Source organism: Lissotriton helveticus, chromosome 4_1 (genome assembly GCF_964261635.1).
Source record: "Lissotriton helveticus chromosome 4_1, aLisHel1.1, whole genome shotgun sequence".
Lineage (NCBI taxonomy): Eukaryota > Metazoa > Chordata > Amphibia > Caudata > Salamandridae > Lissotriton > Lissotriton helveticus.
In genome coordinates, this window is record NC_136063.1 from 173,467,388 (window position 1) to 173,539,476 (window position 72,089).

The 72,089-nt window shown below is 46.3% G+C and overlaps 1 protein-coding gene across 2 annotated transcripts; it reads right to left on the reverse strand.

Moving 5' to 3' along the window:
• Nucleotides 1-10,097: 10,097 nt before the first annotated feature.
• On the reverse strand, nucleotides 10,098-59,130 carry THEM6 (thioesterase superfamily member 6). Of its 2 annotated transcripts, none has more exons than XM_078686660.1 (2): nucleotides 58,543-59,130; nucleotides 10,098-15,750 (listed from the first exon to the last, which is right to left on the reverse strand). In XM_078686660.1, the coding sequence occupies exons 1-2, from the start codon at nucleotides 59,041-59,043 to the stop codon at nucleotides 15,637-15,639; spliced, it is 615 nt and encodes a 204-aa protein (XP_078542786.1). In that variant the 5' UTR covers nucleotides 59,044-59,130; the 3' UTR covers nucleotides 10,098-15,636. The 2 variants fall into 2 exon arrangements, with proteins under 2 accessions (XP_078542786.1, XP_078542785.1); XM_078686659.1 differs by lacking the exon at nucleotides 58,543-59,130 and adding an exon at nucleotides 18,095-18,688.
• Between the last annotated feature and the right edge of the window lie 12,959 nt (nucleotides 59,131-72,089).

The following is a 72,089-nucleotide window of genomic DNA, read 5'->3' on the forward strand; positions in this document are numbered from 1 at the left end:
GTTTGTAAATAGAGAATGAACCAAAGAGAACTAATTCTAAAACAGTAAATACTTGGATAACAATCAATCAAATGGAGAGAGAAGCAGGCACGACGGATTACAACGGGGGCAAAGGCCTGCGTTAACTACCTTTCACTATCTGCAAAGAGAGAGTACTCCTAATAGAAATGAGGGGGGGGGGCACCATTCAAAGCAGATCAGTGTGCATAAACACGAAAATGTTTTCACTTACCACGTACTTGACATTCGACAGCTTATGATATTTGCTATTAAAAAACCATTGAAATTCACTGAAAAAACCATAGGTTATAGACCATATATAGTTAGGAATTAGCATTTACAAAACCTTGAAAATTCACTGAAAAAACCATAGGTTATAGACCATATATAGTTAGGAATTAGCATTTAAAAAACCTTATTTTACTCACACAAAACCATTGAAATTCCATATATAGTTAGTTGCACTAACTATATATTGCGCACCCGCAATCCACTGCTGATCATGTCACATATTACATCATTCATGACATGGTCAGTGACATCACTGATGACATCACTGATGACATCTCATTTGACATCATTCTTGTGCTAATACGATAAACCTCTTCAGACTCTAATATAACCTTAGATACACTCAGTGTATACAGACACTCACACACTGCCACTCATCCATGGAGTTACTCACACACCCAGTCAGTCATGCAAAGAAACAATCTCACCTCCATTTCTTCAACTATACAGTTAAACACACCTTACTTATTGAAACATATACTAACACATATTTACTCTCTTATACAATCCCTGATACAAGTTCACAATGATCGATACAACCACTCACTCATTCAGTGGCTCTCATGCACAGTTATTTATATATGCCAACTCTCACATGTACTGTGTTTTACATATGTACTTACTATGACATGTAGCATTGAGATATCCATTCACTCATCAATACACTCATGCACACAGTCAACTGCCCATGTAGCTGTTTCCACATGCACTCTTGAACTCATACACCTAGTGAATAAACTGCTCACACATCTATGCATAGAGTCACACACCTTCCAGCCACCCCCACACAAACTCAATCTCCCATAGAAATACTTGGGCAACCAATTAATAACACATATAGCCTCTCGTATAGCTAATGATCAACACATGCAGCAGTTTACAGAACAACAGACATAATGATGCACAAATTAAGACAGTTTAGTTACTAACCCATGCATTCAGTGAGACACATTTAATCACTCACTCATACAGTCAGTCACGCACCTACTAAATCCTTCATCCAGACACTTATACATCCACTCATTCTTCAATATGTAAGACATATTTTAACTTTACAGAAACATACAGTCACTGGATGTTGTCATCAGTGATGTCATCAGTGATGTCATTTGAGATGTCATCAGTGATGTCATCAGTGATGTCACTGACCATGTCATGAATGATGTAATATGTGACATGATCAGCAGTGGATTGCGGGTGCGCAATATATAGTTAGTGCAACTAACTATATATGGAATTTCAATGGTTTTGTGTGAGTAAAATAAGGTTTTTTAAATGCTAATTCCTAACTATATATGGTCTATAACCTATGGTTTTTTCAGTGAATTTTCAAGGTTTTGTAAATGCTAATTCCTAACTATATATGGTCTATAACCTATGGTTTTTTCAGTGAATATATATATATATATATATATAAAATACATGCTATTCTTTTTTTTTCCAAATCGGTCTCAACTTCATTCTTGATTGTGAGTTTCATTTATTGCCTCAGTGAGTACAACAAATGCTTGGCACTACCTTTTGAGAAGCCTAAATGCTTGCACACACTACCACAAAATAGAGCGTTCGTATTATCTATTTTTCCCTCTGCAAACAAGTATGGGTCTCTCTGACCTCTCTGCAGTGTACCCCATTGTGGTACACTATATTAAGAGGAGGGGGGGGGGTTCCTACACTGAACATCCTGGACTGGCCTCCCAGGAGGATAGGTCCGAAACTGCAGTGTCCAAAACAGTTCCCATTAAGGGGAGCATCTGAGAGGGAGACAGGTGTGACTTCAGGAGGTTGAATCTGAACCCCAACAAGTCAGCAGGTTTGCCATAGTCTGGAGGTGGAAGACAACAGACTGTAGTGAAGCTACCTACAACAGCCAATTATCTAGGTAGGGAAGGACTGAAACCCCTGACCTGCACAGATGAGCTACTGCCACGGCCATAACCTTTGTGAACACCCGAGGGGCGCTAGTAAGATCCAAGTGGGGCACAGCAAACTGAAATTGCTCTTGGCCCACCGTGAATTTCAGGCCTGTAGGCAGACAGGATGGGAATGTAGAAATATGCGTCCTGCAAGTCAAATGTCACCCTCTAGTCTCCCAGGTCCACAGCAGACAAAACTTGCAGAGAGCGTCTTGAATTTCTCTATTTTCAAGAAGAGGTTGCGGAAGTGCAAGTCTAGAATAGGACAACGACCTCCATCCTTCTTGGGCATCAGAAAGTAGCAGCAATAGCAACCACAACCTACTTCTGATGATGGCACCCGCTATATACCTTAGCCAAAAGAGCTAACACTTCCTGATGGAGCATGTAGAAATGGTCCTTCGTCACCTTGTCGTAAATGGGTGCCATGGGTGGAGGGTGGCCACAAAAGGGAGAGTGGCCTCTTTGGACGAGCTGCAAAACCCAATGGTCAGTTGTTATTGATCTTCAGTGATGGGCATATCCTGCCACCCACTGGATGCCCATAATGGTTGGAGGGTGTCTAAGGGCCACAGTGCAGTTGTAGCATTAGGTACGAGAGCCGGGAAGGCACAGTGATTTACAGGTAACCTAAGCAGAAGCTTACCCATAGTTTAGCCATTGTAGTAACTAATACTTTAAAAGATGCCCAGGGCCTCTCTTGGCCTAAATCTGAACGAGGCCCAAGGTTTTCTGGAACACCAAGCTGGTTTCAGATGAATAAAATGTTCTTCATTAACAAAGAGCTACTGAAGATAGGAAGCCCCCAAAGAACAAGTTACTTCAATTCAGTAACGCTCTTTCTGGAAGAGACTATCTAGCTGCAGGTTTCTCACCTTCTGAATATTCCCTAGGCGTCAGACTGGATCTGGAAACCTTTAAGCAATGATTCCGCATGCCGGAAGGTGGCAGCTTGCGGCTCCGCCCCGATGCCAATCCACTCCAGAATTTCAATCCACTCCAGAATTTACATGGGGCCTATATACATGCCACTCCAGTGCTCTGACATCAGTTGCTTTTGAGACTGTCTGCGCCCCCAGACACAGAGTCCCAAAACGAAAGCGGTAGACAGTATGCTCATTCTTGGATTAAGGATCTTATTAAGAGTAGAGTCCAACCACAGAAAGAAGAACATTGGTGAGAAATATGCAGCTAGTTAGAGTCACTAACAGAAAGAGCATTAATGAAAATAAGTAACTTGTTCTTTGGAAAGAAACTTCTAGCCGCCGATTCCTCGCCTTCTGAATAGATACCAGAGCACAAACCGAAGTAGGAGAGCTGTGGATGGACTGAGCCCAGGAACTCCTGCAGAACCAAGTTGGCAAAGTGCCCTTGCTGGCAGACTTGGCTATTCAGACAATAGTGTTCGTGAACATACGGAGAGATGCTCATGAAACAGCCAGGCAGGTGTCTAGGACTAGGACAGGGATTCTGCAAGCCAATGAAGTGGTAGCAGCTTTGGCCCTAGTGGAACAGACACCCAGTCCATCCAGAGGCTGCTTCTTGGCCAGTGTGTATCAGATCTTTATGCAGAGCCCAATCCAGAGTGAGATAGGTCACTTCAACACAGCCTTGCCTTTTGTTCGCTACAGTGAACACCACAGAGGGCTTATTGTCCACTAAGTGATCTTTGGTGTAATCGATGTAGAATCTGAGCGCTCTCTTAGGGTCCATGTAATGTAATCTCTTCTCCTCCTTAGAGGGTAGAGGTGAAGCATAGAACACAAGCAGAGTGATGGTTTGGCTGCCATTACATGGTGTCACATTTTTCAGGAGCAAGGATGCCCTAGTACGCAGAACCAGCAGTTGAAGAAGGTGGTGTATAAACACAGAAAGCTTGACGCTCACTCACAAGCCATACTGAAGTGATGACATCAACAGTTTTGTTGGTCAAAAGCAGTAAATCACAACTGTGTAGAGGCACGAATAGAGTACACATCAGATAAGGAAGGTCATTAAAGTCCCTTTGGGCAACACAAATAGAGAGAGGGGTAACAAATGCTGCAGTCCTTTCAAAAACTGCATCTCAACAGGTGATTTAAATAAAGAGGGCAGATCAGGAAACCGAAAGAAGGCTGAGAAGGACAAAAAATAACCTTTAACTGTACATAGAGCAAGGCCATGCTGGGCAAGAGACTGAATAAGTGAACATCAGACAGTCTGGCCCGGAGGGATTCAATTTGGTGAGTGCGGAACCAAACCATACATTTGCCTCAACGACAGGCATATACAGGTTGATGCCTGCCTGCTAAGATGATATTAATCAACTCTGGAAGAAAGTCGAAGGTGTCAGCTGTCATTGCTCAATCTCCATGTTTGAAGGTGGAGGCTGCAAAGGCCAGGGTGAAGAACTCTACTACTGTGCTGTGACAGCAGATCCCACGCAGGAGAGGCAGCCTGGCAGGGAAGATGATCAAGCCCAGAGTTCTGGATACCATAATCTCTGTACCCAGTCCGGGGCCATTAGAATGACTTGGGCGTGGTCTGACCTGATCTTCTTGAGATCTCTAGGCAGGAGTGGCATCGGCGAAAAGGCACAAAGGAATTCCAAGGTCCACCCAAGGTGAAACGCAACTCTGAGTGAGAGATGCCTTGGAAACTCCAATGTGCAGAAGTGATGACAATGGGCATTCTCAGCAGTGGGGAACACACTGAGCCAAAGTTCTCCCTATTGGTGGAAGAGACCTTGCACCACCTCCAGGAGTAGCTGCCACTCGTGATTCACTAGGTGCCAACAGCTGAGCTTGACCTGAAATCCAACGATCCTGCCGTGTGGTACACCACCAGAAAAATTCTGTGGTGGTCTAGCCATTTTCAGAGGCGCAAGGCCTCCTGGCACATGGTCTGTGACCCCACCCAGCCCTATTTGTTGGAGTACCACATGGCGATGGTGTTATCTATGGGTACCTTTACCAACCTTCCCTGATGGATGTCAGGAAGGTCTACAGTGCCAGGCTGATGGCCCACAGATTCAGGTTGATACAGAGCTGGGACTGCTGGAGGCTAGAGGCTTCTGATCTCCACCTCTCCCATATGGCTGCCCCAACCCAGAAGAAAAGCACCGGTCCCCACTGTCAGCTCTGGGTGGGGACAGTTGCTGACACCATTGCGGTCCAGTAGCCACAACTGCAGATCTTTCACAGACTCCTTCAATATCTGGTTGTGGTTGGAAGGTCACCTTAATGTTGGGCCCACTGATACTTAAGATCCAACTGCAGAGCTTGTATAAGCCACCCGGCGTGCTTGAATAGAAGGATGCAGGAGGCGTTCAGTCCCAGAAGCCTCATATTTGCCCTCACTGAAATCCAGGACCAAAGCGGAAAGATCAGATTCATAGCCTTAAGTCCTGGAGGCATGGAACCAAACTCTGTCCAGATAGCTCTGATGAAAGAGATCACCTGGGAAGGAGTCAGGTGTGACTTTGAGACATTGATGATGAACCACAAGATGACAGGGGGATTGCCGTAGTCTGGAGGTGGTTGAAGACTGGCAACCCTGATCTCCAAAGGTGAGCTGCTACCTCCGCCATCACGTTTGTGAACACCCGAGGGTCACTGGGGAGACCATAGGGAAGCACAGTGAAAATGCTCCTTTCCCACCATGAACTTCAGGTAGTGCCAATTGGCCGGCAGGGCGGGAATATGGAAATAGGTTTCCTACATGTCCAGTATCGAGGGACGATGCCAGACAAGACCTGGACCAGGGTGCATTCTGAATTCCTCCTTTGGGAGGAAGATATTGAGAAGGTACAATTCGAGAATTGGCCAAAAGCCACCATCCTTCTTGGGCACCCGAAAGCAGCAGGAATAACAATCACGACCTACTTCTGGCACATCCCCGTTCTAGATATCCCCTTTGGACAAAATGGCTTTGACTACTCGCTACAAAATGGTGAGATTACCCTTCATTAGTCGTTGGGTGAACGGCGGAAGGAGTGGCGGGGGTGAAAGGAAAGGTAAGGTGTAGCCTTTGCAGACAATCTGGAAGACCCACCTGCATGAGATCATCACTTGACAACCCTTGCAGAATCGGTTGATCCTGCCTCTCACTGACTGGCTGTGATCCTGGGAGGGCACATTAAAGGAGCTAGGTCTCTACAGGTGCGGAAGGGGTGATGGACTGAAAGGCACGCTGACCTTGGCTGCGGGGGTGGTGAGCGCCAAATCTCTTTCGTGAAACTGCTGGTGTGGGATAGGCAGGCAGTAGCGAATGTCTCTGCCGAAGCCTCAAAAGGAAATTTGGAAGCATTGCTGGCGAGGCTGGGTGGAAAGGCCCAGAGAGCAAGCTGAATTTCTACTGTCTTTTAATTTTTCAAGGGCTGTTAGTTTTGTTCCCGAACAAGCGAGTACCATCAAACAACCTGTCCTATTAGGGAGGACTGGACATCGCCCTTAAACCCAGTGAACCAGAGCCACGCATGTCGGCAAATTGTTACACCAGTGCCTACAGCATGGCCAACTGAGTCAGTGGTGGCCAAGCCACAACTTCTGAACTGGGCCGTATAACAGCTTATGTGAGAACAGGGCAAAGGTCTTCTGGAAAACAGGAGAGGACTTGTGCCACTGAGTCTCAAAGGGCCCGAGTATAATGACCGAGTAAACAGGTGTTGATTGACTCAACAGTCAAACTGGCAGAGGAGAACAAGCATTTTCCAAAGGTCTCCACTTTCTTAGATTTCCTCTCAGAGGGAGTGCTAGGGACATTTTTAGGGTTTGTCTGGCTACTGGAAGCTTGTACCACAACACTTCCTGGAGAGGGCTGCTGAGAGAGAAAAGCTGGGTCGCCTGGGACAGAGCAGAATCACCTGCCAATTTACTAGTGAACTGGAGGGCGGGTACTGTATTTAGCCCATGACCCTAGAAGGGTACCAGTCAGGACCTCATTAAAGGGGAGATGTTATGAAGCAGTCTGTCCAGGCTGCAGGACTTCGGTAAAAGACTTTGGTTTTGACCTCCGTAGCGAGGAACAAAAGATTGACGACTTTGGTTGCCCTACACATGACCATGGCATAGGAGAGAGATACTTAAGTGGATGGGCCAGGAGGAGAAAAAAAGGCAGTTTCCGAGGAAGTATAGAGCCCATTACATTCTTGTAAGGCTTCACACCAATTATTATTGGGAAAGGGCTGAGCGAAGTCATGACCCTGATCATAGTCATCATCTGAGTTAGTACCAAAGTGTAAATGCAATGAATGTTGTCTGCCTTGAGGTAAGTTGGGTGGAGTAATCTTGGTTGGAATTGGTTGCGATGCCAGCCAAAGTCGAATTGGCAGTGAGTCTGCATTGGAGAGTGCAATAGCCTGTTCAGGCAGCGAAGGCAGAATTGACATGCTTGGGTCTGGCGTGGGTGCTGGTGGCAACGTCAGTACTGGAGCCAAGGGCTGATCGTAGGGTTCTTTTAGGGAGCGTGGAAGTTGATTCGGCTGTTGAGGTATGCTGGTCCATTGTTTTGGAGGGCTTTGTGTGCATGGGTGAGGATCTTGAAGGTGATTAGAGCCTCTATGGGGAGCCAGTGGAGTGTGCTTAGGTGTTGGAAGATGTGGCAGTGTCGTGGTCGGTTGAGGACCAGTCTTGCGGCAGCATTCTGGATGGTTTGTAGCTTGCTGTGACGTTTTTGTTTATTCCGGCGGAGAGTGTGTTGCCGTAGTCGAGTCTGCTGGTGACAAGGGCGTGGGTGATGGTTTTCCTGTGCTCAAGAGGATCCAGATGAAGGTCTTACGTAGGAGGCAGAGGATATGGAAGCAGGAGGATGTGACAGAGTTGATCTGGCGGTCCATTTTGACCTCGGAGTCTAGGATAATTCCAAGATTGCGTGCATGGTCCACAGGGGTGGGTGGGCTACCGAGGGCGTGGGGCCACCAGGTGTTGTTCCAGGTGTCAGGGTGTGGGCCCATGAGGAGTATTTCTGTTTTGTCAGTGTTGAGTTGTAGTCAGCTGCTTTTCATCCATTTGGCGACAGCTTCCATGCCTTCCTTGAAGTTGTGTTTGGCTGCATTGGATAAGGAGAGGATGAATTGTGTGTCGTCTGCATATGAAACAATGTTGAGTCTGTAGGTTCCGAAGATGGGGGCGAGAAGAGCCATATAGACGTTGAAGAGCGTTGGGCTGAGGGAGGACCCCTGGGGCACTCCACAGGGGGTTGGTGTAGGGTCCGAGAGGAAGGGGGGCAGGGGGGAGTCTGGCCTGCTGCGTTCTGCCAGAGAGGAAAGAGTAGATCTAGTCGAGGGCTTTGTCCTCGATACCTGCGTCGTTGAGTCTGCGTATTAGGGTGCGGTGGGATACCGTGTCAAAGGCCGCTGAGAGATCGAGGGGGATGAAGGCTACTGTTTCTTTGTCCAGTAGGGAGCGGATGTTGTCTGTTGCAGCGAGGAGGGCAGTTTCTGTGCTGTGGTTTTTTCTGAAGCCTGATTGTGATGGGTCGAGGAAGTTGTGCTCTTCGATAAAGTTGGCGAGTTGGCTGTTCATGGCTTTCTCAATGACTTGCTGGGAACAGGAGCAGGGTCTGTAATTTTTGAGGTCCGTGGGGTCCGCCGAGGGCTTTTTCAGGAGGGGGTTGATCTCAGCATGTTTTTAGTTCTTGCAGGGTTTAAAACTGGTTTTCTTAGGGGGTGTCATCCCTTGCATGCCGCTATGGATTTGAAAGAAAGTCGCAAAAAGTAATTGCTAAGAAACTAGAGAAGCTTCACAACCGCGTCTGTGAGGTGCAGAAAGAAGGAAATGTATATTAGCGCACAGGAGTGGTGCCAATATAGACCACTAGATCATTTCCAGGCGGGAAGGGGCCACTGCAGAACTGCGAGGTGTCTTCTTCAGGCACACAGAAGCATTGCTGAAATTTTTTTGATCCAGTCGGATGCCTGGAGAATATTCAAAAGGTGAGGAATCTTCGGCTAGAAGTCTCTATCAGAATAAATTGGTTTCAGATGAAACACTAGGATTCACAACAGTATGCAGCACCAAAACTGTATTTTCCCTATGAAAGCCTGGAATAACAGAGAGCAAAATGTTCTCTCGCTATCTTCTATACAGCTAACACTCCATATTTAGGGCATATTTCAAGTCACCAATGCTACACAGCAGCCTGCTGCCTAACCTATGTCCCATTTGGGAAAACAGTCATGCAGTTTACACCTTTCCTCTACAGTTTAGCATCCTTACAAGGGCCATTTGGAGTTGTCAGACTTTATTTTATCACTAGTAAGAGGACTAACTGTGACTCAGCAACTGGGTGCAGTATATAGAAATCACATCATAAGGATTAATGCTTACCCTGGGACTTTCCCCTTAAGTGGTTTTCAACTGGATCCAACTGTCAAGGTCTAAGGAAGATGTATTAGAAGGCTGTGAATCAGTAGCCCATAGATGACCAACCTTACTCTTTCCAGCACTGGCATCTTGATATTTGCATTGCACTAATGCATCTTTTGTCTGTGAACCGTTAACGCTTGTGTATTTGCTTCCTCTCCTAAACTGGGTGGTTTGTTTTAGGACATATTTACAAGCCTGTACTGTAATTGTATTGCACAGATTATATGCCCTTGAGGATTTTCCAGAGCTTGACCCATGCGCAGTGCATACAGCCTTTTTAACATCGGCTATTCACCCAACATGTAGTTTCTACTCGGAAATGTAATCCCATCTTATAATGTGAAGTGTTACTTTCTCCCTACCTTCGGGTGTTACTACTGAGGTATTGATTGTGCAATACCTTTACTCATCATTGTTCTGTATTTTACTAGTCTATTTCTTCCTGTAGCATTACACGTGTCTCTTTATGCTGTTTGTCTCCGGTGATGTTTGCAACTTGTGTCTCATCTGGCAACCCATATTGGGAAAAAAGAAAATCAACACATTTATTTTTATATTGTTTGGCGCCTTTATTTGCTTAACAAGTATGTCTCTGTTCGACTTACAAAGTTTAGTAAGATCATCTAACTCAACTTTGAAAGTTCAAAGAATTCAAATACTGTTACAGAACAGGAAAAAGACACCAAAATGAAACCTCATTCGAATTATAACATTTGGTTTTTACATGTAGCCAGTGCAAACAAAAAGGTTTCACAATCTATAATATGCTAACGTGGTACAGAGATGGTGAAATTGTACATTCTCTAGGCCACATCGTAGACAATAAATAGATGCTTATATTGCACTTTAAGATGAGAGTAACACTATGTTCTCTTCTAAAATATATTTTTCTTAGATACTTTACAGTGCAAGAAACTTTTTTCTAATTATAAATACTATAGATGTTTCAAGTAAGTTACCAATACAATAAAGCAAAAAACATTATGTATAAACTTGTCCACTCTCACCTAGGAAGCAAAACAGTCACATGACGGTTAAAACCTTCAGCCCCCTGATTAGTGTTTCTTCCAAGACGGGAAACAATCGTACAAACAAAAAAAAGTCCCTCTGTTTATTAACTGAGCACATTGTTGCATTTTTGCATAATAAACATGAGGCTATTACCTGCCATACACAAGAGTATTTCGTCCTAGACAAACCAGTGGCTGAAAAGAAACTATGTGATGTTCTATACCGAAAGAAAACAGAATGACCTGTTCATAGTAAAGTAAAAAACAAAAGGCTGTTAAATGCACCACCACCTTTGAAGCAATGCCATGTTTTAGGATTGCCAGATGACCTCTGTAGATTCTACTTATTTAACAAATCAGATGTGTTCTCCAGCAAAGAACTACTGTATCACAAATGTGATTTTGGAGATTGATGCACAGCAGAAAAGCAGGTCTCTGCACAAATGAAAAAGGAGGATAGAGACAAACAGGAGATACCTAATTTACTAAGCAATGCAGAAACCGAACAATCTCAACCAGAATATGGTGTACCTGCTTAGGCTAGTATCTGTGGATTGCAGCCAGATAGCTGATGGGTGACAGGTGTCCAAGTATTGAAAGATTCGTAAGAAAAAGCACTAATACGGAGATATGAAAAGAAGCCAAATGTATTTATTTACCACAACCAATAAATTAAAAATGCATTTTTGATAAAAAATAAAAATAGCTCAGTTTGTATAAAACGAGGCAAAGGTTTGAAACGCAAGCCCTCATGGACTGGGCAGAAGTGCCTAAGCAGAGTTGTACTATTACTTGGCAAACCCTGGTTCTAGTGAAATGCATGCTGGTGAAAGTGGCATTGAAAATATGCTTCCTGACCAAAATGAGCCCATGATCAGTGCTGCTATATTTTGCTAGTTGCATTAGAGTGTGGTTCTATTCAAAACAGTGCTGGTACTGGTTTACTTACAGAAACTAACAAGGTTAAAAAAACAATAACATTTGTTAAAGAAGCAACCAAACCATATAAAAACACACTAGCCATAAATATTTTAAAATATATTTGTGCAAACTGTTAAACAGATTCTTGACGGGTGACTGGAATAGGTTAGGACAGGTATCCTCAAGCCTGATAAGTAAAGTTACACATTAGTTAGGCTCTAGGCTTGTAGTTGTACTCAAGAGCAGGACATTAGCAGAGGCATTTTGGCCAGTGCCAAACCTATTTGACATGAGCAATATCTTTGAGCCCAAGGCATTTAAAATCAACAAGCCCACAAATGAAGGAAATGACAATATTTGGGAGGTACTCTACCAACATACAAGAAATACTGTTCAAAAGGAAAATCATGTTAGAAAATATGTGACAATAATTCCATCAGTTTAGTAGTAGCCCATGGCGAATTCTTATAATGGGAAGTAAGTGTTGTATGAATCCTATTTTATCCATTTATGTGTACTTTGCATACTTTATTTCTATGACAAATGACATGCTTTTCATTTAAATTCCTCCCACGCACGAGTGTTTTGAGCTGAAAAGAGGTCTTGGAAACTGTAAACTTGTGTCTTCCAAATTACACGTCTCAAGGGGAATTGTTTTTTTTTCCGCCCACCTCGTTTGTGATCCGTGCTCTAGTGAATCAAGGAAAGTCAGACGAAAGAACAGTTATTTACTGAGTTTGGAGAATCGACATTACTGCAGAAACTGAAAAAATTGTGGCAATAAGTCTCGGCAGGCAGCAAATGGTTAAAACTCTTCTCTCTAAATCTAGCTTCTTATCTACATGAAAGAAATATTAGAACATTGAAATGTGGAGCACTCCATGCTTCTATGGGCCGGTAAAGGCCCGCAGAGCAACATTCCAATGTTGTTTAACCCCTTGCATGCTGATGACGGCCCCCAGCCGTCATGCACTACGGCGCTCGTGTGCTGATGACGGCTGGGGGCCGTCATAAACCCGCCCACTTGCGATTTTGCCTCACAGGCGCAGAATCGCGGCCGCATGCAAGGGGTAAAACAAAGACCTCTCGGAGCCCCAGGTGATTTTAATCCCCTAGGGCTACGAGAGGCCTTTGTTTAATTTGCTAGAAAATTCTCCCCTCTAGTGGCAAAATGTTCTTATAGCCTTCTAGCCCTTCGTAGCTGGGCTATCCCGACTATTAAAGTCCTGCTCCCTTTTTAAAGGCCCTCGCCGAAGGGGGCCTTTAATAGTTGGTATAGCCCACTACGGTGGGCTATAAGGCTATAGTAAAGGTTCTAGCCAATTATTCGTATCTCTAAAGTCAGTTTTCTAACCATTGTTCCATAACAGGAAAGTACCTGCTAGAGTTATGCTGTCAAGTCGAGAGGATATGACACAACCATCCTGATACACTGATATCCGTGCCAATTTAATTTTTCTATTTTCATTTGTGTTATGGCCACAGTGTGAGCCACACTCAGTTACAATTCTGACCTTGATGCATGGCTAGAAAATGGAATGAATATCAGAAACCGGAGATCCACCGAGCTCTGATGGATTATGCTCATTTTGTAAAATGTTCTAAGCTAAGCCCGTCCTTAGTTGCTAGTCCAGGAAGTGTTAATATTTTCTCAGCACTACATATTTACTAAACGGAGGTTTCCTTCCTCCGGTATGTAGAATTTCACATCTTGTTACATGAAGTAAGTATAGAAGACAAGCACACATTCTTCCAATGAAGTAAATTAAGACTTTTAAAATAGATTAAAAAAACTGCAGAGAAGACGGACTATACAAAGCTTCACAGAGAGAAAGACAACAACACATCACTACATCTTTCTGTCATGGAAAGATAAAAGAATCTGTAGCCCATAGGTAGTCCATAACCGTTTTAGTTAACTTAGTTTACAGAAAGCTTGTTAATGCATTATGTCACGTAGAGTGAAGCTAGAGGAAGGAAATGTAAGCATAATCTAACCAACACCAACCAGTAGCAGATGGTAAAGTACAGAGATGCTTAAAATGCTTGAGCATTTCCAGTTTAGCCGTTCAAATATTAGGTCATTAAAAAATAAAATCACTAGAAAAACCTTGTCCCTATTTAGTTAGACCGCCCATAGCACTGGAGAAATGTGAACAAGTGGAAGTAGTTTTGGTAGTTAGACTAGAAGGCCATGGCTCTAAACTCTTCTTTCCCACTTAACAACACAGTCTCAACCTATATTTACCCTGTGCCCAAGTCCTTTTGTCAAAATTTGCAGGGCTTCCATGCACACCGTACCAGGAGTTTTGACCATCTAATGGAAAATATCTATCATCTTGTAGCTAAGTAATGCAGGGCACTTGAAGTAGATGGCCGGTTTCACACAGATTTTGTTGTGGCTTACTGTGGCAGTACTCCTGGAGTTTAGTAATGAGCCTGGGGTGTTACAAGCATAAGTCACATTTACTCATGGGAAAATCTGTCTGAATCGAGTCCATGAAGTTTAGGAGTGACTGATATACCATGAAGTTTAGGAGTGACTGTTATACTTTCAGCAGACGTACTGAAAATTGCATAAAAAGGCTTACACAAACAGCAAATTATAATCTTCCTCCTCTTGGACATATGCATGAAAAGGTCACTAGTGCTTTTTGATAGAGTTATCCTTTGGGTCAAGTTAGAATGCATATGACATTAAATATGATTGTTTTCAACCAGTTCCTATTAAGTATGTTTAAAACAAGTAGCATGACTTACTAAACCATCATAGCATTTAAAGCACTGTAATATAAAGGTCGTCCAGTTTTAAACTAACCTGTGCTGGTTGCGACACAAAAATGTTTCCCTTTCTGATTTTATGTGTAAATATAACACTTTCATTACATTCAACAAGTCTCTAGCGCAGAGCGAGCAAATGCACTCTTTCAAAAAATACCGGGTTACGAGCTGCGCAAATAAACAAAAATGGAAATAGAAGGCATACTCGTTTCAGAGCTTCAACGTTTTTGAACATTACATTAACATTTTCTAGCAGAAAACATCTGCTAGCTGGGACCGTTTTTTAACAACGTTTTTTTTTTAAATTGTGAGTTATATTACACATTATGGTTTTCATTGCACAGTAAAACACTGCAACTAGTTTAACCGCAAACGCACAATGAATTATTGCATTTGCATCTGAAGTATCTCGTTTTAAAAATATAAGGCAACAAGACTTTTGCTTCCCGACATTTTCGTGAAGCAATCTCATTGAGGCACCGAGCGGGTTTCGTTTGGAAGGCATTGAGAAAGTTCATTGGTAAGATTTCGTCTGGTTGTGTGCAGCACAGCAAGCACAGACTAAAAACAGTGCAAATCGTATCATCTTTAAAGTTTGGATTGTCATACCTAAAGAAAGACTCATTACGGCCTAGTACGAACTATTCCAGAGACCCAACAACAAGTAACTATTCTCGGTGTTTTTTGGGGGTGGGCGCAGGGTTGCTCCGAATGCCGCTACTGTTTACTTCAGTGACTGGGCTCAACTTTCCACAAATGACACGTATGCCTAGTTGTAATTAAACATGGGCTGCTTACACTCTGGAATGCATTTGAGTCAAACGCCTCCATTACGAGTGGTACAAAGAGTAATGAGGTATTTATTTAACCAAGTAAATACCGACACGAGTTTAGGTTTTTACTAGGAAAAGTAAATACCTCTTATTCTGAGCTTTAACTTTGCATAGGGCCATAACATCCAGAATATGGTTCCAAAGGTCTCTAACTACTGGGCATTTTTCTCCCACAGGAAATATTTGGCCTGTTTGACCTGTTAAAATTGATCTGGATAAAACGTCCATACGATGTTTATTGCACCCGACAAGTATACCATGCAGAAAACTCTTAAGGGGTCGGAAATGTTATCTAATGTGAACAGCAGTTTGTCCAGGCGTCTGAAATTAGCTCAACCCCGGAACAGGGATTGTATTTAAATTTAAATCCAGCATGCAGACCCTTCAAAGTATCCAGTCTTGGCATTGTTGCAGATGTCAGGTGGAACCATAGGTGAAGGACTCAACATGAAGGAGGGGTTACGTTTTATGCGTTGCTCCTAGGTGTGAAGGACAATAGAGTTGAAACTCCCATCTGAAGACTGGTGTAGCAGTGCATTTACTTTGATTTCTTGGCTTCGCACGTGGCACTTTCAGCTCTCAACCTCCTGCTACTGGCGTCGTTAAAGCTGATCAAGTGCACCACTTCCTCTGGAAATTCCGGGGACTCCACCTACAAACAAGAAGATGGGCGATAAGTCATATAAGCTTTTTGATTTGACACATAAAGCACCTGTAAACAACATGGAGATTCACTACATTAGATGCAGGATGTGCAGCAACACTTCATCAACCTGAAATGGCAGAACGCAGCAGCAAGACACCATTGCGTGTATGGAAAGCTGGACATTTGGTCGCTGGAGGAGAGTGTCCTATCAGTATTGGACTTGCCAGAAGTTACTGAGGGCTAGAAAATCTGCAAACCTGCAGGACACTTTAAACTGCACTATGCTATTTAAATAAAAGTAGATAAGGGATCTGTCGAGTCCACATGCACTCAACGCACACTAATTTTAGAATTTCCCTCAAAAGTAACATGAAATGAAGTTACCCATAGTCACTGTTAAGAGAGACCATCAATACACACAGTAAAACAACCACACTTTGCAAGCAGCAGTATAAAGTGGCTACCTATCATATCCTTAAAATCATGGAACCAATGCCATCGAGATGAATGTACACAATACAGCACCTTCCTCCAAGGATGTTATGACACGTAACTACTGAGGGGGCATAAAGGACAATGACAACGAGCCACAATACACAGACTATCAAAGTGTCAACATAGTTGATAAGGATGCATTGTCATGGTCACATGCAGACACTCCGGTGTCACCGATCAGGTCAACCAAGTGCTCAACCCCCAAAGGGTCAGATATGGTGATGGTCTACATCAACTTCCTGTAAACCAGGCTGTAAGCTTCACTTGATAACGTCAGAGTTGGTGGATGCTGCACGGTTCTGGATCAGACACACTATACTGGGAAGGAGGTGGTCAAGTCTTGGGCTAAAAATTAGCAGCAAACTTGGCATAGAAGCCACAGGTCCTTCATCGCTCATTGTGCTAGATCAGAAGGGTTACAATTAATGAACTTCAAGCAACAAGAGGATCATTGTATTAAAAGCAGTAACCCACTTACCTGGCTACATGTTATAAAAATGTCCCATCTGCATTTTACATTATGTGCTTTGCAGGAGACATATTAACCATATATGCTACTTTGATGCATAACTGGGAGCAGACAAAACACAGATCTCTCCAGGAAATGGTGTAACCTCTAGAGTGGTCTTAACATTATTATTATTCCCTCAGATTTACTGGACACACAGATTCCACAGCTGGTGCCTTAACCCCATACGATCACAGACTTTGCAACACATTAAGCAGAACAGATTTACTGCCATATTTCTCTTTGCTGCCAATTTCTTTGTGGCAGACTTTTTAGAAATTAAACGCATAAAGTGAGACTCAGATTTTGATGTTGCGTCGCTTTTTTGGCACAACCGCAATGCAAAATGCCACAAATCTTTTGATGTGCTCAAATATAGACATGATAGAACTGCTGGACATAGGTCTGATGTTTTAAGATATGATGTCTCTTCCTTTGAGGTCATGGGTTGAGATGTCACTTCTAGTAATACAACATGCGATGCCACGCGACGTGATCTTGTGCATAATGTGTAACTTGGTAACTTCCCACACTTTTTGTTTTTAGGACTTGTGCTCTGTTTTTCAGTACCATCTAGGACTGGCAAAGCCAATAGGTCTTGCCTATGTGAAAGCTATCAGCTTTGCCAAGGCCTTTTTGTCGTTTTGTAGAGCAGTATGGTTGCTGTGCAGCATCGTAAAAAGTATTTTTTTTAAAGTGCTATAAAAGTTCCTAAAAAGGGCTTTCACACACAAAGGTAAATAAAAAAAAATTAAAAAAGCACGTAAGAGTTTATTTCTTATAACCTTTTTTTTCTTTTTTTTTATTATTTCTTTTTTTGTTGTGTTTATAACCTTTAAGCGTGCTTTAAAGCAGCCACGCTGCTCTACAACATGGCTAAAAAACATTGGCAAAGCCAATATCTCGCACTTTGGCGAGTACTATTGGCTTTGCGATTGCTTGTTTAAAACACATACAAATACCACTCCACAAGAACAAGCGTCCCCCACCGCTGAAGGTGTAATAGGAGCATATAGCAGCGATTTACTTTTAATTTACCCAGTGGAGCATTTTTTAAAAAAGAAATAGAACATCAGCATCGCTAGAAGCAGAGGTGACTGTTTAAGGCTGATGTGAAGCATATAGTTTGACGAATACTTATAACTCAAAGTTATGTGCATTATTATTATTTTAAATAACGAAGCAATAAATTACTTACATACGTCCCATTGTAATTACGGGGTTGACACCTTAAGATGTGAGATTAAAAAGGCATAAACACAAACAGGTCATGCTGTGTTGTAAATCCAATTAAAAGTGCACGAATGAACGTGTGTCCTGTCCTAGCAAATCGAGTTCTACCCTTACCTGTTGCTTGAAGATGTGATGCAAAGCCTTCTCCGGAGAACAATGCTGGACGTTCTGGCGGCTGATGAGCAGGGCGCACACATAGCCGTCCTTTAGGCTGACGAACCGCTGCTCAAGGAAGAAGGAGTGCTTGTCCCAGCAGAGCAGGCGCGTGCTCAGCTGGAAGGGCTCGAGCAGGCGCATGGGGCGGCGGTAGCGGATGGCGCAAACGCCCGTGACCACGCTGGCGCCCTCCGCGCGCAGCGCCTTCAGGATGCCGCTGCACCTGAAGAAGCAGACGCGCGCGAAGTCGGCCTCGCGCTGGTAGCGGCTGTTGTTCATGTGAAACATACAGCCCACGTCTGTGGGCATCACCCGGCCCTTCACGGTGTGGAGCGCCATCACGTCCCGCATGGAAGTTTTCATCCCAGCTGTAAACGAAGCCACTGGTCCCCGCAACCAGTACCAGCCGTCCAAAAATGAGAAAAAACAGCTGGTCACGCCTAGGCCCACGGACAACCACTTGGTGAGCTCCGCCGTGTCCATCTCCATCCTTAGCGTTCGGAGGCTACCACAGAAGTCAAGTTTGGCAGTTACCACAGCGCAAGGTTCTAAAAGAAGCACAACCTGTCCTAGAAAAAAGCGGAATTCAAATCCAGCTCTCAAAAAGACGATGGCAGATTGGGTACACATTATAACAAGTTTACAACAGCTAAAAGATGATAATACACTAATTTAAAATGGCGGCGTTTTAAAAGGCTACTTATACTCGCCTCTAATTATTGTTTACAAAAGAACTACAACTGAAAATAAGTACACCGCACGGTAAACTATTCATCACAGCAAAATAAGTGCTATTCCCCTACCAATTCCTTAGCCATACGTGATCATAAAAAACAATACAATTTAACACAGACTTTACTAGTGGTCATCTTGTTAACAGTCACACCTGTGTAAATCCATGGTATAAAAAAATATATTTTTAGGCCAGACCTATTGTTGCCACCCTCATGAAATAAACATAAATAAACAAGCAATAATAAATCCAATAGATCTTTTGTTGCGGTCAGTTTATTGGCCTTATCAGTGCTTAATTTTTAATGTTTATGTAAGATTAACGGATTGTGAAATAATGTCACCAGTTATGAGAGGTCTGCCATCATCTTCTCTATCAGCATTTGCCTACTGTCCTATACAAAACTCTCTTATACGTTCCACCTTTCTCCATTTTTTATGGCTCATTACAAGTTGGTGGGTATGCCATGATTGTGTGCACCTTAGCAATGTGTGCCTTGCAGGGTTACCTTCATAAGATGTAGTTTTCCCAAAATGTATCTGCATCCTGCTAACTTTTTTTATTCTTCATTTTAGATGTTTATTATTCCATTTCTTTGGCTATCACCTATGCCCATCATGGGTTAAAGTTTTCGCATGGTTTCAGCTCATTCATAAGTTCAAGGGAAATCGGCCACTAACCTAATTGACATTGCTTCTGTAGGACTTTTAGATGTACTGTACTTTTACTTTTACATTCAAATTTCAAAGGATCATTTGTAAGTTTCCTCGTTAAATTAAGGTATACTGACTTCACCAGTCCATTACTTCGAGGATAGTAGGGTGTTGTCCTTTTGTGTTTTAGGTCCTTAAGCTCTTATATATTCTCTTGTATTTTCTACAACATGAATTGTTTGCACACCACGGTCGGTGATTATTTCATGGATTATTCCTTCCCTACTAAGTACCTCTTCAATAAACTTGTTTTTATTTCACCTCTTTCCATTTGCTAGTTTTTTGTATTTTCTATATATTGGAAAGACCAATCAGGAAATCCGCAATAGAATCGCACAACATAAATCAAGAATAAAGAACAAAGTTGAATCAGCGCCACTTGTAAATCACTGGTATCGATGTCACCATCAAATAAATGATCTACAATGGACCGTCATATCAAAAGTTGAAAAAGACCCACGCAGCGGCGATTGGGATCTTAAATTATCGAAAAGAGAAGCGCACCTTATTGTAAGTTCGACACGGCTGTGACAGGACTTAATGAATTGTCTGAAATCTATAAACTGTAAAAATTTGCCCCTCCATTCTGCAACTCATTTCACTGTTTTTCCAAAACATGTTGCCCCCTGGTTTTTTCTGCCCTAAATGGGCGTTAACACAATGACCTTTTTGCCTAGCTCATGATTCATCTCTTTTCCAGACTTTACAGGGTGTTTCAAGGGTCTAGGCATTTTGCATCTCTGATGCCTGCCCCTTGTACGTCATATCAGGGCTCGGCCCTCCCTTTTAAATCAGAGCTTTCCCGAGACGCAGATAGACACCTACTGCGCATGCGCTAGAGATCAGCTCGACTTAGAACGCCGACGGACTTCTACGCGGCTTCTGAAAAGCTAAATGTCCTGGTAAGTCAAGTTCCTTAATCAACTTTCGATCGGTCCAACCTTGAAGCAAGACTCTCTTTCTACCGCCATCATTTAGTCTCTAATCATCCCGCCTCCTTTCATTCCAGCGGGGCGACTGCTTTATTCATCTACATTTTAGTCGGACTCCTGACATCTTGACTCAAGTTACCATTAGCAGCCCGCAGCCCCGGGACCTCCCGGTAAGACCCTTATGCACTGCTTCACATTTCGAGTGCCTCTCCTGCTTACAAACAACCTGATATTAATTATGCACCCTGCCCTTTAGGTCCCCCGGCAGCCACCAACATATCGCCTGCCATCTAGGACACGCCACTTCTATTGAGAGATAATCTCTACAGGCTATTCCCTATGATTCATAAATGAGCTTCTTTTTAGGTCACATTATGATTAATTTTCTTTACATTATTATTTTTTGATTTTGTTTATTTAAATGACTGCAGGACTCTTCTGCCAGGAATTTGTTCCTTTGGATCCACTGATTGTGGTAAGCTGTGTGACTTGAGGTGTTGTAGTGCTCCCTAGTGTTCTTTTTTCACAAGACCGTTTTACATAGGTTTTCTTTTCCTCTTTTCCAGAGTTGCTTGGCCCTGAGGAGAATACCCAAGAGTGTGGGGGATTCGAAACGCGTAGGCCTTCTCTTGGTCTGCTATTGTTATTCTGGTGTTTAACTGTGTGACACCAGGATTTATAACTACACATTCACTTCTGTTGAACCCCCTAAAAAGTTGATCTAATGGAATTGTAACAAGTGTATTGTTGAAAAAAACCTATTTTCGATTTTTCGCTGAGTACATATCAGATCTATTACTTTTCACACTGGTGCACTGAACTTCCCAGTTCGTGTGAAGTATTTTGTATGAATGTTAGTGGGATGACCGTGATATGCAGGATTAGAGATTGTATGATCGAGATTTTATCTTGTTTCGTGTCCTTTTTCATTGCTGTTATCAATTTATAATTGACATGATGTGCTAAGGTTAATCCAATGTACCTTGTAGCAAATTTTGTTGAATAAATAGCTATTAAATAGCATTTCCCAGTTTTGAATAGAATTCTTTATTTGGATGATATATTGGTATATGAGTTATAGTATCAGTATTGGTTCTCTTCTGTTGTATTATAAGGCTCAGCCTTACTGATTAGAGCCACCCCTATTGTTCCTAGCCCACCATCAGCATTTGATTTACAGGCCCTGGTCACACATAGTGGACTGTACTAGGGTCTGACAACTAAATCTAATAAGCCAATCATGGAATCACTAATCCAGAACAATAATTACAAAGGGAGCACTTGCACTTTGGCACTGAACAGCAGTGGCAAAGTGCCTAAAGCATCTAGACCAGCAAAAATGGAGTCCAACACACAACAAAACACAGGAGGTAAAGGCAAAAAATGGAAGCGAGACTCACACCAATGGTGCCAGGTCTAACAATAACGCACAAGTAAGGCAAGTAAGAAGAGCAACAAGCGGTACAAGGAAGGAGAGTGAGGAGAAAAGGAGATTGCGGAGAAGAGCAGCGTGAGGCACAAGGAAGGAGAGGGAGGAGAAGAGCAGCATGAGCCATAATGAAGAATGAGGTCTCCCTGTTTCTTTAAAAGACAAAGTAGGGGCAGAAAACGTTTGATACTCAAACTCCTAACTGCAGCACAAGACGAAAATAAGTAAAAACATTAAACTTTAAAGATAATGTATGAAAATGCCTCAACTTAGAACCCCTTCAACACCCGCCCCTCTCCCCGCTAAATCAGGCTGTAAGGAGAGTTAAAGAATTGTGTCCTCCATAAACAAACATCATGCCGTCTGAACTGCCAAACGCAAAAGAAAAATGCTTCCATTTTCTACATTCTTTTAAAATAGAAGAAACCAAACGTGAGACTGTCTCACTTCATTAAAAATGGCAGCCCTGAGACATTTTTCGTATACTGCCTGATTAACACAAATGAAAAGGACATGCAAGAAAATGTCAGATAATAAAACCATTTTCAAACATCATTCTTTCTCTCACCAGAAGTAGACCCTCCATACTGCTCTTGATGAAAAGCAAAGGAAGCCATCTACATGAGAACAAGCATTGGAAATGCAATAGGTATCGCATTAGAAACGTTGGAGCTATTGGTCTTGTAAATGACAAATATTTTATTTATTTGTTAGTTTTTAAAACAGCTAAATTGATAGCTTTGTCATTTACAATGCCAATAGTTATAACTTTCGCGAATGTGACACCTATAGCATTTGGAATGCAACACTGATTAAGAATTCTATTTTCAGACTGCCATGTGATGCTAAAAAGAAAGAAAATGAACGTTGTTATCAGGTAATTCGAAATAAAGGGAGACACGGCCTGGCGGTCGTGAGAGAGAGGGGAGGTGCGAAAACAAACAGAGCCGCTCCTATGGTGGTAAACAGAGAGAAACCAGCATGCTAAGAAGCCGCTCCTATGGTGGTAAACAGAGACACTGTAGCCCTTAGGAATGCTCAAGCGCACAGATAAACAAAGTCCGAGAAGCAATGTGCTAAACGTGCCATGCTGCAATTTACTGTTCTTGCGTTCTGTGCTGAACCAGCCACTTCATTAGAAATGTATCTTTAAATATATTTCTCACAGACATACATGCAGGTCGTCCCTTTGTTCGATAAATGCCATAGCAATGTGGGGCCGTTAATCCAACTGTTTGTCAAACTGACAAAAGTGGCGGCAGGATTACACAAGCTCTCAGCATTGCGGGGGTGGGGGGGGCGCATTCCTGAGTCACGGCCTGGTGGCCGTGAAGTGTGAAGCAGTGGGCGGGGAAGCAGATCCCTTTGAAGCTCTTGGAGGCAGGAGCAAATGGTAGACTGGATGTAGCGCTACTGCCGACTTTGGAACTGGGGCACCAGATTCCAGTCTTGGCGTCCACTGAACATCCTGTGATTGTGGGCAAATCACTTAATGTCCCTGTGTCCTGTGCCTGACAACAACAAAACAAAATCAATGTGTCCTTGTATAATGTAAACGGTGCTTGTGTAAAGCGCTCCTATAACATTGGGTCCAGATTGGGCAATATAAAACTACAACAACTAACAAAAGGGATGAAAACGAGTCCATGACATAAAGGGGCGGGGGAGGGTATGTCAGTGGCAGAAAGAGGCAGAGGTGAAATATGACCTTAATATTTGGCAACGCACGACATTCGGCATCGCACTAGTATGGTTCTGAGAAAATGTGGGCGCAGACAGAGAATATTCTTAAAATTAGGCACAGCCTGTAGAGCCATTAGGCATCAACAGTCAGCTCCAAGAGGCCACTGGACTTAACCGGAAGTTTCTCCACAGCAGATCGGTACATGCCCAACACCCCCTGCAGCAGCGCTGGGATCAAAGCGAAATTAACTGTAACTGCAAATGGCGTTTTCACCCGGGTGAATATAGATCGGACGTTTCTCTGCAGTGAGATCCAGCCTGTAATATCCCGGTAATCTGATCTCGCGTGAAAGAAAGGTCGCACATGCCATAGCAATGTGGGGCCGTTAATCCATCAGAGTACAACAAGGCAAGTCGCAGTGATGGTTAGCACACAGACTTCGCACTCCCTAAAGAAGGCACGGACGCCAATCTGATAACAAAAAAAAATAACACACAAAAGAAGAAAAAAACCAAGCAAAAAATAAATAAAACGAGACACGGCCTGCCGGCCGTGAAAGTGAAAGTACGGCCGGCCGGCCGTGAATAATTAGGGGAGGAGCAGCTAGGAGAGAGCAGGAGCGGAGGCGCCAAGCTGGGGAACAGATGGCTGGCGATTTGATGATGTGCACGCGCTTTTTAGCTCAATGCGCTTGCGCATTGACCTAAAAGCGCACGGGCACACCATCAAATCGCCAGTCTAGTTAAACTCTGTTTAAGCCCCTATAGTCTCGCTCCGCTCAATGCGCATGCGCATTCACTGCGCATTAACAGGCGAGACCTAAAAAGGAACAAGCACGGGCCAATTCTACCACATTTTCAAAGAAAATCTTATACGAGTAAGAACACGTCTCGCGTCCTTAAGCCAAAAACACTCACTTCGCAAAAAACTGCTGGTTGTTTCTCAAGTTAATGTGGGCAACAAGGCATATTAGCAGAAATGGAGATGCGTGGCACATGGGATAGTCACATGAAGGGCGGAGTAGTCACACCTCCCAAGATAAGATTAACGCGAGCCCACTGAATAAAGAACATAGTATATGCGGTCAATGCGACCCAAGGAAAGGTTAACACAAACCCTGTCACATTTAAAATAGGGAATTAAAGACATAAAAAGGGGGGGGGGGGTAAAGCTCAAGCCCTGACCTCACTAAGAAACTAGAGCTGTACTGCTACGAACAAAAACAAGCAGTGTTGTGAGTGTGCAGTACCACAGGCTGTCATTAGGTCTGTCCCTATGGACCGCTTTTGGCTGCATATGGTACTGCACCCTGAAACATGGCTAGGGAAAGGATAAAGCACAGTGGTGAGAGCTGCTGACTGGTGAGTTGGGGATCAGTGTTCGAGTCTGTTGTCAGCCTAACATGCTGTCCTAATCGGCTGATTGTTTAATTTACCACAAGCCAGTGGCTAGGTGCGCTATATAAATAAAAGCGATTAATGTACAATAACATAAGAATGTGCGCTATATAAATAAAAGCGCCTAATGTAAAATAAGAATTTAATGCAGCAATTTCGGGGGCAGGCAAGCAGTGTTGGCAGGGGGTTGGGGTAGACGGCAATGGGATATTAAAGGAGGGTACTGCAATGCAAATTATGTGTAAAGTGCCCAAACATAAGAAACAAGCAAAACAGCAGTGGCCCCGGAAAGGTGGTGGGGACATGTGAGCAGAGTTGGGGGGGAGGCAGGGAGATTAAGGGACATGAAGCAACCAAAGCAGTGTTGTCGGAGGGGTGAGCGGGAGGCACGGTGAGATAAAGGGATGGCAATCAAATGAAGTTTCAATGCACAAGTTAACAGGGCAATTAATGAACAAAGAGGCAGCCCAACTAAAAAAAGAGCTCTCCCTAATTATAAATAACCCTCATGGGAGGATACAAAATTCCAAAAGGAGGGACTGATAATTAATTTATTTAGCACTGTAAAGCCAGCATTTCTAAAGGACAGCAAGAGTAACCAATGAAAACGATTGGTGTTTTTTCAAGACTATATCCTAGATACAGCATGTCTCTAAGAGACAGAGCAAGTGCTGCCTAGGCGAGACCTAAAAAGTATGCATCAATTAGAATGAGTGCCGCATGGTAAGGCTGAGTGATGCAGGCAAGCAATGCAGAAGGGTGCCAGAGCTGAATTTTGGCCCTGCTGCTCCCGAACAGGTCTGAAGGACCGGGATGAAAGACCCGTCAAGCGAGAGCGAGAACAGGCAAAACTGCCCAAGTCTGTGTTCTCTCCCAGGCAGAAGGTGTAGGGCCACAGCAATACACCCGCAGGACACCAGCGCTTGTGTGAAGGAAACACCGAAGCACCAGTCGACCTGGCACACAGTCCGGAATGATCCAGGTAACAGGGCACCGGATTTTAGTAGCTGCCCACTACAGGGCGCAGTGTACAAAAACATAAAAAAAGAAATACCAGGAAATAGTTGCCTGCAGTCCCCAACACAAAGCGAGATGATTCAGGCAATTGTCACACTGATGAGGTCAGCAGAACCTTGGAACATGACAGACCCGTATGGTGAGCGCATTTACACATACTGCAACACAACAAGAAGGTCACTAGACGGCGGAAGAGCCACACTATTCCCTTAGGCGAGCCCCAGAGCACAGAGAGGCCCTTCTAATAAGCCAGCAGTGATAAGAAGCACCACCCCAATCATCTTGAGCATCACTGCTGAGAGAACAAGCAGATAGCTGTACGACTGATACCCAGCCCCACCAGCACTCAGCCACCAAATGCCTCACCAAAACTAAGCTGACATTTCATGGGACCAATAAACATAGGGAAATAACAAAAGAACTGCAAGAGGTGGAAATAAATAAAATAAAGGCTTTGGACACAGACACTTCGGGCACCTACTAAGGAATACACTTCAGTTCAACTGAAACTAACCAATACCAAGGACCTTAAAAGGAGAAAAGTAAAAGGGCCGTTGGGCAAGTGAGAGAAAAAGCTAGCACGCTGCCCACCCTCTCAGCCCACACACATAGACGTAGATGGTACCAGGACACTACCTACTCAAGGAACGGTTGCAAGTGAGAGTCAGGCCATCACCATTACAGCCTCCTCACAAGTGGCCAGATGAGACCCCAAAGGAGGATAAAAGAGGACAGAGACAAGCGGCCCAGCTAGGTTGCAGCCTGATCAGAAACAACCCTGCCTGCAGTGCAGCCAGAGTACAGCGAGAAGACGCAGACACTAATTGGCAGCGTAGCATGGATGCTGTACCATCGAAGCCATGATTCCTGTTGTCCCTGCACAAAGCTGCCCAAAGCACAGCACCCCCTCCCGAGATGAAAAAAGCTTGGAGGAGCCGAGCAGTATGAAGAAGAGGAGCACTCTGCCTCTACTTCTGACAACTGAGACATACCCCCAGATGCATCAAGCCCTGATTCTGCGAATTCTAATTTGCGAAAAATACCGAATCGCAAATTAGAAATCGCAGAATGGGATGCATCAATAAAAGCGATCCAAAAATGCGATTCGCAGTCGGCCGCAATCGCCGAATGCGAATTTTGCTAAATCGTTCAAAGATCGCAGAATCGCCTGTTTCCCATGTTGAAATTGTGATTTTGCAATAACCAAAATCGCAAATTGCGAGATCCCAAAAACGGGAAGTCGCATTTCGAGCACAATGATGACATCACAACCAGGAATTAGGCAGTTCCCTCACTCATTCTGAATATAGAGCTTGGGAGAGGAAGAGGCACAGTCTGAGCTCCATCAGACACACCCTGCAGCCCCACAAAAGGACATACATTCAACTCCAGAATGTCCCAGGATGCAGCAGGAAGCAGTGCAACTGACAGAAAAAGAAAAATTAAATTTTCAGAACAGGAGCTGGAGTGCCTTATTGAGGGAGTCAGCAGGGACCATGATAGGCTTTTTGGGAAGCAATCCAGGAAGGTGCCTTAAGCAGACAAGAGGAGCATTTGGCAGCGCATCAGGACAAAGGTAAACTCTGTAGGAGTGACCCAGGGATCAATTGATGAGCTGAAGGAGAGGTGGTACGACCTCAGAGGCCATCCCAAAGAGCGCATAGCAGAGAGGCTGGGGGAGTAACATGCCACGGGAGGAGGAGACCCCACAGTTGCGGCCAACACACCACTTGAAGACCTGGTTGAGGACACAATCAACCCTGCAGCCTGCGTGGGGGTCACTCGGCTGGACACCTCCCAACCCACACAACAATCCCAAGGTAAGAGCCATGCAACTGCGACCCCGTCCCCTAACAATGCCCATGCCCCCAGAGCTAGCATTTGAGAACCCCAGTAATGCAGGACATGCACATCAGAAACGCCATATTGCATTGTGGGACCTGTAGTGTGATAATACCACACACAGCCAGACCTGTCAAGTGAAACATGTCCCTAAAGCCAGTCAGGGAATGCATGCCTGCATGCATGTTGCAACATCCCATGTGCAAGATACAGATCATTAATCATGCACCCATTTACATCACAGGTGCTGCAGAACCACAGAGCACAGACAGCGAGGCACTCCAAATTGAGGAGAACCCAGAGGACACCGAGGGAGAGAGCCATCCTGCCCCACGACCTGGACCGTCAGACACACCTGCACCAGTACCATCACCTCCCCATGCCGACAGGGCCACCCCTGCAGCCACCGGAGGAGAGCAACTACCCCATGCGTCAGACATGGCAGTGGAACAGGCCATACGACCACCCAGGAGGCAGACACGGCGCACAGCCTCTGTGCGGTCGCAGTCAAGTGGCCGGATGAGGCAGCAGCGCAACGTGGCAACACGAACTGACAGGGGGGGGCAACATGCCCAAGTTCCAGGGCTCGGTATCGAACAACGGATGCTAGCTGTCCACCAAAAGCAGGCACGGCACATGGCAGCCATGCAGCTGCAGCTTTACAAGACCGCGCGCAAGGTGAGCCAGCTCACCGAAAGCGTGCAGGTGTTAACGGCTGCAGTGAGGGGGAACAGCCAAATCATGGTGTCACAGCAGGACTTCACCCGCCGCCGCCACCACCAGCTGCTGACCCGGCTATCAGCATATACCAGGTCAAACCACCTGATCGGGAATGCAACGTCCCAACTGTCACGCCGGTCCCTGGCAATGCAAATCCAAATGGTGCAATGCTGCCAGGATGTTGCTAGGGCGTTGGAACAGGTCACAACCGCTGTCCAAAACCAGCAGGTGTGTGGCCACGGCCATGCAAGGTGGGGGCGGGGGGGGGGGGTCGATGAGGTCAGTAGAGGGCACATCCAGTCTGAGCAGCCTGTCCCTGCGGGTGGTACAAGAACGACGCCGCAGTACCAGGCCCAGTGCAGCATCACGGCCCGAAACTGGCGAGGTGGATGTTGAGAGGCGACAGGGCGCGTCCGGCCGGAGGCACCAGTGATTGACTGACCATTAGCAGCAGTGCCATGCTGAAGTACCAAGCACACCTGCATCACAAACATGGGGCTGTATGACGTAATACAGTTTTCATGTTTTCTGAACACAAAAAGTAAATGAAAGATCCTGTTTACATGATTATAAGAATTAATTTCAAACGCAAATCCTACTCATGTCATTATTTCATTTGGCATGCATGAGTGCAGTGTTGTGTGGGGGGTATGGGTGCACTAAAAATAATAATTCAGTGTGATGTTGTTGCGGCGCCTGTGTCCTTAAGCAGGATTCTCCCCGCGTGCATGAAGTACATGTGCAGGTGGGCAGTTGTACCCCTCCGACTCACTGCCAGAGATCTCCACAGGTATCCTCCGCTTGATAGCAATATTGTGGAGTATGGCACACACGGCCACAATGCGGCAGCAGACCTCAGGCTGGTATTTGAGGGCCCCACCAGTCTTATGTAGGATGCAGAATCGGCTCTTTAACATCCCAAATGTCCGTTCAATGACATTTTTAGTGCGAATGTGCGCAGCATTGTAACGACGTTCCTGTGGTGAGGCAGGGTTGAGGTATGGGGTGAGGAGGTACTCACGGAGGCCATAGGCGCTGTCACCTGAAGGAAAGGAGCAGAGGGTCAGTGCCTCTCATGCGCAGTTACATGGGCTTGACGTACTGTATGTGGGCATGTGTACTTACCTAGGAGGTGTCCTTCGCCAAAGTCACCCCTGGCCAAGCGGGTGTGTATGCCGTTGTGCCCGAATATGAAAGAATCATGCGTGCTCCCCGGGTATTGGGCCACTATGTCAGTGATGATTGTCTTTGCATTGCAGACCATCTGGATGTTGAGTGAGTGGTAGGACTTGCAGTTCCGGTACATGTATTCTGTCTCAGCGGGTGGGCAGATGTGGATGTGGGGACAGTCAATGCATCCAATTACATGGGGGAATTGCGCAATGTTATAGAAGTGAAGCTTTGTTTGATTTAAGTCCTGTTGGGTGGTTGGGAAGGTTATGTAATGGTGTATCCGGGTCAGCATGGCGTCCAGGAAACCCCGTAGGCAGCGTGACAGTGTGTTCTGGGACATCCCCCCAGCAACTGCAACTATCCCCTGGAAGCTTCCGGAGGCCAGGAGGTGCAGGAGCACAGGACCTGGACATGGGTGGGCACGGCATTGGTCCTCCTTGTTGGGTGCTGCATCAGGGGGTCAATGTCTCGGATGAGCTCGGTTATCATTGCCCCATTCATCCTGTATTAGGAGTATATCTCCTCTTCAGTCTGGCCCAGGAGTGTTATCCGCACCCGGAAGATGCGCTCCTGGATCCTGTGTTGGTTCCGGGCTGCAGCCTGGAGCCTCAGCCCCCTTGCCACGATGTATAGACCTGGCATTGTTAATGTCCTCATGCTCCTACTGTGTCTCCTTAAGTGTGTCTGTTTTGCTCCGCCCATTTTTCAGGTTTGATTTTTTTTTTTTTTTACTAATAGAACTTCATGGTTACCATCTGGTTTGACTTCTCCTTAAATTGCGTCTCGCATTTAGCGATTTTGAGGTTTTTTGCAATTTGCGATGTTTGATGAATTGGATTTGCAACTTATTTGCGAATTCGCAAAATAATAATTCGCAGAATTAGTGGGAATTCGCAGTTACCGATTCGCTATGGGGGTTCTACATTGATTCTGCAAATTTATTTTTGCGAATTCGCAAATTACTGTAATTTTGCTTGATGAATTGCGGGAGCCGTAATTGCGATCGCAATAACTGTTTTGCAGCTATTGCGAGCGCAATTGAGGTTGATGAATCTATGCCATAGAAGCATCTCAGGAAAGCACCCAGATTATGAGGTGCAATCCACAGAGTGCCACCCACTAAGGAGATCGAGAACCCCAGAGACACCACACTGGTCGTCCAAGACAGCCAGATGACTGCCAGATTGACACAGCACCAGACAGAAGAAGCCCCAACGAAAGCGATACAGGACCAGGGGGTGGACAGAAGTACACAAAGCTGTGACTGTAATCAAGACACTAGGACCGCACCATCAAAGCACACAGTGCCACCAACTATGCCCGATAGCAGTGACGTCTCATGAAGCAAGTACAGCACCACCCAGAGAATGGAGACAGAACTATAGCTCCCTACTACCCATGGAAGATGATAACAGAAGGGAGAACCCCATTGAGTAGGAGCTCCACGAAGGTTCCTAAGGAGGGAATGGGTGACACGTGGCGTGATGGCACACTGACCTAGAAAAGAAGTATTAGGCAGCGAGAAGACTCTCAAGGTAGAGGACCAGCCACTCACCTCCACACTGACAACGTCACACAACCCTAACAAGATCAGATTAAGACCTTTATAGGCCTTAAGCACTTACCCTATTTTGATGCCCCCATATATATCTAATTCAAAATATAAATATTAAACCGAAAAAAATCAATGAAACAAAACCTACAGTAAGATGGAAAATAATATTTTTGTATACTTCCACTTTATTTATAGATTTTGCAGCACCATTTGCAGTTTTGTACCATATGGTCCACGGTAAATCCGGCAATAGAAAAGTTCTTTAGTGCCCCCTTCTCTTGATGCCCTAAGCACATTCTTACTTTGCTTAATGGTTAATCCAGCCCTGAGCCCTAGAGAAGACAAGGAGAATTTGATAAGCAACTGCTCCGATCATCACCAAGCTCAAACCCAACACGGTATTCTACCCTTACTCCGCGGATGGTTCTGCACATTACCGTTTCTGCGCATTTTTTACTTAGCATGCTCATAGCTGCCAAGGTTTCAGATTGCTATGTGTGACATTTTCATAATTTCAGTGTAATTATGAGTGACATTTCAACAACAATGAGTGACACTTTCTCGCAAGACCACAGCAACATATAAATATCAGAAATTACACCCATTTGAGCAACGATAAACTTTAAGATCTTACAACTGCTGCAAAGCCCTAGAACTAGAAGGGCAACGAGGGCCCGACTTTACCACACAGGATGTGAGAGGCCAAACTGCCTGCAAATGAACCTCACTGACCACAAAAACAGGATAGATCTCCCATGGGTGGACTTAATCAGAACCACGTGCCTCATCCTCCCTCTGCAAGAACTGATAAAACTGTGCTGAGAAGCCCCAGAATGTACCAGCACAGTGAATCCACCTCCCGTACCATGTGACCCTCAAAGCCATTTTCTGACACATCACCTCATAAATAGCTTAAGTCCTTAATATTAATAAGGGACAATCCGGCCTGGTCTGGCTCAAATGCTGTAGCAAATTCTTCTCAGTCTGCACATTCATAATCCTCCCAGTAAAAACACCTGTGTCTGACCAGGGCTGGACTAGCCTCTCTGGATTATTGCCTTTAATAACTGCAAAAGTTCACAGGTATGTCCTGCTGAACTGGCCACTTACCAGTATAGTTACCAGTAAAAACAAGAAGATGAAATCACTTTGCAATATTCTGGAGCTGCCAACTTAATGATCAATGCTAGTAATTAAAGTAAACAGACAGAAAGGTGATCGATAAAAACGAGTCAACTTTATAAACACAATTTTTATAACATTGTATATCATCTTTGACTCTTAAATCTTAAAACAAGGTGAACAAATAGCAGGTATTTATTTGTAAAAGGTGTCAACCCTACTTACCTGTGGTTACTATGCTACTTAGGCTTCCACAGTACGGAAGGCAGGGGCACTATCAAAGGCTGTCTCTGACTGTCTTGGAGCACAGAACAGGTCTAACTCGCCGCAAATCATGCCTCAAAGCAGTTCACAGCTTGCTGCCCTCAGGCATTGCTGCTGGTGAGCTGCTACTGGCTGAGGGTCTCTGGGCCGAGGCACCGAAGCCCGAGTGCTGGCAGAGTTGAGTCCAGTCACTGGCTCAGTGAACCTGGCAGGACCAGGCAAGTGTGTCTCGGCCCCTCGCACCCTACAAGTGGGCAGATTGTTTTCTAGGTCAGGTGGGGGAGCTGAGAACTGCCCTCCCTCCAAGTGGAGAGCTGGGCATATGAAATTTGCTTCCATCCATTAGGTTCAGGCCTCCTACCGGACAGTGGCGATTGCCAGTACCTCAGCATGGGAGGCCGGGTTTCACTCAGTATTTAGGACATTTTACAATAAACATCCTCGTTATGGTGTCCAATTCTGGCGAGTCTGAGTCATAAAATTTGAGCGGCAGGCAGCTGATGGCGCTGTAAGCAATAATAAGCACATTTGTAGGTTAACACGTGGCTGCAACTTTCTCACAGAATTTTTGTCATAAAGTCTGCGCAGTATTTTGTTTTATTTTTGTAGCCGTATGGGCTGGAACTGGCATCAGACACAGGCGGTACTTTGAACGAAGGTAAGGTTTTGTTTGACTTTCTAATTTAGTCTCACTGCTACTACCACCGCTCCTTTCATCATGTGCGGCAGGCAGAGAATACATAGTACAGATTATGCACATCCTACACTGCCCGGAGAGTTGACAGTTTGTGTAAGAATTTTAGTAGATAGTGCAGCACTGCAGTCTGTGCATATTAGGCTAAATGTGTACATCAAGTGGGGGTCGTGTGTCGTGCAGGGACTTTGGAATTCAAAGCTTTATACATTGCCAGCGCGCTGGCGAATGATTTATGCCCCTCACTGTTGTAGGCACAGCAGCACTAGCGCTATCCAGTGACATGTGTAGGTCAAGCAGAGTGAGAGAGAGTTCACACTCCAGGCTGCACTCACTTTGCTTTGAGGCGTGCGACAATTATTTGGACAGGCCGTCTCAACACACAGTTACACTAACGGCCTGCGGCCTCTGCGGTGAACCACACGGGGTCACCAGACTCTCCCGCAATCTGGAGGATCACGATGCCTGATGCGCGGGCCCATTGCTGAGAGTGTAGACAGTAGCGATAGTCAGTGAGGTCGCTGCAGAGCGCCGGTAATAATATTTAATTTTAAATTATGCGCAGGCTGAGAGGTAGCAAGCACTCAACACACGTGTCTGTCTCTCTCGAGTCCCCCGCCGCTTTTAACGACCAGGGCCCTCACTTCCTGTGCAGGCAGCCGGATGAAGTCACATCAGATTAATAATCCCAACCCACGACGTCACAGCAGCCAGTAGCAGCCGCTGCTGAGCTGAGTGAGGGGCAGGCCCTGCTCCAGGGTCGGAGTGAGTCAGTGATTGACAGCCGCTCGGCGCGCGCGCAGCGGGACTGGGAATCAAAGCCAGGGCAGTCCTAACATTGTAGCACCTCACTGACTCTCAAAGGCTCAGCCAGAGAGAATAACTGTTTAAACTAAGTGAGTGCGCAGTGCCGGGGAGCAGAGCCTGCACACAAGTCAGCATTAGTTTCTGAGTAGCATTAACAATGTATGACATTGCATTTCAGTGCGGTGATGCGGAACACCGCACTGAAATGCGTGGATGTCACACCTGATGCGTGATACTTGGCAGAAATGCATGCTGTTAGTACGCATGCTGCCGTTACTTCGCAAATAGGTTTATTCACAGGCTATCTACTTCGTTGTGTTTATTTAAGGCGCTTCCGTATGCTGCGAATCTGAAGACCGGAAGCATAACGAGAGGAAGTGCGCTTGAATGTGAAGAGAGGGGGGATCACGAGGGGAGTCAGGTAAGTGGGGCTGTGTGTTTTTTAGAGTGATGAAGGGGGTAGACTTTTAGGTTTTAGGGTTATGTTGTGTAGTGTAGAGTAGTGTATTTGTGTTTAGGGTAGTGTCGGGGAAGTGAAGGGTAGTGTAAGAATGTAGGGACAGGACTAGGGGAAGGGTGAGGGTCGTGCAGGGGGTAGTAATTTAGGGTAGTGCTGTGGTGTAGTGCTGTGGTGGTTGTGTTGCGTTTGTGTGTGTGTGTGTAGTGTAGGGTAGGGGAGTGTCAGGTTGGGACTAGTTGGGACTCGTATAAAAAAAAAGCGGAGAAAGAGCATCGTTTTTGTATTGTCAATGTATTTGCGTAGTAATAGCATGCAAACTATAAAATTGCGAAGTAATGGTTTTTGCGATGTAAAAACATTGCACTAAAGTCATGCGTATTTATGGTCCGCTAAGTAATGTCATACATTCCCCCAACACTCTTACTCGAACTACAGGGACAGTGGACAACTGACAGGCCCGGTTGGCCGGTCCCAAAAAAGGGGCACACTGCTGCACCATGAAAAAGGAGAAGACATGCAAGCAATGATGAGTCTTGACATCATAAGTGGATAGAATATACATGCTGAAGCACCAAGGAGAAAGAGAAGGAAGTGTGACCTGCTGGTTCATAGTGGGAAACTGAAGCCGAACCAGCCCACAAGGAGGGAAGATCAAGAGCGGCCAGGCTTGGAAGTTGTGCTTTAGGGGAACTGAGCCACAGTCGGAGTGCATCTATCCATCTGAAAAGCCACCAAGGTGAAACAAGGACGGCCTGGCACCAGCACAGCAGAAGAACTGTGAGTAAGCTGCAAGCATGCCCAGAGTCTCTGTCCCAAGCCCAGCGTGAGAACCAGGAGTAAGTCACACGCATGCGCAAACTGAGTTTCTACCTCATGCCCGAATGAACAACCGAGAGTAAGCAAAAAGTATGCACTGCCCCACGCTTACCAGCATCATCGTCTAGACATTGTAACTGGCAGTTCAGGAACCGAGAGTATCTCCGCTGAAGGATACAGGTGCCTTCACAAAGAAAGAACGTAAGCACCTGGCCATCATAACTCCAAGTTGTCTTTGCCACCTGTCATACATGCTCCCCATGTGACTGGCAACCATATCATGCCAGCCTCGGACTTATGCACCATCGCGATCAGCCATGGAGCATAGAGCAACCAGAGAGGAGTCCAATGCCGCTGTTATACATATAGACAAGAAGCACCAGTGACACTCTGGAGTATCAGTCAACCAGCGACTATCTACTCACCCTGACTGCATCCTGATGGTGAGAGAGCATCTTTGACCAGGACCCATGTACCTCTGTGGTTACACAAGCACTAGGGAGTGGCTTCTTTGCGGTCTTGTAGCAGCTCAGATGTGGCACACACGCAACCTAGCGCAGACTACATGCAGTGCCATGGCAATTAACCAAGGGCATGCCACAAGCGTGAGAAATGGACTTGACACTGCCCTACTGACGGATTTGAGGAGCTAGTGGGGTCCAAGAGAGGAGACTTCAACAGACTGCAGCACAGACAGTCTTCAAGGAGTCGAGCAACACCACCAATGCAAGCTTTATGATGGTCTTCGACAACGCACCTGGCAAATATAGCACATTACAACGCGATGTATTACATCGCTTGCTTTTACAACGTGGTTGTTACAACGACTGTGTTGTTAGTACGTGAAGCATTTACATCGCAAGTCATTACAATGGCTTGCAGTAGGGGGCACGCTGGACTTTGGAATAGTATTATTTACTATTCCTACTCCAGTTTGCGCAATAGTAGGGTAGGTGTTGGAATTAATTTCCAATACCTCAGTGCCCCCTACAGCAAGTCCCTGTAATGACTTGCGATGTAAATGCATAGCGCACTAACAACGCGGTCCTTGTAACGACTGCGTTGTAATAGTACTGCGATGTAATAACAGCTTTGTAGACGCGGTTTCCACTCCTGACACATCTTATTACTGAACCGTTGACACTAACCACAAATCATCTGTAGCATCAGCAGAGTGGAGCAACTCCATACAATGGAAATCTGTTCATGTGTCCACTACTGTCCTGTTGAGTGCCTCTAGAGGGAGTATGTGATATCTAGTTTGTTTTGTTATTACAGGTTGAACCTGTCTTTTAGTTTGAATTTTGGGAGGAATGTCGTGTCCTGCTGGACACGTAATTAGGTAGCCCCTCCCTTGAGGCAGTGCCAACACGCACATCCATCCAACACAAGGGTCACCAGTCAGGTGAAACTGCTAATAATAAAAGGGGCGTGCGCACGTGTTCTGGGCCTGTTACCTACCTACACTAGTATGCGTGCCGTCCTACCATGTGGGCCCAGGGCCCAAGACACAACAATTGTAGGTGCACTGACCATTTGAGATTGAACACACTCTTTATAGGAGTTACTGCATTTAATAAAAATCAGATGTGCAGTGCCAATGTACACCCCCTAAACATGGCCATTTTCATCAAACCTTTGGCCATATTTCCTTAAGTGTGACTAATAGTTGCTGTCCTTCATTTCTGACTGTTAAGAGAACGGTTTGCAATAACTTAATGTCCAAAGATAAAGCATATTTCTCAGTAATATGCATATTCATAGTGTACATTTTGGTTATTTAAGTTGCAAACTGTCACCTTTGTTGCTTAAAAGCCACTCTCTTATCCTTTGGCCCCCATATTGCTTGAATGAAATCCTGCTGCCCCCGGTCAGAGCTTGCTTCACATTGTGGGTTCCTCACTATGCACTCTGCTTCCATGAAGCATTATACTCAGAGCTCCACTCTCCAAGGAATTGGTTGGGGCAAAATCTCAGAGCATATATACATTCGCCTTCTGTACAATTGTAAAATTCAATGGGAAAATATCTGCTGCTGTGTACTCAAACTAAACATACTGACTGAGGCCTCTCCAACCTGATCCGACATCAACAAGCACACGTTGAAACTAACAGACAACTCCTTCTTGCCAGAGGGCTTGTTCTTTGTTAGGCCTTCACTTTGATTTTAGATGCAACATCACAACCATTTTTAAAGTACACAAAACATCAATCGAAAACCGCTCAGAACATATCTGGAGATGCTATGTCTCCTGCCAGTCCATCCCACTCCACCTCACAGGCAGACTACAAAGTTCAATCCATCCAATAGCAAACAGGCAGAGAAATATGGGGACTGTAGAACATGGGGAGAAGTGAATAGCTACTTGCAAACGTCTCCAAACTGAATGATCCTTGAGCTTGGATCACTTTAACGTAAATGGGGGTGTTAAAAGTGACTCAAGCTGTAGTGTGTGAAGGGTCGTGGTTAGAAACGGGTAGCGTGGTGCAGAGCGGGTGGGCCAAACTCCAGAGGAAATGTGTAAAGCAAACTGTTGATTGCTAACATCGTTGCGCCAGCGCTTGGTTGTTAACGCACATTGCTGCAAGCGTTTTTTAACTTTGCTGATGTTTTTTAAAAATTGTTGTTCTCTTGCCACATTGCACGCTGACTCCCTGGTCCACCGCAGCAATTCATGCTGTTTGTAGTGGAGGGAGGAAAAGCGTCCCTACTTCCTGGTTGCTCCACGCCGGGCGGCCATCTTTGGAGGGTGACGCTCTAGTCTCCACCTTCCCCCAATCTACTTATTCCCCTGTCCTCTCGCGCAGCGGGAGCGCCATAGACGCGCCAAAGAGAAGCCAGTCTGCGCCAGTCTGCGTCCAGACGCTCTCAGCCCTCAGACCGTGCCGGCACTATGGTAGGAAACCGCCTCTCATATAGCGCTTCCTCCCTGCACGCTCTACGACCTACCCCCAACTCACTTTGCCTACATTCGGTCTCCCCTATTAATACGATGGCCCGTTGTAAAACATGTGACTGGGGAATGTATACCCCTATTATAGGGGAACATTCCTCCATGCATAAATGGAGAATGTTCCTTCTCAATTGTCGGTCTCTGTCGAAACATTATACCGAACTGGCCATGCTCATAGAGGAGCTCAAACCTGAAGCCCTCTTCTTAACAGAGACATGGCTTCAGTTAGAGACCGATCCTGCAACAGTATGGGCCACCCCCCAAGGCTACACTCTTAAGCGATTGGATCGTCAGACAGGTAGAGGTGGAGGGCTGGCTATCATCTATAGTGACAACTACAGATGACGCACCACCCCCTCCACAACACCAGGTTGCGAGAGCCTACACTTCACTCTCGAATACTCCTCTACCACCACCACCTTTCCTGGGGTTCTAGCCTATCGACCACCTGGTACTCTTGGTAACTTCGTCACTAATATAACAGATATAGCCGCCAACTTAGTACTTACTTTGGCAAATTTTACCTTGCTGGGCGACCTAAATTTACATTTAGATGATCCATCTGACTCAGCAGCCAACAGTCTTCGTTTGAACCTCCAGGCTATCGACCTGTGTCAGAAAGGTTTCCACTTGACGCACACTAAGGGACATCTTCTAGATCACATCTATAGTAATCTAGACAACCTCACTGTCAAGGTACCCATACCACTGCCCTAGACCGACCATTTTTTAATACCCTTTGCATGGTCCACAAGCACTCGTCCCACCTTACAAAACCATAATAAACGCTGGGGAAGGGAATGGGTCTCGCTCCCGTTCCCCAAGTGGACATTGGCTCTCAACGAACATCTCCCTCTGAAGGTGACTAATCCCAACACAGCCACTGTCAATTTTGGCAATTGGATTTCTAGTACTCTCCATCAAGTTCTCCCGAAGGAATCCTTGCACTTGATAAAAAGATCTAAAGTCGCCCCCTGGTACTCCCCTGCCCTCAGAACCATGAAGCAATCCTGCCGTAAATTAAAGAGAGCATGGAGACATGATCACTCACTCTCTAAGAAAGCAGAGTACAGAACCGCAATAAAGCTCTACAAAAATGAGATGAAATCTGCACAAGCTCAATTTAATGATTCCAAAATCAACTTAGCTGCAAATTCCCCTAAAGAAATTTTTAAAATAGCCAAATCTTTAATTTCTCCCCCCGCTGAGCGTCTGTCATCGGAGGGCGCGCAATCCCATTGTAATAACCTGGCCACCTACTTCTCTCAGAAGATTCAGACTATTTATTCCTTATTCACCAGTGGTAATGATGATATGGAACCCACCAACACAATTGAGCCTGACCTTCTTGCCCCCTGTTCGCTGGACAAATTCCCTCTTCTAGACTCCACCACATTAGACAAAATGATTTCCAAAGTCACTTCGGGATCTCCCAATGACACTGCACCTCCGCAGATTCTTATCAAGGTCATGGATGCCATTCACCCAGTCATCCTGGATGTTCATCATCACCAATTCCGTCCCAGCCCCTTGGAAATGTGCAATGGTCAAGGCCCTACTAAAAAAGCCTACTTTGGACCAGAACAACCTGGCCAACTTCCGCCCAATCTCTTTACTTCCTTGGATGAGCAAACTGCTTGAGAGGCACGTTAACATCATATTAGTAGACTACTTGGAATCTAATGGTCTGCTATGTGCCTCTCAGACAGGGTTCCACCCTCAGCACGGAACCGAAACTGCCCTTCTAGCAGTGACGGAAGAAACTAGAGCTGTGCTGGACCGGGGAGGAAAAGCAGCCATTATATTACTCGATCTCAGTGCCGCGTTCGACACGGTTAACCATGCCACTTTATTACATCTTCTAAAGGGCATGGGCGTGTCGGGCGCGGCACTGGAATGGCTGTCCTCCTTCCTGGATGAGCGATTCTTCCAGGTGTTCGAGGACGAGGTAGTCTCCCCCAAGCATCCTCTTAGCTGTGGGGTTCCTCAGGGCTCCTCCCTGAGCCCCACACTTTTCAATGTCTATATGCAACCTCTGGCAGAGATATTCCATCCCTTCGGTGTGCGTATTGTCACCTACGCGGTCTCTCTTGACCACACGGAGGGATCATCCAACACCCTGGGTCCCTGTCTAGAGGCTGTTGCCAAGTGGATGCAACTCTCCTGTCTCAAACTTAACGGAGAGAAGACGGAGATTATGCTACTGGGTAACCCTCCTCTGACTCCCCTAGCCTCCATCTGGCCCACATGTCTCGGCGTTCCCCCCCCCCCAAAACAGCAGATAAAGAGCCTTGGTATTTGGCTTGATAAAGCGCTAGACTTTTCGGTCCAAGCCACCAAAACTGCCTCCACGTGTGTAGGGCTAATGAAAATGGTCCGCAAAGTACTCCCTCTGCTTCCTTTCCAGGCGAGGAGAGTCATGGTTCAGGCCCTGATACTCTCCCGCCTGGATTATGGAAATGCTTTATATCTAGGAGCCCCGGCAGTAGTGACCCACAGGCTTCAAGTCACGCAAAACTGTGCCGCCCGATTACTGTTCAACTTCCCCCGTTGGCAGTCAGCCAAGAAAGCCCTAAAAGACCTTCATTGGCTTCCAGTGGCTGCGAGAGCACAGTTCAAGGCCATGTGCATTGTGCACAAATCTTTCCACCGAACAGGCCCTGCCATCCTACGCCCCCTCCAGAGCCCTTCGTTCTGGGTCACTGCACCTAGCGACCATAAATAAAATCAACAAAGCCCGGTGAGGCGGTCGTTCCTTCTCTCACACGGCTGTGAGGCTTTGGAACTCTCTTCCCTTGGCTCTCAGAGAGAACGCCAACCGGATGGCATTCAGGAAAGCGCTGAAAACTCATCTGTACGCAAAGGCGTGTTAATCCTCCCGGTAGCTCACAACAGTAATTAGTCTAAAGCGCTGCGAGGCCTCCGGGTAGTTTAAGCGCTATATAAATATAATTTTTCATTTCATTTCATCTGCGCAGCACTCACAGGCGACACACCAGGCACACTACAAAAAGAGGTTGCATGAAAAATAACTTGTGTATTATACCAAACAGTAGGATGCAATCACAGTTGTAAACATGGCGGCAACTGGCACCAGGTAGCCATTTACAAAGGGGGATTATTTACAGGGCAGGGCCAATCGGCAGCTGCCAGAATCATCACCAGGCATAAACAGGGTAAATGAAAGTCAGTAGTAACATAGGTGTAACATATTAGAATGGCCCATCATACGTGACCTTAGGCCTGGGACACATTAGTAGGCAGCATAAAACGTCATCAGGCCTGAACCTAGGACATCACAGACATCCATTAGGTCAGGCATTAGGCCTACGCACATTAGCATAGGGCATCCTCATCCACATAACAGCCTGAGCAACCCCGTGGGCATGGCATTAGCATAAACAACACCTTATGAACTTGCAGGAGGCCTAAACCACCCTAGAAGGCGGCATCTCGTTAGCATGAAACCATGAGGCATAACATTAGGCGTACAACCCTCCTTGGCATAAATGCGTGAACATGGGGCACCTAAACAACACTTTATGCATCACATTGGGCATCCTTAGTGCATAAACTGCACATCCGCCTTGCAAACCTGAGGGGAAAAACATTAGACATCAACCATGAGCATTGGCCTCAACATGCAGCAATGCAATCAGCATGAAAGTGTTAGCATTGGCACATTAGCATAAATGCACTAGGATCACCACATTAGCATAAAGGCACTAGGCATGAAAACCCATTATGCCTAGCATCAGGCATAACATCTTTGGCGTCGCAGCGCATAGGGAGCCTAGGGAGCCCCCTCCTGGGGCCCTCAGATTACCAATGCCCCCAACGTCACAATGGCCCACTGTCCTGCAGGGCCGTTGAGTGCAGTAAAGTCTGTCCTGGGGACAAGGGGCCCCCTCGTTCGGGACACTACAAATGGAAAGTGCCCCCTAAAGCCCCACTCTTGGACTCTAAATGGCCCACGTTTCAGCTGCCCGCGCCTGCGGTACAGCTGTGATGGCAAACATGGGGGAAGGCACTCCCAGAGCCTCGAGGGGCCTTAGGCACTGACCCCGTGCCTCGACCAAACCCCCTTGGCCCGACACGCAGCCCGACTCACTGGGACTCTTCTTCTCGCTGCAGGCTGGACGGCAGGCGCAAGGCTTCCCTCTTCCACACGGGGGCCCCACCAGCAGCAGCGTCTTCCTGGACTTCACCTGGGCCCCCCTGGGACCCGGGACTTGAATGGGGAGCTCGTGATGCTCCGGCTCAGCCGGCCTGGCCCAAAAGGAGGAGCGGGGGCCTGTGTTCCCCCCACTTCTCTCGGGCGATCCTCTTCCTGTGCACACATGCTGCGGCGGTGATCCTGGGCACCCGCTTCTGGTGCGCCTGGACTCGGGCCGGCGGCGGTGAGTCCCAGCAGTTCCTCCGTTCTGCAATGAGGGGTAGGCTCCCTACGAAGTTAAAGCACACAGGCGGGGTGGGCTCCTGCTTCCATGGGCAATAAACCTGCGGGGTGGGCAACCGCTGGGTTTCTTATTAGGCTGGAATGACGGGGTAGGCACCCGCTGTGAAAAAAAATAAAGTGCAGATGCAGGGTGAGCACCTGCTGTAAAAACGCAGTATAAATGCGGCAGAAACACGGGGTGGGCTCCCGCTGTTTCCAACTCACCCAAAGGGCGGCAATAAAGTGGGGTGGACACCCGCGAGGGTGGCAAAACACAGGGTAGGCTTCCACGGCCCTTCCAAATGAGCAGCTCTCCCAGGCAGCACCACAAGGCAGCACACACGCGGGGTAATTGAAATATAGCACTTTGGCCACACAGCGCCGCAGGCATCAGCTCCTCTTCCCCTGGCACTTTGAATATAGCGCTCCCAAGGAGATATGGACCTCACAAGTCCAGGGCCCCACAGAAAAAGGTAGCGCCACACTCCTCACCTCCTGGGCAGTAAAGATCAAGCGCTCTTCTTCACTGCAATGACATACAGCCCTCCCGAGGCGCCAGGCAGCAAGGCACAGTCACTGGAAATATCGCGCTCTCGCAGCACAGCGCTGCAGGTGTCAGCTCCTCACCTCCTGGGCAGTAAGATGCAGTGTTCTTCTTCTTCAGGCGCTACCCAGCAGGCAGCGCTCACGAGGTGCTAGGTAGGAGAGCATCAGGCATTACTGGGCAAGATCAGCGGTCAGTGGGCACTCATCAGTACAGGGCCGCAGTTCCTAGGAACAGTCATCCCCCATAAAGTGGCACTCCTTCTGGGTCAGCAGTCTTCACTCCACTAGGAGGGCTTTCCCAACCCTGTGGACAGCAGAGGGGTACAGTTGGGCACAGGGGCCCGCACACAGGCCCATGCGGCGGTACCTCCTGGAAAGTGTGTCCCCTCTCATTCAGGTTCACGCTCAGTCTGAGCACATGGCATCCCAGCTCCGCTATTTATACACCCCACCTACCAGAAAGGGCTAGAACCTTCTAGAAGGCTCCTGGCAGTCCAAGTCCCAACTGTCACTGTGGGGGAGGTGTAGGGCACCCTGTCACTTCAAACACTAAACCGCCAACCCACCTCAGGCAGGCGGCACAAGCAGAGAGAAATGGCGTCCACTTTAAAAGTGACATTTTACAAAGGTGCATTTCTACAACGGTGGAAATAAAGGTGCGTACACCATTGCACAACATTTATTAGTTTCAGTTCAGACACACCTTGTCAGTAAAAAGCGAAACATTTTAGGACAATAAGGGCCAAGTCCAACAGTCGTTATAAACGAAAAATCTGTAAAGAAAGCAGCTGACACTTAAATATGTGTGTAAAGAAAAATGCAGTCTCAAGAGGTAACATGGTTTCATGCCTCGTGCTTTTATAAGTATTAGAAATACACCCTTTGGTGTTCCAAAGAGAATCACAGCATTGTCAACAGCAAGAACAAGTGTAGTATCTTGTCCATGCTGTTTGCGCATTGACACTCTGTGATGTCAAAGCCTGCACTGATGCTTCGGCTCGCGCATGTGACACGCAGGGAGATAAATCGGTTAGGTTTTGACAGTTGAAATCTGTGGAGCTATGCGACACCGCGCTGTTTTCATGTCTGCGGGATTAGCGCTATTCTTCTTGGAATAAACATTATTGAACATTCATCACCCGGAGTCATTTCTACAATAAGCTTCAGCAGGGGGCGTATCAGTGTCCTGAATATTGTTGTACCTTGATTTCTCTTTTCCCTGCTGCTCAGCCAGTATGAATGATGTGGAATGTTAGAATGTTGATGAGTCAGCAGAATGCTGGTGTGCCTGGTGTGTGAGAGAGACAGTTGGACTTGGACACTATGGGCTGAGCAGCTAGGATGCTGCTCATGGTGGGCCTTGAATTATCTTAACTACCATCTTGCATCTAAGCTTAAATAAACCTCTATTTGAATTATACCTCATGGCTACGTATTCATCCTTGTAACATTGGCGACGATCTGGAGAAAACGCCCCGCGTGTACTGGTTCCTAGTTTACCTGAGGTGAAGAAATTTCAATTGAAAACTACACTACTTGAATTGGAAACTACTGGAACTAAAGCAACTTGAAAAGTAAGAAATTCAACGCCTCTCTAGACCCACCAGTGTCCTCTACCATCTGGACAGCCTGCCCTGGGCGTTTAACCTTCCTTGCATCCATCTTGTGAACATCATTCTAGTGTCCACAATGATCAACATTGAATATATAGGTGTGCGGTGCATTGTGACAGTCAGAGCAGCACCCTGCGGTGAGCAACCAGCAGCTTCTCCTGTCTCAACAAGATTTACATCAAAACAGGGACCTTACCCTTTTGAGCATTCAACTGTCTAGTCCTTCATTACTTTTGTTCATATTCAACTTCGCCGTATTGTTTTTGCTTTGAACCTGGGTGCATCAGTTGCGCTCACCGTGAAGCCAGCCATGTCCGGTATTTGGTCAAATGAGCAGCCCACCACGAGTCTCAACTCAGCATCACATGTGGGATATAATTGTAAACTCTTATAAGCTTACCGTTTTTGTTCCCACTCTTCAATTCTTCATCAATGACATTGTTGTGTGCCATCATTTATAGCATTTGTTTTTTTAATTGCTGCCATTTATTATTGCATGTTATTCTTACATTACCACCTTGTATGCCATGTTCCAATTGGGTGTGGTTTTGACAATATTTGTTCTCGAGTTACACAACCACGCTGCTGCTGGGTATTTTGCAGACTTAACTTTTATTTTGGTTGCTGCCTGTCTTGCAAACTCAGTATGTGCTGCCATGTTGTGATATGTTTTGTTTGCTCTGATGTTATCAGTATTTACTAGCTCATCTGTATTGTATGATGCTTGAGAATGTGTTCAGTGTGTTTTTTTCATTTACCCTGATTTTATAGGGAGTGTGGTTTTTCGCTCTTTAAACATGGGTCATGTACCCTTTAATTGTGTACCTTTGTGCAATGGAACGTGTACCCTATACTTTTGTGCCTTTGTGCGATGGGTCGTGTAGCCTATACTTTGGTGCCTTTGTGCAATGGGTTGTGTACCCTATACTTTTGTGCTATGGGTCGAGTACCCTATACTTTAGTGCTTTTGTGCAATGGGTTGTATACCCTATACTTTTATGCCTTTGTGCGTTGGGTTGTGTGCCCTACACAAGGACCTGCACACCGCCAAAACCAACCTCCACGAGGGAATGAAGGCCGTCGCCGACTGGATGAGCAAATGCCTTCTGAAGCTAAACTCGGACAAGATGGAGGTACTCATCCTTGGACCTACCCCCTCAGCCTGGGACGACTCCTGGTGGCCGACCACACTGGGAACAGCACCAACACCCACCGACCATGTACGCAACATAAGATTCATCCTCGACTCCTCCCTCTCCATGTCCAAACAGGTCAACGCCGTCTCCTCCTCCTGCTACAACACCCTCCGCAGGATCTACAAGTGGATCCCGACCGAAACAAGAAGAACGGTAACACAGGCCCTCGTCAGCAGCAGACTGGACTACGGCAACGCACTCTACGCAGGAAACCCAGCCAAACACCTACGTCGACTACAACGCTTCCAAAACACCTCCGCCTGACTGATCATCAACATCCCCCGCTGCAGCCACATTACCCCCACCTGAGAGCCCTACACTGGCTCCCCGTCGACAAGAGGATCACCTTCAAGCTCCTGTCCCACGCACACAAAGTACTCCACAACGCCAGACCAGCCTACCTGAACAGCAGACTCCGCTTCTACACCCCCACCCGCCAGCTCTGCTCCGCCAGCCTCGCCCTCGCCGCTGTCCCTCGCATCCAACGAACAACCTCCGGCGGCAGATCCTTCTCCTACCTCGCCGCCAAGACCTGGAACACTCTCCCCACCCACCTACAACAGACCCAAGACCTACTCGCCTTCAGAAGACTCCTCAAGACCTGGCTCTTCGAGCACTAGTGGCACCTCCTCCCCTCAGCGCCTTGAGACCCTCACGGGTAAGTAGCGCGCTTTACAAGTACTCACCTAGGAATTTGTTCACGTCTTGTTTCCTCTTACTTTTATTAACCTATGGTTGAGCATGTGTGGTGTACAGAAGGGGGTGAGTGGTGAGGAACACATATCTTGTTAATGCCCTTCATTCTCCCAGTCCTGCACAGCTTTACCACGAAAATGTGTATAGACGGGGGTGAGTGTCTACGGATTTACATCTCTTTGATATCCCCCATTCTCCCAGTCCTGTACAATATTACCATTGCGAAATGTCTTCAGAATTGGTAGTGTGTAGAAGGGGACGAGTCGTTAGGTATTTACACGTCCTTAGTGTCCTCCATTCTCCCAGCCCTGCACAATGTTACTACTGTGGAATTTCTAGGTTTAGTAATATATTGTTGGGAAGTGTACAATTCTCCCATTCTTCGTTCTTTTACTCTTGTAATTTTTCATTTGTCTTTGCAGATTTCTTTCATACTTCTTTCTGCACTTCTTGTACATTTGAGGTCATCATTTGCTCCTTGTTTGTTTCTCCTCCATGCTGTAAATCTATCTATTGGATCTTTATTTAGTTATCTCCATGTGTACATTGCATATTTCTCTGGCATTGTACTTTTATGGTGCAATTTTGTAACCTTCTTTATTTAATGTGTTTCCAAGGGAAGGGGATGTGTTGTACCATGATTTCTCTTTTCCCTGCTGCTCAGCCAGTATGAATGTGATGTGGATGTGGATGTGGAATGTTAGAATGTTGACGAGTGAGCAGAATGCTGGAGTGCCTGGTTGTGTGAGAGAGAGACAGTTGGAGACTGTGGGCTGAGCAGCTAGGATGCTGCTCCTGCTAGGGCCTTGAATTATCGTAACTACCATCTTGCATCCAAGCTTAAATAAACCTCTACTTGAATTATACCTCATGGCTACGTATTCATCCTTGTAACAAATATCAATGCGCGCGTCTGATTGGGTACTTTTGATCTTCATTATAATGACTATGCTAATAAGATTCCTCAGCGAGTTGAAGTGCTTGTGTGTAATCCATCAGTGAAAGGAGTAAATCTGAGGTATTAGACCGGTTTAGGGGTTGAGGTTGCTTGCCTCTGATGTTCAGGGGCCTGTCCTACTAGGGCTCTGCAAACTCGACCAAGGACAACCCTTTCTGTACCTGATCCCCAGGATAGCGAGGACGAGCTGTCACATGCTTTTCAGGGAGAAGGTGTGGGGTGCTCACACTTAGAGTGCATCAACCAATCAACCCACCCAATAAAGAAAAGTTCCACACAGTGTTTTTGTTCGCAAGAAAGAAAGTACCGCAGGCACACAGCAGCAATGAATACTGCACACTATAATAGTCATAACAATGTAATGTCTCTGGACGCCATATTTGGTTGGCACTGCACCCACCCTGTTTTCTCTCTGTCACCAGTCTTCCAGCCTCTCTACTCTGGTTCTGAATTCACCCCTTCTTTGCAAGGTTTACTCAGGGGTAGCATGAATAAGGCCCATGTGCAGTACAATCCCCCTTAGCTCGCATGTGTGCGGTCTTAAACCTTTTAGACTTATTCCTTCATGGGAAGATCAAGTCCTCTCAGGGTTGCTTCAGGACTATCTGGAACCCAGGCAAGACACCCACATGTGCCCCTAAAGCCCCTAAATTAGCTCACAAGAACAAAATGTGAGACCAGTGGCCTACTTTTGGTTGAGTTTCTTTGGCACAATCTGAAGGGGTAGAGGGGGAAGGGAATGGGCGAGGCAGCCCCCCACTCAAACAGTATTCAAACAGTCAATGCCTCACCCAACTGTCAACATCCATATATAACGTAGACCGGGTAGAGATATAACTTTTCAATACTACCTGGAATATGTCCAATACCATAAATCCAAGGGTCTGGATGTATTCTATACCAATATAAAATCACACAGGACCAGATCATTCACCCAAAGAAAAGTGTGAGAGATAGAGAGAGTACCTCACGGTAGAACAACCCGAGGGGGTTCCCGGTATACCCGCTTCTCATCATTGGCGACTCTCTCTATTATGAAAAGACAAACGTGCACTCAACAGAAAAGTAGTGCGGACGTGAGAATAGTGAAGGAAAAACACAAATAGTGACCAACGTATCAAAACACTGATACCTGTTAAGAGTGTCCAAAGACACGCAACAGAACCCCAAACAAACCACACCAAAAAAACGAATAAATTGTGTAGTGGTGCTTTGCTTGCTGATACCGTTTTATTCTGATGCAGCGAAGCACTACTAGTTAAAAATGGTTACTTATATACCATCAGAATTTATCTCCTCAAGCCGACATGTTTCATCGCTCCTTCTTGTGGCGATTTCATCAGGGCATATGAGGGGTTTTCTATTCTCAATCTTTTCACGTTATACTGGACCTGTGTGATAAGTAAAACAGAAAAACGCTCAAGGCGTCATTCAGACACCTCAACAAAGAGGCATTACCAGTGCAGCGTATATGGGCACACAGTTTAAGGCTAATTTACCTGGAGTGCACTATGTCAGCACATACCAGCGTCACTCCTCAGGACACCGTGCCAAATGTTCACGTGTCCGTAACCGTGACCCGAGCAAATCAGTCACCTGTTCAAGTTAAAACAGTTTCAGAATCACCACGATTGTTAAGAGTACAGTCACTCCATTACACACAACCGGAATCGATGTCCATTCATATGATGACCAGCGCCCCCCACCTTCAATACTATTTCTGTGATGCCTGGCGATAAGATATTGTAAGGCGCCAAAAATACCCACCAACGTTATTCGTCATATTAACATACAGACCAAGCGTTTGTATATATCACATACTGCATATATTGTTTCGAGTTTCCCCGTGTTTAAATCTGCCTAGCGTGGTATGTGAATATCCACACCTGCACTCCATGTTATTATGGCGTTGTAAATGCGCAGCGATACCAAATTTAAACTTGTGCAGTTCCAACCGCATATATTCACTCAATCACAATCACAACCACACTCTTACTAAAGCCGCGTCCCTCCGGCGCTTCCGACGGTCCACACACACAGGCTGTGTGTTGGACAGGAAGTAACCCGGGGGAGCGGAGCCCCGCCCCTCACGCTGCGTGTGGCGGCCATCTTGGGACGGGTTCTAGTCCTTCCCTGTGACTCCAGCGCTCGCTATTCCTTATTACCCGGCATAGACTAAGTTAGCCCAGTTTCCTATTTTCGAAATGAAAACCGCTCTAAACAGGGATCCGGGACCAGCTGCAATTTGCCACTGCCGGATATTAAGGCCACCAGATACCAAAACAGTTTTTACTAAAATTGCTAATCATACGCTGCGTATAGGCTGGCTATGTGAAAACATTAGTGCAGAGGAAGTGCCAGTGTATATGTATGCCCCACACGCTGCGTTGGCTGGCTATGTGAAAACACTGGTACAGGGAATATGCCAGTGTATATGTATGCACCACTGGGAGAAGATCGAGAGCATCGATGGGGAACCACTGATGCCAGGGGGGGGAAAAAGAGAGGAGTCAAAGGGCTGAATATCCGATGCTAGATGTCCAGTGTGCAATACCTCAGGAAGGAAGAATGAATGTTAACTGGGGACTCCAGAATGGAACGAGAGGCGTGTGACAGAGCCCTGTCAACGCCTACTAACTTTGTTCCACTCAATGTTTTCGTTGAGTCCCTCACGGTCCGCCCTTTCCAAATATATCCATTTCGCCTCCTTTTTTGCCAGGATATTCTCCAGGTTGTGTGAGTCGCCCACCACTTTTTCAAGGACGGTCCACTTCAGCTCCCTAGGGTCATGTCCTGATGTATTAAAATGTTGTACCAACCGCGTGGTCAATTTCTTTGCACGGATGGTGCTCAGATGTTCCTGCACACGTATTTTTATTTTGCGGGTAGTCAGGCCAATATAGTATAGACCGCAACTGCACATCAGTCTATAGATAACGTGTGTCGTGTTGCAGTTGCTAAAATCGGTTGAGAAACCAAGTCCTGCCACCACGTAAACTAACAGTCTTAGTGGCTTCTGTGAGCCCACAGACAGAACAACTCCCACATGGATAATTTACAGCAGGTATGGTGCTGGTATTGACAGTACTCCGATTCCGTGTGTGGACCAATTTATCCCGTAGATTCGGGGCTCTTTTAAAGGCAAAACGCGGAGTTGGCATCTTACTCTCCCCTGTATCAAGGATAGACCAATTTTTCCTTATGATCTGCCTGATTTTACTTGACAAGGGATCAAAGGTAGTCACTACTGGCAAGCACACTTGTTTCTCTTTTACATTGCGCTCCAGTAGTGCTTCTCTCGGGGTGTTCAAAGCCCTCTTACGTGCATGTCTAATGACTTTGGCTGGATAGTCCCGCTGTTGCAGCTTAGTAACAAGTTCAGAGGACTGCTCTAGAAAGGTTTCAGTGGATGAACAGTTCCAGCAATATCGCAGAAATTGTCCAACCGGGAGATTATCCCGTAACGACCTCGGATGGAACGAATGGTAATGGAGGAGGGAGTTCCTGTCTGTAGCCTTGTGGTGTACGCTGGTTGGCAACTTGAAGTCAGTCGCAGTAATATCTACGTCGAGATACACCGCAGAGACATTACTGATAGACCAGGTGAACCGGAGGCTCGGGTCCACTTGATTCAGCCATTGTAAGAATGTATTGAGCCGGTCCTCTGTACCTGTCCAGATACAGAGGACGTCGTCAATGTAACGTCTCCACAGAGAAATGTTTTCTCTGTAAGGATTGGACTCATGGAGGACACCCGATACAGGTCCACATTTGTCAGCACTCACCAATCATTTTGCAGTCACGGTAGCCTGGATGGAGCAGCACAATGTAACCCGTGCAGTCAGTAGCAAGAAGATCGGCATGCTGAGATGCAGACACTACCAGATAGTAGGAAGGTGCAGTTGTAGCCCATGCCTGGGCTAACTGGGCGGCAGGTGTAGCCCCCAGTTGGGCCCTTAGCAGATTCGGCCCCTGGGCCATTCAGCAATATTTCAGATGCAGCCCCACATGGGCCACTCCGCAATATAGCAGATGAAGCTCTGCAAGGGCCATTCACAGATACGCACTCACAGACCCGGGGGGAAGAGGTGAGGGAATGGGGGAGGGGGTAGGAGGCCCACTGGTACCAAGGTGCTCCTGGATTGCTCCTGATTAGTCATGCTTCTTCTGGGTGTCGCACAATCACCAGGGAAATCTTTCCACCTGAAAGACAAGGCAGATTCCTTCAGTCTAAGCAGGCAGGCTTCTACGAGCTTTAGGGCACATGCACAGCTCTTCTAGAAAGAGAACCAGACTTCAGGTGATATCCCCTCAACACAGTGAAAATGGCACCAACCATGGTTGCAGAGCAGTCCTCTGAGCACTTTGAGGAGCACTCCCTTCCTAGGCCATAGAGGACTTGGAATTGGAACAAATTAGGGTAGTTTGGATACCACTTTTATACACCACTAGCAAATAGGAGACGTGTATGCACTGCCTCAAACGGTATAACCAGGTTGGTGTTTCTCCTATTTCCAGTGTCCATTTCAGGTTATTCTCGAGAAACAGCCTGTGTGTAGAGTGATGTCCCTCACAGCACAGTTATCTCCATTCTGCAATAACAACAACTGAGGCTCAAAATGGAGTGATGTCTGCCGGCTGCCAATCTGCAGTTAGGCAGACCGGCAGACCAATCAGGGGTCAGCCCCTGAGAGCTGGAGGGCGGAGGCAGGAGCCCGCGCTTCCCTCCCCCTACTTAATCAGACGTGTTGGCCGAGGTGCAGCGGGCGCGTCAATGGCGCGCCGAAGGTGCGCCTAAGGTAAGCCCGTCTGGGCCCGTCCGCGACCGGCCGGGACCCGGGCCCACACCCCCTGCCGGTCTCAACCAGTGTGCTTCCCCCTCTATTCACTACACCCGAGGTGAGTTACTGGCCTATGCAAGCAATGCAGATAATGTTGGTAGGGCTTGTTTTCACGCAGAACCTGGGCTATCTTATGGCCCCTTTCCTGCCTCGCGTGTCATTGGTGTAGCATGGTTTCTCTCCCATCGGGCCTTCACTCGACTTATATTTTTCATAATGCGAATCTCAGCTGCCTATACTTTAATGCTAGATCCCTACCCAGACACGCTCTGGACGTTTGGGATTTACGTACCTCTAAATCCCCAGACCTGGTTTTTATTACCGAAACCTGGCTGTCTGATAATAACACCCCGACCTAGCAAACGCCCTCCCCTGTAATTACAAGATCATTACACAAGAGAGATCTGTTAAAAGAGGAGGGGGCGTAGCTGTGATATTCAGGCAGCACTTGACATGTCAGGTGGAACCAATAGTCTCTTACAGTGAACATCAGACCCTAGCCTTCAGAGCATGCCATGAGGGCTCTACCATACTAGCAGGAGCCGTAGTTTACAATCCCCCTGGACTACAAACCAATTTTGGCGCTAAACTACTCAATCAGCTGTTACCTCTCTGCCTAAAATTTAAGAACTACCTTATTGTTGGCGATTTTAATATCCATTTTGAGAAAATAAACACTCTGGCTACCTCCCAATTAAAAGACGATATGGAGACATTAAATCTCAGACAGTGGGTAGTAGGCCCTACTCATATAGCGGGCCACACATTGGACCTACTTTTTACCAACATAGAGTCAACTCATATATCTGAGGTCCAGCCCTTATCGTGGTCGGATCATTTTCTTATTTCTTTCTCATTTGACCTCCCTCATAAAACTAAGAAACTAAGTATCACTCACAGAACATCTAAACGAGCATGGAGACTAATTGAGGAACCTAACTTTGCCAAACACTTCCAGGAGGCCAAACCTGAATTCCTGCCAGACTCTTCCGTCTGTACAGATGTCGCATCTTTAGATGCAGGCATTCTGCAAACCCTAGATAAGTTAGCCCCAATGCGCATATCCAGGATAAAGGCTCCAACGGAGAAATGGTATACTCCTCATTTAAAAAATCTTAAAAGAGAATGCCAAAGGCTTGAACACCTTTGAAGACAGTCCAAGGACCATGTTGCTAAATTAAACTATGTCCAGAACCGAAAACAATACAACCTGGCCATCAAACATGCTATGAAGGATCATTTTACTCAACGTATCCAAGAGAATAGTAATTCTGCGAAAGAACTGTTTAAGATAGTGAAGGAACTGAGCAAACCCACCAGACAAACACCCCCACGACTGAAGCTTGCAATCGCATCAGCACCTTCTTTTCGGAAAAAATTAAGAAAATCTATTCAACCTTTTCTCCTCAGCCTGTTAATAGTTATTTTGACAAACCCTTTGATAGTCTGCCAGACACGGAAACCTCAGCAGTTATGTCTGCTGGGGGCATTGCACCCCGTCTGGCTGACTTTGAACTACTATCAGCTGAAGATGTTCGAATAGCCATGCTATCAGTTAAATCTGGCTCCCCTTTGGACCCCTGCCCCCATTTTGTGTTTTCTAAGATTGCATCTACAATCTGCCCTTTAATTACACAACTTTTTAACAAATCGCTCAGTACTGCTACCTTCCCCGATGCCTGGAAGCATGCTGCTGTGATTCCTCTCTTGAAGAAAGCTGGATCCGATATTTTCAATCCAGAGAACTACAGACCCATTTCTCAGCTCCCTTATCTTTCTACGGTCCTGGAGAAATTGGTCAATGCCCAGCTGACAAAATACCTGGAAGATAATCTTCTCTTGGATCCCTCCCAGACGGGCTTTAGAGCCAGCAATAGCACCGAGGCAACGTTGCTGGCAGTGTCGGACAGTATCAGATCCTCCACTGATCAAGAAGGAGCGGTGGCACTGATACTGCTTGACCTGTCAGCGGCGTTTGACACGGTGTCCCACCACTGTCTGTAGGATATACTTCGGCAGAAAGGAGTCCAATCTAACGCCTTGAAATGGCTTTACTCTTTTTTGAGTAATCGCACCCAGGCGGTCCATATGGGTCAGTTCCAATCTAGGCCCACTTCCATCGACTGCGGAGTACCCCAGGGCGCCTCGCTGAGCCCCACTCTTTTCAATGTATATATGTCATCTTTAGCCGACATTGGAAGGAAGTGGGGCATCGGCATTTGCTCATATGCGGATGACACGCAGTTGACCGTGGCCCTGAATGAGAAGCCGGATATTATCAAGACCAAACTCCATGGCTGTCTTTCAGAAATGGCCCAATGGATGCATGCCCACTGTTTAAAACTGAATGCGGGGAAGTCCGAGATCCTTTTATTTGGTGGTGCCAAGCGAGTGTGGGACATCTCATGGTGGCCGCCCTTGTTGGGTTCAGCCCCTATTCCTAAACAACATGCTAGAAACTTGGGGATTATCATGGATGATGAATTATCCATGAAAGATCATGTGCGATCCCTCTGTGGCAAGGGCTTTGCCACTTTGAAACTATTAGCCAGGCTTTTTCCCAGGATACCCCTGGACTGTAGACGTTCAGTAACACAGGCCCTATTGGTTAGCCGCCTGGACTATGGGAATGCGCTATTTGTGGGGATGAATGAACATCTATTCTCTCGACTACAGGTACTGCAGAACTCGGCTGCGAGACTTATTTGCGACAAGGGCAGGCTAGACTCGGCATCGGAATGTCTGAATACTCTTCATTGGTTTCCAATGCGTCAGAGGGCTGCTTTCAAACTACTTTGCCATGCCCATAGGGTCCTGCATAGGACGGGCCCCACCATTCTCTCAGGGAAGATTGAATTCTACGTCCCCACCAGGAACCTACGATCAGCTCAATAAGCATCAGCTAGGATGAAACGCATTTATAAAGCTAGAACAGGTGGCCGCTGCTTCTCTTATCTGGCTGCCAGGAGGTGGAATGAGCTTCCAGATGACCTCAGACACCACAAATTATCTCTTGTTTCGGAAAAAGCTGAAAACCCACCTCTTTCATATTTATTGTTAGGTCCTATTGCCTCAGTCCTCAGTAGTGTCCGCTTGGTATAAGCGCCGTGATATCCCTCGGGATGAGTGCTGCGCTCTACAAAAACCACAAATAAATAAATAAATAAATAAATAAATAAATAAATGTTTCTGCACTTAGCTGTCCTCAGCCCAACTGAAGGAGTAATCAGGGAAAGACAAGAGGGTAGACCTCACCTAAAGGTTTCCTCACCTTTCACATAACAGTCTGTAGTCCCAGCCCTCACTCCTACCATCCATATAAAGGCAGTGCTCAGGGAGACTAATCAGCAGATTATTGCCAACCAAAAGGGCCACATACAATATCTAAAGGAGCACTGCCTCCACTTCCCTAATTTCAGTGTCTAAGACTCCACACTTCAGCTACAGAAATGTGAGCAATACCCAGCCACTGTGAGAGAGCAATGTCCTCACCCTCCATCTTCTGCAAGGTGAAGCCAGATCCGTACAAAAAAGGATCCCACTGGTAACCTGGTCTCCATTACTCTGGCTCACTCGTATACAGCATATTAGTAGCACATGGGCTGCACACGCTAATATGCTTCACACACACACTCAGGGTGTTAGTGCAAAGGACTTGGCAAGTGAATAGAAGCAGAACTGTACACATGTGCACCACAAGTATGCAGCTATCACCGCTCTACAAACTAAACACAATACCAGTGACAATTGGCCTCTGTCACAGATGAGGGCAAGCTTGGTGTGGCCCTCCAGGTCATAGGGCAAGTAAAGAAACTCTCATAACCCAGGGCAGGCATAGGTCATTGTGCACATGCTAGATTAGTTTGTTGTTAATTTGTTTAATGTTTCATATAGCACGAACCAGACCCCAGGGCGTATCAGAGCGCTTTACATTTAGGGTTGTTGCGTTACAAGTTCCATCAGTTACAGGAGCATAGTAAAGTACAGTAACAAAAACAATGTTGCGAGAGTCCGTAGGAGGGAGGGAGATGAGGAAGTAGCCAAAAGCAGGGAGACAAGGAGGAACTGTGTCCAATGTCCGGCTGGGTAGGTGACGGTCGAGGGGGAAACCAGGGCCAATCCCCTCTACAGCTGTCTAGCAGCTCCACCGGGCATCAGCGATGTTGCTCAGGTCTCAGCGTTCAGGAAAAAAACTGTTTAGACTCAAACGTATCAGAGCGCTTTACATGAATTTCCACAGTGTTTCAAAATCACATCAGTTACACGTTACCTCAGTTGCAGGAAGCATATAAAGATAATTGAGGACGAGGTCAAAGGAGCGTAGAAGGGTAAGAGGGTAGGGGGGGAGATACGACGGAGAGACGAAGGGAAAAGTCTGCCCATGGTACAGCTGGGTAGGTGACAGGCCGAGGGGGAAGTCCACAACTCATCTCCTCTTTAGCTATCAAGTAGCTCCACCGGGCATCAGCCAAAAAACTAGGTCTCCACTGTTGGATGAAAGTTCAACATGGTCGGATTAAGGTCAGGTCGAAGTCCGGTTTATGTCCCAGAGTAGTAGCACAACGTGGTAGGGACTACTATGCCAGCTATCTTGAGGTCAGGCAAGGGAATTCTGACATTGGTGTTACATTCGGCCGGTCCCAATGTTACCTTTTGCTCGAAGGGGGGTGTTTGTTTAGCAATGTGGCAGCTAGAGGCCTGAGCCAGTGACCGCTCGCCTCCCAAGGAGGAGGAGAGTATAGCAACAAGGCTCCCCCTTTTAGGCCGCCATTTTATGATCACATGGGGCACCTCCTATATCCCTCTCACTCTTCTCAAAGATAAATTAGTCTCAATAAAATGAGGACAAGTCTTAAGGAGCTGTTGGATGTCAGACGCCACTGACAAAATAAAGTCAGGATAACAGATAAATGCAGTCTGGCACAAGGGGCAGGGCAACATGCCAGCTTCCCGTGCATAGGATAATCCTGTACCAACACAAAGTTAGCCAAAGCAACGTTTTTTTCTTTCTAAGTACAATAGCATGAGCACCACTATGATATTTACATTATAAACTATCAGTGTAAACAAAGTTTCACACAGCATTTGCATTTTCTTTTAACATACAGACAGGTTTGTAATGGCCGTTTTAGCGGCAGTTTCCTGAGTATTCATCTGAGATTTAGATACAAACGTAATTTCCAAGTTTCAATGTCGGCAGATAGGGCCATTAGGCTACATCTCCTACAGCAAAAACAAATGCAACACACAATTGTTCCATTTTAGTGTAAAACATCACTTCATAAACACCAAAGGACAACATACACGTTTTCCAATAACTCCTCTGCAAACAAGCATTTGAATGCAAAAGGTCTTGCATTACTGAAAGTTTGAGCTATTGACGTGGCATTATTATTATCAGCAATGCCAATAGCTTTAACTCACTAATGCGAGAACTATTGCATTATAAATGCTTGTTCCGTTTATTTTTCTCTATTTCTTGCTTTCTTTAATTTGTTAATCTTTTGAACATTTTTGCTTTCTCTACTTCTCTTTTTGATCATTCTATCTTAATTGCGCGGTTTCCATTTTACCCTATATTTTCTTTTTACCCAAGTTGTTCCCTTTCTTCATATTCGTTCCATCTCCATTTAATTTTCCTACTTTCTCTTTCATCCTTTCTGTTTCATTTTCTTTTCTCTTTTACTCATTTGGTTGGGAAAAAACATTATCATTTACAACGCCAGAACCTTTAATTCTCACAAAAGTGAGATCAATTTGCAGTGCAAATGCTTATTATGCTACTGAAGCCGAGCTTCATTCTTACCTTGCGTTTGCACACGTGCTGTACTATCTTCTCCGGAGAGCCGTCCAGAATGTGCTGGCGGCTGAGCACTACAGCGCACACACGGCCGTCCTTGGGACTCACGAATCGCTGCTCCACGAAGAAGGCGCGCTCGTCCCAGCAGAGCAAGCGCGTGCGCACCTCGAAAGGTTCGAACACTCGCAGGGAGCGTCGGAAGCGCGTGGCGCACGAGGCCATGACTATGCCGGCGCCCAGCGCGTGCAGCGCCCCGAAAATTCCGCAGCGCGTGAAGTGCGAGAAGCGCGCGAAGTCCGCCTCGCGCAGGTAGCGGCTGTTGTTCATATGCAGCAGGAAGTCTAGGTCCGTCAGCATCACCCGGCCATGCACTGTCTGCTCCTGCAGCAGGTCCCGCACCACAGGCTGAAGCCGGGCTCTAAGCACAGAAAATGGGGTCCGTAGCCAAGACCAGCCGTCCAGCAGGCAGAAGAAGCCGGCCAAGCAGAAGCCCACAATTAACCACATGCTTCGTCCTGCACAGACGTTTCCTGCCTGCCGCCAGTGATCACCTTTGACAGCTGGGTATCACTATCTTGCTGAAAAAAGAAGCACAACTTGCTGTAGAAAGAACCCGAATTCAAATACAACCCTCAAAAGGACGAGGGCATATTTATCTTTCAAATTTTCATGGCGAGAAATATAATCAAAGTGCTGGAAAGAAATATTCAGTAAACTCACAAAAGGAGGTTGGAGGGGATGCGGGAGAGGAGATGGGGTGGGGGCGGGAATCTACGGGCGGGCGTTTCAGCTGAAAAGGGTCTCGGCCACTGGAAGCTGTTCCATGACAGCCTGTGCATTTATGTCTCGTCTTTTAGGTAGCCAAAGCTGTCTGGCTGTGAAAGACGTATTGTTTCCCCCCCAAAATTTACAGCATCGCTTCCAAGGTTTCAGATTGTGTATGTGTGACATATTCATAAATTCAGTGTAGTTATGAGTGACATTCAACGGTTATGAGTGACACTTTCTCGTGAGCAAAATCAGACAATAAACATAGCTGCCAAGGTTTCAGATTGCTTGTGTGTGACATTTTCATAATTTCAGTGTAATTATGAGTGACATTCAACGGTTATGAGTGACACTTTCTCGTGAGCAAAATCAGACAATAAACATAGCTGCCAAGGTTTCAGATTGCTTGTGTGTGACATTTTCATAATTTCAGTGTAATTATGAGTGGCATTCAACGGTTATGAGTGACACTTTCTCGTGAGCAAAATCAGACAATAAACATAGCTGCCAAGGTTTCAGATTGCTTGTGTGTGACATTTTCATAATTTCAGTGTAATTATGAGTGACATTCAACGGTTATGAGTGACACTTTCTCGTGAGCAAAATCAGACAATAAACATAGCTGCCAAGGTTTCAGATTGCTGTGTGTGACATTTTCATAATTTCAGTGTAATTATGAGTAAATGTAAATGTGTTTATATAGCACAAATCACTGACACGGTATCTAAGCGCTTGCTTAGGGAACCCGTCCTGGTATGCCCCTGTGAGATACCCCGGCAGGGTATCCACAAGGTGAAAGCCAGCCATCCCGCCGCGAGGGGCCGTAGTGGAGATTAAGCAAGCTATTGCCCAGAGTCGCAGAGTGTGACCCCGTGAGTCAAGTAGGCACCGGAATGAGAATTATCGAGTCCGTGGAATTTTAGAGCCCGAGACCCGCCGAGGCGGGTAAACGAACCCTGGTCCACGGCCGATCTCAGCTTCCGGGTCTGCCACCTCTAACCACTGAGCCACACTTCTCCACCATGAGTGACATTCAACGACTATGAGTGACACTTTCTCGCAAGCAAAATCCAGCAATGAAACAGAGGGAAACATATAAATGTCAGAAATTACTACCGCTTAAGCAACGAGAAACTCTAAGATCTTAAAACTACTGCAAAGCACCAGCAATAGAAAGGCACTGGGACCCGGCTATACCAAACAGGGCACAGGAGACTATAATGCCTGCAAATGAGTATCATGTTCCATAACGCCCCCTCCCTCCCAAAAAAACAGGATTGATCTTTCATGGATGGCCTTAAACAGAACCATGTGCCTCCCTCAGCATGAACTGATCATATTGTGCTGAGAAGCCCCTTCAGGAACCGAGGGAAACGACAATAACAAATGGTGGGCAGGAGCTCTGCTGTCTCACGCAGGCCTCAGACCCGGAAAGCATTGCAGGTGAAATCTATTGCTTCCTCAATAAAGTTTTTTGAGGTGGGGGTGTCGAAGTATGGAGCACAACTTATCCCACAATAAGTGAGACTACTCACGCATCATACAAACATCGTATGAACATCAGGCCCCCCCTCTTTTCTGTAAAGCTCATCTTAGACAGATCGATTTGTTAATGTTATGGAAATGTGCCACATAAATTGTCAGAAAAGTCTTTCTAACAGAAAAACCAATGTGGAAATGTTTGCAATTCTTGCGAAGATGTAAGGTTTTCAAGAGACACAAAGGCTCTGAAAACCCCCTTTATAACTTCGCACAAACCTGCTTGGAACATTATTATCACGCATCCCTGAAAGCTGCCTGCTTAAAACAGGGCAGCAGGCAGCTGCAGCTGATCATCATGCCCGCGCGCTACTAGCGTTAATGTAAAGGATCAGAGACAGAAGTATACCTCCAGCATATAACTTCTGCTCCCACCTCAGACTCCCACCACCCATACATGCAAAATATGAATGGGCCTGAATTCCAGCTCAAGCGCCAGTGAAACCCACAATACGCTCTACAAAGTCCTCGTGCAGATTAAGTGGTTGTTCCATGTGGGATACAGAATTAAATTATAGAAAGCATCAGAGTGAGAGATACCTCACTCAATCCAGACTCTCACTTACTTTAGAAATGCCGACTGCCCGGCACGATTCAGCCGCTCAGGTCCAGCAGTGGCTGGAGTAGTGTGCTCTGGGCTCAGTGGCCTGCCGCGGCCCGTGGGGTTGAGGTCCGGAGAACTTGTACTAACTACAGTGATAAGAGGCGGTGGTCCGAGCTGGTGCGAGCTGCAGAAAACAGGGCTGGCAGCGCTTCGGCCGGCGCCATGATTATTTGCAGCGCCCCGGCCATAACTATTATTATGCACTGCAAACTAGCTAGCTGCGCTGCTTTCTAGCACGTGAAATAAACTCCCCGCGCATGCTTTGGCAGCAGGATATGACGTCTCCTCCCGATGGCGTCATGCTGGTAGTGAGAGCCGCGCGGATTAGAAGTACAAGATACATTATAGCAGTTGAGTGAGCGCTGCCAGCAAATTTAGCTCAGCCGCGAGCCCAAGCCTGCTGCAGCAGCAAGGGGAAGCCACGGGCGGTGAACGCTGCCACATACTCAGTTTTATCAGTTATTTTAGTGACAGCTGGCACACAGCGATATGCGTGACAAATAATTTCAGTGCGGTAATGCGGATTACCTCACTGAAATGCGCTAGTGTCACGCCTGATGCGTGATACTTGGCAGGCCTGAATAAAGACTAGGAAAATTATAAATATAAGAAGTTACATCCATTTGAGCAACAAGAAACTCTGAGAAGATCTTAAAACTGCTGCAAACTACCAGAAATGGAAGCAGGGCCGGACTGGGAACAAAAACCGGCCCTGGCAAAGTGTTCGGTCGGCCCCCAGGGGGATTGGGGTGCCGCCGAGCTCTTTGCCGGGGCCGGTTTTCGGCCGACTTTGTTACAGGGCCGATTTTGCAGCTATGCTGCAAAAACGGTGGTTACTGTGCAGGGTTTGGTGTGACAGGCTATTGGCGCTCAAACAGGTAGCTAAAAGAGGTGACTGAGTAAAGGATGTCGTTTAGGAGTATGATGCTGCCAGGAAAGGGGAAACACCCAGAACCCCTAAGAAGATCAGGAGCAAGGCCCTGATCTATACAATGAGATTCAAAACCTGGGCACACATATATATATCAACAGTACAAAAGGTAATACGTAAGTATAGTCGACACCGGATTTATATTTTGCACATTTTATACGTGTAGATGATCTTTAAGAAAGACAAACGCCAGCCGACACGTGTTTCGTCAAAGGACAGTGCCTATGACTCTTCAGGGCTCAATAGCGTCATAATGGTATTGTTGATCCGGTGATAATTCCAACCCGGAAGCGGGTAAAATATGAGGAAAACAAATGATAAGCAGTGGTCAAACGGGCGAGTGCGTCCGGGACCACGGAGGAATCTGTGCAAGCAGAGCTCCTCCTGTCAGCGTCTCGTCGGTAAGGCTGCAAAAACGGCTCTATAACAAAAACGGCCCCCAGGGGCCCAAAAACAGCCCCCACCCTTGGGGCGCACCGGGGGATTGCCCAGTGCCCGAAAAGGCCAGTCCGGGCCTGAATGGAAGGGCACTAACCTAGAGCCAAGGCTTTAAGTGGGGGGAAAAAAACTGGGGGTGCTCTAAAAGGGGCGGGACAAACCTTGAAGGGGTGTGGCCTATCTAAGTAGGGGTGTGGTCTAAATAAAGATAAGTAGTGTAGCAGTACCCCCTTCTCTGACAAGCCGTCAGCTCTAGGACTCCTCAGAGCCCCCCACCCCCTCTGTGTGGCAGCCCAGGCTGAGACAGCTTCCCGGGCGCGCATACAGCAACACCCGAGTACTTCACAGGTCTTTAAAAGACAATTTGCATGTTAATGATTCTTTTTTGTTTTTTCACCCCTTCTTAGAGCCCCTGCATCTCCACACTTCCTACTAATGTGCCCACAGGTGTTTTGTTCAACAGTGCAAATGCTCCCTCCTCCCCTTCGTCGCCCCGTGGGTATGTGTAGGAAAGTGGCTATTTATATACTGGACCAAAATAAGGTACAGTGTGTATAGAGTTTGTTGTACACACTCAGTCAGCAAATGGTCTCACACACTCAAAAACTGAACTCTAGGCCAATGGTTTTGTATCAAAAGATATAATTGCTTTATTTTAGAACCAACAAGGTATCAAAATATACTTTCTCAGGATGAGTTACTTTAGTTAAATACTTTTCAAATAGGCAATAGACCTTTTGAATGCAATAGTTACAGTTTGTTGCAATAGGCAACACAATTTCAAACACAATGCAACATTGAGCTCAATGGGAATTTATGGTTAGATGCAATTAGTTACTTTGTAGATTACTTTTCTAACCACAGGACTGGATCCTAGATTCAGTCCCGGGACATGAGCTGCAAACAGTTAAGTAAAAGCGTTTTGGTTACAGTAGTGATTTTTAAAGAATATTATTGTATTTTAAAAGTTGGCACTTAGAAACTTTCTCAGTTGAAATTACCAATGTTGTTCTACGGAAGGAAATTCAATTTGCAGGTAAAGTATGTTCACATTACTTTTGTAATCCAGTGCTGGACTCCGAGGTTCAGCACTGGGACCTCTATCTAAAACAGGCAAGTAATTAAGTTTTTATCGCTGGCACGATTTATAGAGAATATTTGTAAGTTTCAAAAATCGACACTTCGAAACTTTTTCAGCAAAAAGCAGGCAATGATATCCTATGGAAGGAAATTCAAGTTACTGGTAAGTATGGTTAAAATTACTTTTCAGGATCAGTACTGGGCTCAAAGATGTAGCACTGAGGTCTCTCCTGATAACAGGTGAGTAAATCGGAATTCGTACTTCGACTTATTTTAGATGAATATTTTAAAGTTCCAAAACTCCACACTTTTCCAAGTGAAACCAGTCAATGTTAGCCTATGGAAGAAAAGTGAGTTATCGGCTTTTAGGTAAGTACTCGACTGGCAGAGTTAAGGTTCTGGGCATAGACTCAGGGGTCTCCCAGGGTCAGGTAGGTACAGTTGGTACACCCTCAGCGGCACTGGGGCAGCCGGGTGCAGAGGTAGTTTGGCCCACTGTTATCCAATGAGAGGCAGGGGGCCTTAGGTTGGTGGCTGCTGGCTAGCAGGCCACGCGGCTGTGGGAGCTGGGCTCCTGGTCACGTGCTCGGGGCAAATGGGGAAGTAGGATAGGACAAAGGTTGCACTGCCAGGGGCACTCGGGGGGCTGGGTGCAGGGTACTTTTGAGCCGTTGGTCGCTCAATGTTATTCAATGGAGATCTTGAAAAGAGAACAAAGGCTGCAGGCTCAGGGACGGTGAATCTTCTGGAGCGACCAACACTTCGAGGGATAAGTTGGGATCTTGGAGGATAGGTAGGCACCCCAGAGTTGGGCTCAGGAGGCCGGGTGGCGTAGTGTGCAGGGGTGTCTTTGGACATCAGGAAATCTTACCCTCTGCTGGTTGCGGTAGGAGGGGACCCTGGTTCTGAGTCTGCAGGCATCGTTGGGGTCGTCGAGGAGGGTCCTTGGGCACTGCATTCCAGGTCAGAATCGGTTGGGGACATTCTCAGGGTCTTTGTCCACTTGGGCACAGGCCGGGCTCAGCGGGTGCAGAGTGGGCTGGATTCGTGGTTCCTGGCTGGCACCAGGGGTATTGCTGTTTGAGCAGAGCCACTGCTCGGGGAGTCCCAGTCTCTAAGAGGGTCAAGGCAGGCAGGTCATCCGGGGTTTTTGAGGTTGCTGTCTGGAGGAGACGCCGGAGTTTCACAGTGGCAGGTTCAAGGATCAACAGACCTGTAGAGTTCTGGGGCCAAGTCAGTTGGTGTTGTCCTCTTGTTAGCAGCTGAACGGCAGGTCTTCTTCTTCTTGGTCTTCTTTCTTGTTTCGAAATTGGGATCTGAGAAAGGAAGGTTCAGGGTGCATCTAAATACTACATTTAGGGGTGGTACAGGTAAGGGGAAGGGCAGGGACCAATTGGTCCCTGTCCTGAGGTGAGTACAACCCCTATCCTCCTGTGGGAGGGGGGGCAGGAGCCTATCTCTGATTGGGTAGGGCTCCCTATCCTCAAGATGGCCGGAGCCCTGAGTTGTGCTTCACCTCGCCTCCCCACCTGAGGGGTGGAGTTGGCACAGGCTGGCACACCCCTGTTCCTCACATAGGGTTTCCCGCCAGTCTTCCTGACAGAGTGGGGGTCATAAATGGTGGGGGCCAGTTGCTGAGTACAGCAAGTGGTCTGGAGAAACACACAAAGGTGGTATGCCTTTGAAGCATCCCCCTGCCTATCCTGGGGGAGGAGACCTAGCACCTTGCCCAGGATGTGCATTGTTGCAGGCCCAGGAGAGCGGGGTCTCTCCGCCGAGGGGTCCAGCAACATGTCTGCTGTGTGGCAGCCTTGACAGCCTCTCAGACAAGACGTGGATTGTATGTTAGATTTCAGGGGGCATCTCTAAGATGCCCTCTGTAGTGCATTTTACATTAAATCCCACACTGGCATCAGTGTGGGTTAAATGTGCTGAGAAGTTTGATATCAAACTTGCCATTCTTCAGTGTAGCCATTATGGTGCTGTGGAGTTCGTATTGACAACCTATCAGCACCATATACTCTTAATGGCATCACTGCACTTACAGTGCCCAGGAATGGCCCTGGGTACTGTAGGGGCACAGGGCTCATGCACGTGTGCACACGTCACTGGCAAGGGCACCCAGCTAGAGGAGTGACTGATATATGCCAGGGCAGTGGGTTTGTGGGCATGGCCCACAGGGATCTGTGCCATGTCGACTCTTTGTTTAGGTCTGCACCAGGACACTCAGTCTGCAAAGGCAGGGTGTGGGTGTCAGGGTGCAGGACCCCTAAGGGTGGCACAATAAGTGCTGCAGCCCTTAGGGGACTTCTCTGGTCACAATGCCCTGGGTACCAAGGGTACTATTTACAAGGGGCTGACATGTGGCCAGAGATGCCAATTGGGTTTTAGCTTCAATACAGTTTTAGGGAAGGAACACAGGCCCTGGGCACCTGATTGGAAGAAGCCCAGGGCACACTCAGTCAAAGCACATCAGCAAAAAGTGGGGGCATACCATGCAAGAAAGATGGCACTTTCTCACAGTATGCCAGTGGGTGCTTGTCGCCAGGACACTGAATAGGCCCCTCTGTGGCTTTAATACTGGTGGTAAACACGCCGAGAGGCTTGTGGTGTTCCAAACAAATGGGCGATGCTGCAGGCCTCTGATCGAGCTGGTGTGGGGATGCCAGGGATACTGGGAGTGCATTAGCTTGATTTGCTTAAGCAGTGCGCACGTATGCTCACCCGAAACACCCAAAAAAAACGGGACGTCTGGCCACCCTACCTTTGACCTTTCAGGCCCGAAAATAGTGCCCCCTAGAGACCCGTTTCGAGACCCCCCAAAAATACTGGGGGTGCTCAGACCCCCACAGCCCCCCACCCACTTAAAGCCCTGCCTAGAGCCATTGTAACCTGATCGTACTGCTAAACACATGTGTAACCATGATGTTAAATATAAACAAGGCTTTCAGAGGCTGTACTTTATTAAAGTTTTGTGCCCGTATGCAGACACTCGCAGTTAAATGCAAAATATAATACTTACTGGCATGGCTGCCAAGCTTTCACATTGCATATGTGGGGCTTTTCAATGGTTTCACTGTAGTTATGAATGACACTGAACTGCCATATGTGTGACACTTTTGCACAACAGAAACCAAAGAAATAAAGTGCATTGAAAGAGTTAAATATAAAAAAATGCCAACATTTTGAGCAATGATACGCTCCAAAAATATCTTGAAACAAATGTAAAACATCGGAAATAGGTCAGTTCTCTACAGTCTCTTTCTAAAATGACTGTACTGTGAAACAAGTGCAGCTCCATCATTCATTGCAATTAAGACACACCAGGAGGAAGTTTGCAGTGTGTTTGTGAAGCCATATGCTTAGCTTGATAAGACATCAATCGTGGACCAATACTATTCAATAGGCACTGTGAAAGTTGTAGAGACAATAGTGTCTCAAAATGTAATAAAATTAAGAACACATTGCTCTGGTTTTCAGACCAGAGAACTAAAACTGAAAGGCCAGCCTAGTAGGTTAAAGCACATTCTGCACATATGAGTGAAGTTCAGTACGGAGAGAGTACATGACCCATCTGATCATACCAGGCGGGCAACTAGAGCCAAATTTTGAGGGGGCTTAAAAAGATTTCGGGGGGTGCTAATTCTTCCAGCCATAGGCAGAGTGGCTCTAAGAAGGGGTGAAAACACAACAAAAGCATCATTAACAAGTAAATGGTCTTTTAAAGACCTGTGAAATACTCTGGTGCGGCTGCAATTACACAATCGCCAGCCCACGAAGCTGTATCAGCCTGGGCTGACACACACAATGGGGGGAGGGGGAAGAGGGTGGGGGAGCTAAGCCTGGTGAGCCCAATAGGTGTTGCGCACCTGGATCAGACTTTGCCACCAGAAGTGCCTAAGAAATGGGTCTGCCAGCAGGACGAGCACTTGTCCTGAATGTCTTCTACGTTCAGTGCCTGGACTGGACAGAGGGACTTCCAGGCTGCAGCAGCAGTTAATGTTAGTTTATGTAAGGAGAAGAGCTGTGGAACGTCCAATCCTGAGATGTCAGGAAGCTCACCTGTATCTGCCACCCAGACCAGAGAGGAGCACCAAAATAAAAGTTTCCCTATTGGCAAATCAGGCAGATAAAATAGAGGTACTTATTTGCAGATTAGGGACGTTTTGAATTCGTAAAGAGGCACTATATAGGGATTTTTCAAGGTATGGTAGACTGGACATTTATGTTTTCTGCAACACAAGGTTTGTGATAATATCATGAAACTCAACAGAAAAACTCAGTTTACCAGACCCAATAGGTCAGAATCGGACAAAAAATTAGCCCACACTCTGACCTGTCTCTCTGACCTGTCTCACCTCCCCTTCGGGGACATTAGCAGTGAGCTAGGCAAGGAAAAAGAATGCTGCCTCTCGTCACTTTGTTTACTGTATTAGTATTTCCCAATCACTCAGTTAGTTTGCGCTTGTTGCAAGCAAGGACCGGTTTGATATAACATCAAGGAAATCAATAAAATATGATGCACCAAACCTAACAGCTCTACAACCAGCCCAAACATCAGCCCACACTGAATGAGCTTAAAAGATGTTGTAAGTAAATTTTCTCTCATAAGTGGAGAATTTACATGCACATAAGATGGCAGAATCCCTCTGTCCTCAGTCAGTGGCTGGCTTCAGATTGCTGTTATTTTTGTTTACTCAGTAAATGTTGTTTTGCTTCTGTTTTCAATGGATATAAATTATATCCAAAACTTTACAGAGTGCAGAGGGATCAAGTAGAAGCAATTGTATCTGGTCCACTTTGGATTTATTCACACCAGGACATGTACAGAGCCACCTTGCCAAGAGGCGTTTTGCTCTGAATATTACATTTAGAAGCATGCGTTTGTTTCCCTGCATTTTGACTGCCATTTGGGAGAAACAGGCAGTCAGAGGGTGCTGGCTCTTCGAGGAAACTTCTTGCCAGAAACACAGAGGAAGAGCTGCAAGGAATGCTGGAAAACAGTTCCAATGATCACAGTCTCCCCCAGGCCACTAATAGCGAAAACATTTTACACAGGCATAATGGAAGCACGGCTCACCGGGAGAGCTCCTGGCGCACCCAGACATCTCAGGAGATTTATTTTTTCACTGCTCAACTCAAGGAAGGAAGACGAGAAAGAGCAGGCCTCCTTTCTGTGCAGTGAAGTGCCGTACACTGCCCAGGACCTCTGAGTTCCTCCGTTTAGCAGGACTGCCACTGCCTGCCATCAATCCACTACACCTGCTCGCTGAGAGCTAATACCTAATAGTGCAATGGCCAGTCCGTCTGACCGGATTGTGGTGTTAATCAGCCGAACTGAGGTCTGGTGGTAACCATATCAACAAGTCCTAAATTATTGTTGGGTGGCACACCTGAGCGCTGAAAGCGGCAGGTCATAGATTAAGCACATCATGCTGGCTGAAGCTTTTGAGGTGCGTTATGATCCCGACAGTGTTTTAGGGGCTCAGTATGCGATGCGTGACTAATGCATGTTAGTGCAGTGATGCGGTCACGAGCAATAACATACGTTAGTGTAACTCCTCATGCGTGGTATGACAGGGATGTTACAGTGGGCTTACAGGCCTCCCATTGTTTGCCGTTATTTGGATTTATTACCAAGCTTGTTTACCTGCTTCTTGCTCTATGACTTGCTTTCCTTTTCTTTAGTTTTTCCGTCTCATGGAGCTTAATGTCTACTGTTCTTTTGATTAGCTCACTAAAATAAGTAAGCACACTGTGTAGTTTGGCAAGATTTATTCTTGTGTCCAAGATGCTGACAGCAAACATCCATAACCCTAGTCAAAGTGACAGAACAGCGTTCACCATGGAACGTTTGACAGGTCGGCTAAACCAATAAGTGGAAATTAGGAGGGGTGGATAAGGTGGGTGAAACCAACTGTAAAATGCAGATACAACACTCACCTCAATCAACCTCATGTTTAAGGAACTACTTTTTGGTAAAAAATTACGTGTGTGTGTGTGTTTTCTAGCTCTCTTCCTTGTGTGCTTTTCACTACTGTGGGACTCGTCTCAGCGCTCCATGTTACCCTCAACGTTGTGTGCCTCTAGCCCCAATGTTGCTCTTCCCCTCCTTTGCTAACTTTTCTGAACCTCCACCTCAAAGCCTTATCTTTATTTTATTACACAGCCCACGCCATATTGCTTCCCCCCACTTGCACCTCTGTTGCCCCCTCAATCTGCTGTCTTTTTAAGCAGTGTTGGAACAGAAAAGTCCTCTGCATGGTAAAGAAGTGTACCCCCTGCCCTGAGTGCCAAATTATACTATTGTCTTGATACCTAATACAGAGTTTTCGAACACGGATCATGCATCTGACAGTAGCCGGGACCTATTTCAATATCATCAAGGGACTGAGGAAATTCTTTGACCTGCTTCCTTTGGCGGCTAGGAAAATGGTAACAGTCGCCCTTGTGACATCAAGGATAGATTATTGTAACAGTCTCTATGCAGGGACTAATAAAGTGGTCACACATTAACTCCAGATGGTGCAACATGCAGCAGCCAGGCTGGTGCTGAAATGGCCGAAGAAATCCTCAGCATCCGCAGCATTAAACACCCTGCACTGGCTCCCAATAATCAAAAGGGTCCTTTTTCAGATCCTGATTATTACCTTTAGAGCCTTCCACTCTCGAGGGCCAAAATATCTATGGGGGAAGTTTTCCAGGTATCACCCCACACGTACTCTGCGGTCTTCAAAAGCTAACCTTTTGTCTGTCCCTGTTTTCAGACTAAGTACGAGAGGTGGTAAATCTCTACCAGTCCTAGGGTCAAAAGCCTGGAATACTCTTCCCCCTTGTATCCGGACTCTGGAGCGGGAAGTAGATTTCCGAAAGGCATTGAAAACATGGATTTTCAACTTACCGGATACCTGTGTAAGAGCACTAGTGTGGTAGCCTGTGAGGTTCTGTGAATTCTGAACCCGTGGGTTCCATTTTGTGTATGGCAGCCATTTTGTGGTTGCCCTCACATAGGCCAATGATTGTGGCTGAACTAGTCTTTTAAGGACATGTACACCTTAGCTCGAGTTCGTGCTGACTCCTGTTTGACCTGAGTGAACTGACCCTGTTGCCTGAAGCTGACCTTGTTAAACCAGTTCCTGCCCTTTAGCTGATCAAGATTGAGGATCAAAGCACAGGACATTATAGAGTTTGGTATGCACACACACACCCCTTATCCTGCTTCTTATCTGTTTTCTGTTCCTTCTTTTATGGTCTGTTTATGATATGGGTTGTGGTCCTTTTATTATGGGGTTGTCCAGCTTGTGTAAGAAGGAATGTTAGGCATTTTGCATGCTTGCAAAAGCTAGGACTGCCTCTTACTTGTATGCTGAAGTTTGTAACCCTAAGCATATAAAAGGCCTCTGTTTTCTATACTCTTCAGACTACCTCATTCAGTTGCTACGGCTTCTGTGTGACGTGGCCTCACTTATTAAATTTAATAAAGATGTCTTTTCATATTTTCAGCTTCTGTGCCAAGTTCTTTTTTTCTATTAGTAAGTATTCCCTGAGAATGAAGACTACAGTTCTTCACCTGGATGAACCACCATAAGCAGTATGACCAGTATTTTGATCTTTACGGTCAGTAGCGGCGCCTAGATGCTCCTTGGAGCGACTGTTGCGCGGTACAAATACACCATTACATTTACATTACATTACATTTGCGCCATGATATAGGCCTCTCTCACGGATTGCAGTCTTGGGCTGGGAGGGACGCCCAAAGTGCTGCCCTCATAGTGGCACTAGGTTACCGCTTCCACCAGTAGTTAAGCAGCACAAGCGTCAGGTGGCAACATACACTGTAGTGATCAATAGTAGTAAACCGAACCTATTTACACTGTGTCACTGGAGTGAGGCAAACAACCTCACTCACATTTCTAAAAGGTCCACTGCTGTGTGATTAACTCACCCTTGGCCTATATCAGGTGGAACTGAAGTGCTGCGAAGCGCAGGAGTAGTGACTCTGCGCTGGTAGTATGTGTGCCTGGGAAAAGTACAGTACAGGTTTTGAGTAACCCTGGGCGAAGTACTACGCTACGCTCGCGTAGTTTTCGAAGTTTGCGCTACTTTGCACTACGTGAATTGCACGGAGCACAGTGCAAACACGCGTAGCGGTCATTTTTTGCTAGCTCGCGGTCCTCAATGTCAAGTTGGCGA

Bases quoted from the DNA above. Each gene is read 5' to 3' on its own strand.
- THEM6 (XM_078686659.1), bottom strand. From the start codon at position 18,625: ATGGAGATGGACACGGCGGAGCTCACCAAGTGGTTGTCCGTGGGCCTA. The intron at 15,751-18,094 runs GTAAGGGTAGAA...TCTTGTTTGTAG, and splicing joins ATCACATCTTCAAGCAACAG to GTGGAGTCCCCGGAATTTCC.